The sequence below is a fragment of the Pelodiscus sinensis genome, chromosome 4, assembly GCF_052426305.1.
Source record: "Pelodiscus sinensis isolate ZL-2025 chromosome 4, ASM5242630v1, whole genome shotgun sequence".
Lineage (NCBI taxonomy): Eukaryota > Metazoa > Chordata > Testudines > Trionychidae > Pelodiscus > Pelodiscus sinensis.
Genome location: NC_143055.1, coordinates 21,455,334 through 21,527,422, shown reverse-complemented (window position 1 = coordinate 21,527,422; position 72,089 = coordinate 21,455,334). Strand labels below are relative to the sequence as shown.

Sequence of the window (72,089 nt, the reverse complement as noted above, 5' to 3'; positions counted from 1 at the left end):
GCATACTAGGAGAACTTCCTGGTTTCTGACAGGATGTACCCTCTGCTCTCCCAGCAGGGTGTCAGCGCTGAGTGAGCTGGGAGCAAATAGGCTACAAGCAAAGAATAGATTGCTGAACTGTAATCCTGTTTTGTGTTCTGTGCAAAATAAGGTCTGTTCCTGGTGGTTTGTCTGAGAGTCTGGTCTGAGGTGCACATACACTGAGCCACAACACAGAGCACACAAAGGAGCCAAAGGCCTAGTCTCCAAAAGTTGTAGTCTCAAAAAGTCACAAGGCTCCCCCTATGTTGAGGCTCTGAACTATAATCCTGATTTGTGTTCTGTACAAAATAAAGTTTGTTCCTGATGTTTTTTCTGCGTGGGTCTAGTCTGAGGTGCACACACGCTGATGCACAAAAAAGGGTATGTCTACACAACAGCATTATTTCAGAATAACTAACGTTATTCCAAAATAACAAAATGTGCATCTACACTACAAGCCTTTATTTCAAAATGACATTGAGCTGGAGGACTTCTTATTCCAATTTATGGTAACCCTCATTTTACAAGTAGTAGGGGAAGTCAAAGAGCTCTTCCTTTAACTTCCTGCTGTGTAGACAGCACCAAAAGCTGTATTAAGCTTTTTTGGCTTCAGCTACGCAATGGACGTAGCTGAAGTTGTATAACTTATTCTGACTTTAGCCCTGCTGTGTAGACATGCCCAAAGAGCGCATAAAGCAGCCTCGGGCCTAGTTGCCCAAAGTAGTGTAAGAAGTCACAAGGCTTCCCCTATGTTAAATAACCTCATACTGGGCTAGTGAACAGGAGGGGCAACATATGATTGACAGGCTAGATCATGTTGGTGTGGGAATGGTGCTATATGTGAAGGAAAGCATAGAGTCAAATACAGTAAAAATCTTAAATGAATCAAACAGAACCATAGAAACTCTATGGATAAAACTCCATGATCGAATAATAAGAGTATAGCAGTAAGAATACACTAGCAACCACCTGACCAGAAAGGCGGTGATGTCTGTGAAATGCTCAGGGAGATTAGAGAGGCTACAAAATTAGAAAACTCAGTAGCAATGAAAAATTTCAACTATCCCCATATTGACTGGGCACATGTCACCTGAGGATGTGATGCAGAGATAAAATTCTTAGATCCACTGATGACTTATTTTTGGAGCTGATATCCCAGGTACCCTCAACAGAAGCCGCAATTCTTGATGTATTCCTAAGTGGAGAATGACCATAATGTAATCAAATTTAACATCCTTGTGGGAGTAAAATACCAAAGAGGAAATCACAGTAGACTTTAATTTTAAAAGGGGAAATTGCACAAGAATCAGGCAACTTGTTAAATGGAAATTAAAAGGAATAGTCACAAGCATGAAATGCCTGAAAACTGCATGGAAACTTTAAAAAATCTCCATAATAGTGGCAAAAATTAAATATATACCCAAAATAACAAAAATAGTAAGGGGACCAAAAATGACATTCTGGCTAAACAACAGAGTACAGGCAGTCCCCGAGTTACGGACTTACGTCGGATCCGCAGTTATGAACGGGGTTTGCTGCCCATCTCCCTGGTCTGCTGGAGACCAGCAGACCAGGGAGACGGGAAGCAAAGCCTCTGAGGACGCTGGCAGCTTGACAGCCGCGGCGCATTTGGGCTGTCTGCTGCCGGCGTGTTCCGCGGCTTTGCTCCCCATCTCCCTGGTCTGCTGGCTCCGCGGCTTTGCTCCGGACACCTGTGGTACAGCAGATGGGGTGCTGCCGGTTGGTCCTGTAGCGCCGCTCTGGGCGCTACTGGACCAACCTGGCAGCACTCCAGCTGCTCTGCCCCAGGCATCCTGATTCAGCCACTGCTGGTCAGTTTCAGCAGTGGCTGAATCAGGACGCCTGGGGCAGAGCAGCTTGGGTGCTGCTGGGTTGGCCCAGTAGTGCCGAGGAGCGGCGCTATTGGAGCAACCCAGCAGCACTCAAGCTGCTCTGCCCCAGGCGTCCCCAAGTCAGTCGCTGCTGAAACTGACCAGCGCTGACTACAGGAAGCCCGAGGCAGAGTTGCTCTGCCCCGGGCTTCCTGGAATCAGCCGCTGATCAGTTTCAGCAGCAGCTGACTTGGGGACGCCTGGGGTTTTTAAGTTGAATCTGTATGTAAGAACCGGCGTCCAGATTCAGCCTGTTGAAACTGATCAGCGGCTGATTCCAGGAAGCCTGGAGCAGAGCAACTCTGCCTCGGGCTTCCTGTAGTCAGACTCTGTTCAGTTTCAGTAGCGGCTGACTCTGGATGCCAGTTCCGACTTACATACAGATTCAACTTAAGAACAAACCTACAGTCCCTATCTTGTACGTAACCGGGGGACTGCCTGTAAAAGGAATCAGTTAGAGGCAAAAAGTCCTTTAATAATTGGAAGTCAAATGCTACTGAGAAAAATAAAAGGGAACATAAACTCTGGCAATTCTGGTGTAAAAGCGTAACTAGATAGGACAAGAAAGAATTTGAAAAAGCAATAACCAAAACGCACAAAGACTGACAACAGAAAAACACCAAACCAAAACAAAACTAAGTTCATGAGAGGCAAGGAATCTGCCAAACAATTAAGTTACTAATGGGGCAGTCTGGCTATGTCTACACTACAGAGAAGATCAAAGCTGCTACAGTCAATCTTCCTGGGTTCAAATTAGTTGGTTTAATAGAGAGATGCTAATTCAAACTGAGAGAGTACTCCTGTTGAGGCTAGTAGTCCTGTTCCTATGAAGAGTAAGGGAAGTTGAAGGCAGAGTGTGTTCCCATCGACATCCCTCGTTGTGGACAGCACCAAAATTCAATTTAAGATACTTTGACTCCAGCTGCACAAATAATGTAGCTGGAATTGCATATCTTAATTCGAACTTATCCTTTGGTGTAGACGAGGTCTAACTGCCCTGTTCTGTTCATTTCTTTGCAGCATTTGGTACTGGCAATTATTGGAAGACAGGATTCTAGGTTAGACAACCTTTGATCTGACCCAGCATGGGCATTCTTACATTCTTAGGCACTGCAGTGCTGAACAGCCAAATTGCACCATGCCTTTGGTACCAATAGTACTGAAAGTAGTTGTTTGTATTGTCCCCTCCCCCCCCAACAAAAATAACCCTCTTCAAATTCACATTCTTCATCTTTCTTAATCAGCTCTTGATAGGCTTGCTCTGCTGAGCCCAGTGGCACTTTTGCCATTGATTTCAATGGGTGCAGGACAATGTTCCCTCTAATCTTTACCATCCATGCGGAGATTTTTTTATTCATTCTTGTGCAGAATAAATGTTGCTATGTGCACCAAAGCATGTGAAAATAGGTACCACCAATAGAAACAAATGCTGCTGACAGTGGGAGCTCTGCTAATCAGAGGCACTTGAATCTCTTCTGAGCAGCTGCACAAGTGCTCAGCTTACAGGGAACAATGGTTCAGGAGTGAGGATACATCTAGACTACAGGGTTTTGTCGACAGAAGTTTTGTTGACAGTATCTGTTGACAAAACTTCTGTCGACAAAGAGCATCCAGACACATTGAGTTCTGTCGACAAAGCAACCTGTAGTCTAGATGCAACCCTATAGGCAATAACACCTTCTGTCGACAGAACTCTGTCGACAGAAGGTGTTAAGCCTCGTAAAATGAGGTATACCAGCGTCGACAAAACTGTTGAGTTCTGTCGACGTTATGTCGACAGAACTCAGCGGTAGTGTAGACGCTGGTATAGTTTTGTCGACAAAAGTCCACTTTTGTCGACAAAACTCAGTAGTCTAGACACACCCTGAGTCTGTTTTGGGGGAATGAAACATTTGACAACTGAATAAATATGCCCCAAACCGATATATGCAACAACTTAATAAGATTAGATATGATTTTAAAAGTAAAACATTAAGATACTGAAATGTAAATTTAAAATTGAGGTCAGTGTAGTCTAATTGTATGATCATTTGATCAGGAATGTGTCTTGCTGGCTCATGGACAGCACTGATTCTTTATAATAGTGTAGATATGATTTCTCTAAAAGGACCACACTTTAATTTTAGAAAACTCCACAACATTTTTTCAATCTTCTTATAGGTCTCTGAAAGCCAAACCTTTGTCACATATGTGCAAACTCTGGTAGGGTGTTGTGTGTTAAAAACAAACACACATACATACACGGCCTTCTTTCCTTTGCCTCACAAGAGACCAAAACAGAAAATAGTAGTCTCTGTTTTAGACCCTGATCATGAAGATATGTAAAAGCATGTGCCTATCTCTAATTCTGGAAGTAGTCCCAGTAAGGCAATGGGATAGTGGCATGATTAAAGTTACATAGATATTTTAAACATTTTGCTGAATCAGAGCTGTAAGCATCATCCAGTATTCTGTAATTTGCTATACAGTTTGAGGTTGAAAAAACCCCATGGGAAGTGTCTCTTTGATTGCTTCAGGAACTAAACTAGCCACACACAGAGCTGGCCCAAGCTATGGGCTGACTGGGCTATAGCCCAGGGCACCTCGTTGTAGGGGGCGCCATGCAGGGATGCTGGACCAAGCGAGGGTGGGGCTGCGCATGCGCCTCGTGCCCGGGGACGGCACAACACTCCTGGGGCCCGGGGCGCATGAATGGCTTGGGCCAGCCCTGGCCACAAACACATAGAAAAGTAGAAATTAAAAACATTTAACTTTCTCTTGCTAGGTGGCAAATAACTTCTTGTCTAGTGTGGTAATACCAGTCTTCGTTACCCACCAGGATTGTTTACTCAGCAATTCTTCATCTGGGCTACGTCTAGATTGCATCCCTTTTTCGTAAAAGGGATGCAAATTAGATGTATCGCAATTGCTAATGAAGCGGGGATTTAAATCTCCCCCGCTTCATTAACATAAAAATGGCTGCCGCTTTTTTTCGGCACTGAGCTTTGCCGGAAAAAGCGCCAGTCTAGACACGGATCTTTTGGAAAAGGCTTTATTTTCTGAAAGATCCACGTCTAGACTGGCGCTTTTTTCCGGTAAAGCTCCGTGCCGAAAAAAAACGGCAGCCATTTTTATGCTAGTGAAGCGGGGGAGATTTAAATCCCCACTTCATTAGCAATTGCGATACGTCTAGTTTGCATCCCTTTTACGAAAAAGAGATGCAATCTAGACATAGCCCTGTGGTTTAGCCATCATTGCATGGTCCCCAGAACTCAGTCTAGTTGATGTGCAGAACTCAGGCCGGTTGGTGTGCAGTTCCAAGTCAAGATCAATACCAGAACCTCTTAGGACGGGTAACTTCATCAATTATAATCCTATTTTATAAGGAAAAAAGAAAAATTCACTTAAAAATGAGATGTGCTCGTCTGAAAAAAAAATCATGCTCAAACATGGACTTGTTGAATAGTGCACTCATATTTGAAGGAAAATATGGAACTACTGGAACTGACTTCAGTGACCCTACAAAAACACTGTTTACTGCTCAGTACCAAATTAAGCTTGGTAGACTATAGAAAAAGTAATCTTTACACCCAGATATCATGTACATCAAAGGAGCATAATACATTCATATATCATGCTCTGACTTCCTTCAGAGAAAAGCTGTGGAAGACCAGGAATTCTGCCTTTTTAGGATGACCCATGGCTCTACTCTCTAGTTCCAATGAAGTCCTTTCACTAGGGCTCTGTAGGATTTAATATCACTGAGTTGGAGGGGGCATGGGGCTAACTGGGCATGGGAAGATGGAGAAACTAACTTTCCTTGTCTAGGTTCTCCTACTCTCCCACCCACCAGGATCAGTAGTACCAGCTGAATTTATGTGGGGTACGTCTACACAGCAGAGCAAAAGTCGAATTCAGATACTCAACTTCAGCTAAGTAGAAATAGCTTAATTCGGCTTTTGGCGCTGTCTACACAGCAGGAAGTCGAAGGAAGAATAATATTCATTCAACTTCCCTTGCTTCTTGTGAAATAAGGGTTACAGGAATTGGAATAAGAAGTCCTCTAGCTTGACATTATTTAAAAAAGAATGGTTTGCTGTGTAGATGCTCATTTTGTTATTTCAAAATAACATCAGATATTCTGAAGTAATACCTCTGTGTAGACATACCCTAACAAACTAACTAACTAAGGGAACGTCTACACTACAACATTAATTCGAACTAACTTAGTTCGAATTAGTTAACTCGAACTAAGCTAATTCGAACTAACGGATCCAGACTAAAAAACTAGTTCGAATTAGCGTTTTGCTAACTCAAACTAGCATGTCCACATTAAGTGGACCCTGAACCGGGCTTAAGGATGGCCGGAAGCAGTGCCGGCAGGGCATCAGAGGAGGACTTAGAGCGTGGAGATGCTGTCTCAGGCTAGCCGAGGGCTGTGCTTAAAGGGTCCCGACCCCCACCCCAGACAGACAGTTCTCAGGGGTGCCCCGCTTGCAAAGCAGTCCTGGCTTGGAGTGCCCTGAGTGCCCACACTGGGCACATCACACCACTCGGCCATCATACCAGCTGCACTTGCCCCAGGCTGCCATCTGGGGAGAGGGGGCAATTGGGGGGCTGCAGGAGAGGTTTCACCCCAAAATCCCGCAGAGCCAGCCCAGTACTCACCATCGGGGGCTCGTGCCCCATTCCTCCCTCACCTCCTTCCACTTACCCTTCCCTAGCCCCTCTTCTTGATGTACAAAATAAAGGACAATTGTGTTCAAAAATGGAATCTGTCTTTATTGAACAAAACTGGGGGAGACTGGGAAAAGGAGGTGGGAGAGGGGAAGAGAGAGGCTGGGAGAGGGAAGGGCAACTAAAATGATCAGGGGTTGGGAACAGGTCCCATATGAAGAGAGGCTAAAGAGACTGGGACTTTTCAGCTTAGAAAAGAGGAGAAGGAGGGGGGACAGGATAGAGGTCTCTAAAAGCAGGAGTTGGGTGGAGAGGGTGCATACAGAAAAGTTCTTCATTAGTTCCCATAAAGAAGGACTAGAGGACACCAAAGGAAAGGAATGGGTAGCAGGCTTCAAACTAGTAACAGAAAGTTGTTCTTCACAAAGTAAAGAGTCAACCTGTGGAACTCCTTGCTGCAGGAGGCTGTGAAGGCTAGAACTGGAACAGAGTTTAAAGGGATGTGAGATCAAGTCATGGAGGTTGGGTCCATGGAGTGGTATTAGCCAGGGGGTAGGAGTGGTGTCTCTGCCCAAGGTTTGTGGCAGGCTGGAGAGGGATGGCACGAGACAAATGGCTTGGTCACTGTCTTCGGTCCATCCCCTCCAGGGTCCCTAGGGCTGGCCGCTGTCGGCAGACAGGCTTCTGGGCTAGATGGACCTTTGGTCTGACCCAGGACAGCCATTGTAAGCTCAGGGTCGGGGGTCTCAGTGGACCCCCTTGATTTTCATGCACACCTGCTCCTGGGTGGCCAGGCTGGCAGCTCTCCTGCCCTAGACGGCCACTTTCCTGTGCCTAGTGCGGAGATCGTGGACGAGGTCCACGATGTCTGCACTAGCCCAGACGGGTGCCCGCCTCTTGCGGTCCCGGGCAAGCTCCCGGGAGCTGCCAGCCTGGTCCCGGGAAGAGGGGGAGAGCTGGGGGGCATCGGGTGGGTGGCTCGATCCGTGCCAGGTGCAGGGTCTGCTGGCTGGGTGCAGGCAGGCTTGCACCTGGCACGGGCACCGTAGCCAGCCCGTGCCCCTTTAAGAGGTCCAGGGCTGGGAGGGGGGCAGAAGAGTTTCCCTGGTGTTGGCCAGAGTGGCCACCAGGGAAACCTGGGGAGGGCTAGCCTCCCACTAGTTCGAATTAAGGGGCTACACACTAGCTAGTTTGAACTAGGCTTAATCCTCGTGGAATGAAGATTACCTAGTTCGAACTAAGCGCTCCGTTAGTTCGAATTAAGTTCGAACTAGCGGAGCGCTAGTGTAGCGCCTATGAAAGTTAGTTCGAACTAACATCCCTTAGTTCGAACTTGCTTTGTAGTGTAGACATACCCACACTAACTAACTATTTTGTCCGGGTTTATGTATTGCAAAACTTCAGGTATTTGGTGTTTTGTTTTCATGAGACAAATTCAACTCTGATATTTTTTACTCCTGCACTCCCTTTTCTCTCTTTGGAAAAAGTGGGGTGGGGTCAGAACATAGGAAGTTAAAATGTGAGAAAATCAGGAGAAAAATCTTTTCTGTTTTTAAATCATCCTCCCTTTCCTTTTTTGTATACAAATAAAAGGGGGACAAATAATTTTAAAAAGGGCAAGAAATTTTCCATTTTTGTCCCCCCATGGTGAAAATTTTACTTTGCATTACTTTCTACCACTTAAAGTGATAGAAAATTAAAAGGTGAGAGAGCGTGTCACTTTTACTTTCTGTCTGAAAGTAACACTTTCAACATTTAAATGTGTTAACACTTAAAAGTGTGACTGTTGAAAGGCTAAGTGTTTTGAATTTTAAGTTTTACACTTTCAGCACATAAATGTGAAAGTTTCTCTGAAAATACTATTTCTTAGTTTTTTTAAACTGTTAGTTTAAAGAAAGAACATTTTCCCCACTTTTCTTTATTAAAAACAAACAAATCAAACCAAGAACAAACAAAGCAATCAAAGAAGGTGGGCATTTTTCCATAATTTTAAAATTACCAGAAAATATAGTTTTTTTCTGAAATCCAGTTCATTTTTTAAAGGTTTTTTTTATATGAATTTTATGGTCAGAAAACTGTGACCTTCTTTGTGGACTATTCATAAATAGAAAAGGAGGTGAAATTTGTGGAGTAAATAATTTCTTATGAATTATTTATCTACCTCTAATTTTCCTACATAGATCACACGTTATTGCAGCTCTACGTGGGACATTTTACACATTATTTAATTAACGAATTTGTATTATTACAAATGATTTTCAAATGTTCCTATAAAGATGCATTTTTGAAACATTATGGATTTAGTGCATTTTGATATACTCCTGTTTCAAAATAGATCTATTTTAAAGTGGTTTCTGTCATCTCTATGTTTCCTCCTACTGCGCCGACATATTTTAATATCCCAAAGTAACCCATCTATTTATCTAAATATTTTCCTAGCCCTGATCATCATAATACCTGAACATTTTAAAAACATTAATGAATTTATTCTCACAAAAATCCCCGAGAAGAAGGAAGTTTTATCTCCTTTTCATAGCTGTGAAACTGAGGCACGGAGCTAAACAAATTGTTCAAGGTCACACAGGAAGTCAGTGACAGAACTGAGAATTCACTATGGATTTCCTGGTTCCCCATTCAGTGATTTAACCACAACCAAAGAGTATTCTGTGGACCTGGTAATAAGTAGATGATTTCTAACAGGAATCCTCAGCAGCAGCAGCTGTAAATCTTTGGGGGAGTCTCTGAGGAGAAAACTTGTTATAAGTAGATTTCCCCTTAATCTTTCTTCTTCTTCTGGTGCCACCATTACATTATATTCAGTCATTGCTCCCTCACACCCTGATCCCACAATGCCCTCAATTTTTTTTCTCTTTCTCTCAAACAAACTCTTGCTTGAGGGCTGAGAACTTTTTCAAGTTTTGTTGATTCGATGACTGGATTACAAGGAGTCACAAGTTGAAAGGGAATTTTTTTTTGAGTTAAGGATTCTCCGGGGCCCAGCAGGAATTTAACAGACCATCAGAGGCCTAGATCTGGAGTTGGTAAAGAGAGCTTTAGCAATGCATGCTCACAGTTTCACTTCCCATACAAGCATTCCTAATACTACAAGTTGGCTACACACAGCAATTGTAATTTTCCTTTCATGACTATACATATTTTCCCCTATAATCACCTTCCTACAGTACAATACTTCATTGCTAAGAGAAACTATATCTGCTGCTACAGTTTTCCAAGAATATAGCACTATTATTTTATACTTTTAATCGTAAATCGTGAAAATGTTCTAATTGTTTAAATGAAGTTGTCTGAACATTTTAAGCAATGTTAGGGATATTTTTCATTTGGGGATAAAAGAAGGGAATGTGTTTTTCATTCCACGCATTTAGTAAATTGAGCTTATATGATAACTTTCATAGGATAAATGTTAGTTTAAATTATCTGCATTTGACCTTTAAGCTAGTATTAAGATGTTAAACCAATTTATGCTGTTAAAATGCATTGAACAAATTATATGACAATAACTCTTATACAATGTGAAGCAATTTTGATGATCTTTAAAGTTAGTGGATGGTATTTATGATAACAGCTCTAAGCGCCTTTATATCACAGCTGTGGTGAGGCTTAATGTGGCAGGAACTGTCAGACTGGATCAATACATGCTTTTCAGGCTTCTTTTGGTGCCATAATCCAGCCCCTGTAAGAAGTGACCTCATGAGCTGCCTAAGCTCCTGTTGTTCTTGTTCTGTTTTGTTAATTGAAGAATATCTAGGCTTATGAAAATGACAAAGCTGAGCAAAAGCTAATTATGAAAGAAAAACAATAAAGCCAGGGTGAGTCTAGGTCAGCTCTCAATGTGAGTCAGAGTCTACTGTGGTTTTCTGCCTTTTGTCTACTACAAGTGGTGTTTAAGAGAAGAAACTAACTTTTCCTGCATTGTAAATTAGTGAATGAAATCAGAATAACCCTCCCAGCTGCTTCAGAATAGTGCCTGAGTCTTTAAAGAGGAAGTCTGAGAGACCTTTATAAACAGGTACAGCAGCCAAGAGTTGAATAATATACAAATCATTCATCTATTTCATCTGTTTACCACAGCTCCATGTTTACCCGTAGACTGATTTGTGAACACCCATTGATTTCAATGGCAATGTCAGGTGCACAAGACATCCAGGACTAGGTCCTTCAGCTATACAACATAACCAGCTCACCAACTGATTAAAGCTAGCTACCATGGCTAGGATCACAGAAAGGAAAGCTTTTAACATGAAGGGTAAAACATCCTGAGCAATCAGAGTTAGCAATGGTATAAAGCTCAAGGGAACACATAGCCCTGCTGTTAAAATTTTACTTTAATTTAAAAGCCTTTTGCATAAAAGCACTAAGGCATTCAGCTAAGCACATTCATCTGCTCAGGATTCAGTTGACTGTAAGCAAAAATATGACAGATCCCTAAGAACTAGCTTTTAAAAGATTTCTAATACCTGCACAATGTCACTCTGTTCCATTTACTAATTATTAGCTGCATCTTTTCTTAAGTACATAATAAGGGTTCAATAGATTGTCCAGCCAAAAAAAAAAAAAAAAAAAAAACCTAACATACCAACAAAAGTATGTTTCCCTCAGGGCTGAAGTTTAATCATCACATCAATTTTTTCTGGCTTTGAGCAAGGCACTACCAAAGCCAGATGTACTTCTTACTGCATAATGGCCCCCCTTTCTCACTTCCTATAAAATATTTTGCCATGCCCAACAGTAGATCATGCAACGGATACATGTCTACTAAAGTAAAACACGAATGCGTAAAAAATGTGATAGGTGATAAATGTTAATATTTAGGAAGTTAGATGAGATTGAAAATCTAACGGTATAAAACACGCTTTTCACTTTATCTATTGAAGAACTTCACACTCTCATATTTAGGATATACAGTTTTAAAAAACCAAGCAGGTTGCCAGTGTTTTCATACATGTGTGGGCAGGATTGAACCTGGGCTTTCTGAGCTAAATGCATAAGCCTCTATTACATGAGCCAAAAGCCAAGATCCTGCATACCTCCTTTTTTGAGGCATAACGGATCTTGCACAAAAAAGGTGTTTTTTTTGTGCAAAATGGACCCAAGTACACTGCATTTTTTTCCGCAAAAACCTCTTCCGCAAAATGGATCAGAAGAGACTATGCAAATGAGACTGCGAGAAATGCTAATGTGCACTTCATTTGCATTTCCTCTGCTGACAAAATGCGACAGTGTAGACGTAGCCAGAGGCTATGTTTATACTATACTTCTTTTCAGAAAAAGGTACACATTGTGCTCCGCAATTTGCATACCTTTTTCTGATTGTTTTTTCAGAAGAGGCATTTCCGAAATTTGGCCCACCTACACTGGACCAAATTTTGGAAAAACCTCCTCTTTCAGAAGAGCCGTTCTTCCTCATGAAATGAGGTTTACAGGGCTTCTGAAAGAGCACATCTGCTCTTCCTCAAAAAATGTCAGAAAAGCAGATGTGTTCCCTGGATATGGCGGAGATTTTCCGGGATATCTCTGGTATCCCAGAAAAACCCTATAGTATAGACATAGCCAGAGTGATTAGGTGGCTATGTCACCTCCTACTGCTTAAAGCCCTCACTCTCCCACCTTACTATTCAAGTAATGTGTTTCTATGGGCTGGATGTACATATTTGGATGGTCCAACTACTTACAGGCTATTCTGGTTAGGTTACTGGCCTAGAACCTCCTCTCTCTCTCTTTTCTGGCCCGATCCCCACTGGTTGTTGGGGTCTCAAGCACACAGGTTAGGCAGGAAGGTGCAGTCTCATTTTTCCAGCTGCTGGTTCTGTGGTGCAGTCTGTCTGTGAGAGTTCCTCTCTGTGCTTGAGGAAATATTTGATTCCTTTGTTTAAAAGATTACAAATTATTTGTGTGTCTCAGAGGGTAACTGAAAAAACTTTAAAAATGATCCTGCAGCACCTTAGGGACTAATAAAACATGTAGATAGTATCATGAGCTTTTGTAGGCACAACCCACTTCTTCAGGTGTCACCATGAAAGCCCATGATACCATCTACATTTTTTGTTAGTCTCTAAGGGTATGTCTACACTAGCTCGTTTGTTCGAGCTAGGTAGGCAAATGAGGGCAACCAGAGTGGCAAATGAAGCCCGGGATTTAAATACCCCGGGCTTCATTTGTATGTTCCCGGGCGCTGCCATTTTTAAATCCCCCTTTAAATTCCACGAGGAGTAACGGTAGTTCGAATTAGGATCTCTAATTCGAACTACCTACTCCATGTCGCGTGTAGCCATGGGCACGGAGTTCGGACTAAGAGGGATTTAAAAATGGCGGCACCCGGGAATATACAAATGAAGCCCGGGATATTTAAATCCTGGGCTTCATTTGCAACTCCGGTTGCCCTCATTTGCCTACCTAACTAGAACTAACGAGCAAGTGTAGACATACCCTAAGGTGTTGCAGGACCATTTGTTGTTTTTAAAATTATTTGTGTGCACATGTTGAGGTAGTGCCTAGAGGCCCCAGTCATGGAAAAGGGCCATATTGTGCTAGATGCTATACAAACACAGAACAAAAAGACAGACTTTAACCCTAAAGAGCTTCCACAATTATGTTTATTGCACAAGATTCATGAATTTCCTTGGGCACAAATGATTTTTAACCTAGACGTTTTTATTCTCAGGAATAACCCTTTTTTACAACCCACCAGGAAGAAATTTCAACCCAGTTTTCTATACCCATGCCTGTTAAAAAAACTCTTTTGTGGTAAATAACCATACATTATGGCATATTATCAGTTTGGATTAGTTGGAGAACACAAATTAGTGTATGTTTAAAAATGCTTTTAATTTCATGCAGCTTAATTTTGAAGAAACAAAAATAATATAGAATATGAATATAAACAAGGAAGCAGAAATACTGCAAATTAGCAAAATAAATCTATTTTTTTAAAATGAAGTAAATAGTAGTTGCCAATTAAGGAAGCTCCAGGAAAGTGCAAATAGTGGAAAGTGAAGAACACCAGGAAAGATAGTGAAGCACGCTAAAGTATGTAAGGAACTTCAGAGGAAAAAAGTGTCAAATGAAATATACTTAGTGATGTGGAACTTACAGCCACCCAATAATTGCATTGCATTATAAAAACTAGAACTTGGTCAAAGAGAAGTTGAAGATTTTGTAAAATGGAATATATAAAGAACAGAAATTCCTGAAGTGTGAAAAATTAGGCCGTGACAAGGAATTTGGTACATACACATAGATCCCCAATTTGTAGGGTTTTTTTTTCTAGGAGCTCAGAGAGATAGTAAAATATAAGCAAACTTTCCATGTAAAACTCGAGGGCCTGATCCAATGCCCATTTAACAGTAAAACTCCAGCTGGGTTCAATGGGAATAGTATGAGTAAGCAATCCACTTCCAGAATTCCTGTATCCAAGGAAACTACAATTACATTAGGTAGAGAAATCGGTGCTGCAGAATTGCAAATCATAGCATTGTACTTTATATATGGGATAGTCTTACGCATATCATATCTCACTCCATGTATATATCACGGAATGAAATAAAAAGCACAAAAGGAGAGGTATGGAGAAGAGGAAAGGATTCATGAATAAAGCTATGCAAACCAGCATGTCCCATTTTTTTCATTGTAGACCTTGATTCTCCTCTCCATATTTTTCTTTGAAGGCAACTTCTAAGGGATCCTCTTCTTCCATGACTTTACTTTGGGTGACATGCATTGGGGAGGGGAGAGAAAGAGCACCAGATTCTCTGTTCAGTTACACCAGAGTCACTGATTTCAAAGTTATTCCTGATGTACATGAGCATGAGTGCAAAATAAGGCCCCAAATAGCTAGGTCTTTCATAGCCTGGTGTCTTTTAATTAATATAATATAAGCCAGTGTTTCTCAACCTTGTTTTATAAAGTACCCCTTTAAAAAAAGTATAAGTACCCCCATAGCCAGATACCCCCACATCCCTGCTCTAACCCAATGCCCCTCCACTCCCCCAGAGCCAGGCACCAGACGTATGGTAACCCTACCTTTGAAGAGCCCGCTCCCACTGCCCAGCTCAGCCTCGGCAGCTTGTCTGCAGGGGCCAAGAGGCCCTCCAGCACTGGGCTCACTGCGTGGGGCTGTGCGATCCCACCCAAGCCCAGTGCCCACCTAGCATGGCACCTGGGGGACAACGGGCCCCCCTCACTATGCCACTGATGCAGGGTGGATCCTTTGGAGCAAAGCTTATTGTGCTACATCACCACCTTTTCATTCCTCTCTGCAGCACCATGGGGAAGGGGTGATGGGGATGCGTTGTACTGAGCTGTTTGGGTGGGATTAATGTGCGTCTCCAGGTTCTGCCGCCCTCTCCGCTGGAGCACCCTGGGGAGGCTGCCGGAGAGGAAACAAACTAGGAGAGGTGGCCATGAAGTGATTTTTTTTCTCTCCCTGCCCAAACCCGCCTCCCAACTTGGAACTGCCCTGGGTCTCACCGGAGCAGTCGCCACAGCCACACGCTTTTTCCGTCAGGCACTGGGGCTCATGTGCAGAGCGGCTGTTAGCATCCGGCCGCGCAGCTCTGAATATCCAATTTGACAGGCATGTGCCACTGCCCCCTCCCCAATACCATTTGCAGGGCATTTTTTGCTAAATTTCACTTGTGCTGAGGTATCCCTCAGACTTCTCTCGTGTACCCCTAAGGATACACGTACCACTGGTTGAGAAACACTAGTATAATCAATTAACTTAAAGACACAATACATAATAATTTTCAGTATTGTACTTTCTTTCTCATATAGGTGAGCTTTTCCAATAACCACACCCAAAAAAAACTCCAATAAATGAGTTTCTAATTTTAATCAATCAATATGTTATTCTGGTAACCTGTACTGTGTTCACATACAATGGCTTCTCTATTGCATTACAATGTTACTAACATGTCAGCAATGTAAATCTTTCCTTCTTCACATCTCGGAGTGTAATTTAAGTGGCAAAGTTGAGCTTTATTGTTGGATTATCTCTTCCCAACACCCTTTAACTTTTGAATTTATGTCATGTCACAATCCTTCCAGCTTTTGTTGAAGCAGGTGCCATTTTCCTTTTCTGAGTTTTTCCATCAAAAATACTTTACTTAAAAAATAGCCTTGTTAGTTTTCCACAAGTACTGATAATTGAGGCATAACCTAACCAGAGATTTTGATGTTGCCTCCATAAAATCCTGCAGCAGTAAGTTCTATAGGTTAATAGGTTTTTGTTTCTTCAGTTTAGCTTTTAGTTAATATCTGTGGTCATAGAACTAGCTAATTATTTAGTACACTGAATAATTTGAACTTGGAGTATAGACATAGGGCTTCTGGAAAAAATGTATAGTAGAGTTGCTGCTGATGGAAACAAGAAGGTCATGTACTCGGTGTTTGTTATTAATATATGAATGGAGAGGGTGCAGCAGCAGCCCTACTTCTACCACCATTGGAGGTAGAATTGTGAAGAAAGGTGCAAAATCATTTTTGTTAATGCTTTCACTGAGAATATTAAATAAGGAAGTATTTTCTCCTGAGTCATTTTTTGAACAGTTGTACCTCTCTAGTGTTCCTTCAGCCTTCCATCCCCTCATCTGCTGTGTAATGCACACACCTGCAATGGCACTCAGACCACTTAAAGAGAGAGAAAGAATGAGTGTGCTCTATAGCCATAGCAGAGAGCCAGCTGGCTTTTAGCTCAGGTGCTAGAGGCTCATGCACTAAGCTCCAGAGGTCCCAGCTTTGGTTCCGCCTGTCAGCATTATACTTATATCATACATCTCACTATCTCTCTGCTACTGGCACAAAGGAAAATGGACATTCCTGGGGCTAAATTCTGCCCTGACTTATACATGTGCAATCCTATTGATATCAATAGAGGTTTGCCTGAGCAAAGGTTACAGGCTTGGGTCCTAAAGGCTTACCTATGTCAGATAATATCCTCAGACCAAAAAGAAAAAATATAATGTCTATGTTTGACTTCAGTGCTTAGAGCCATATTATTTACAGAGTTATAAACAGCAACAATCTAATACAGAAGAGAAGAGAAGATTATTTATTATTTTCTCTGTCCTTCCCCCACCCCCTGCTACATAAAAGCACAACTGTTTGCAGGGAGAATGAAGCATTACTCAGAATTGGTTATTACAGGCTAAACGCTTACAAGTAAAGATGTGCCAAGGCAAAATAAATGCATTTGTAAACTGCTTCTGGGTATGCCATAAATAATGTACTTGCCTCTTACACAAGTAACCCTTCCTAGTGCATTTGTCCCCAATGTCTCATATGAGCAATAAGACTCTGAGCCATACCTTTCCATGACTTTATTATGGGTAATTTTTGTTAGCCTGTCTCTCTTCATTCAGTGTGTCAAAGTTACAACATGCACAAAGTTGCCAGCCTCCTGAGTCACACCTGGCCCCCAGAACATATCACACCTATATTACTGTATCGAAACTGGCTTCCTGTCGCATTTTGCCTGGACTTTCCAAATGCTACTTCCAAACTATGAAACCTTACAAAGAGCCTCCATTTTTGTGTGACAAACCATTTCCACCTTACCATGCCATTTGGTATCCAATATAGGCATTTTATGGTAAAAGCTCTGCAAACCAATATGCAATTAAACCCCCCTTAATAGAACTTCATATGGTAAGAAAGGGAAGAGGGATTCCAAAGTCTCACCTGAAATCCTGATCCAAATTTAGCAAATAGTCTCTCCCCCATTAAACCACATACCCCAAACAAAATACCTCTGTAGTTATAGTGTTTGAAGTCCAGACCTAGATTTCGATTTTGCAGTCTGGATATATCAGTTTTCTTAACATATCTAGTTACATGGCCAAATAAACAGTTTTTCAAGAAACAAGAATGGACTTATACCTTCTCTCACAACCCAACCAAATCAATTTTAGAATATGAAAGAGTTCTGATTATTATTTCTTTCCTGCAGGACTCAGACAATCTGCAATAATTATCTAATTTTCCAAGAGTTTCACAATCTTTTAAATAAAGAGAGGGAAGGAAAAACTTTGGTGTACTTTTCCATGTTTGACACCTGGACTCCATCATTTAACTGATCTGCATCCTGAGTTCTCAGTGAAAATGAATGATCTTTTCTAGACCAGGGAGTAGCAATGGAGGTATTCTGAGAGTTCTCCAGCAGTAGCTTCTGTGCTGCTTGTGCCCCTATTGTGTGTGGAACGAGATAATAGCCAGCACATCTCAACACATCTTCCATCCTCATCCCTAACCTTCTCCTGTTGTGTTCCTGCTTCACATTCATGCATCATGTCAGGAGTCTGAATCACTGACCTCTGTTGTGCACTGGAATGTTCTGGCTTCATGGACATTCCTCATTTTTCTTTAACCTTCTGGCCACATGAAGGTTTGCCTGTCACTAATTTAGTTAACAGGGTTATTAATTTTACTTAACATTTTGTAATTTAAATTAATAGAAAGCACATCAACTGAAAGTCCAAATACAATCTTTCAGAACTGAAAATATGTAACCAGGAGGGCTTTGTATGAATAATTATCAACAAAGCATTTCTTCAGTAAATTTTCCCGATTTTTCTGCTTGCAGAATATCCAGGGGCAGGTTCAGATTTCCTCTAATGTGTTCATTGCTTGTATTTCCTTGTTCAATATCTTTTTTCAATGAGAACTAGATATATGAGGGACAGATTGCTTTGGTGGTCCATGCAGTACCAAAGAGCAGCTATGCCTGATGAATTATATATATGAACAACCAAACACAATGGCTGAGATCTTTCAAAGCAGTGGCTGGAGTGTTAGCCACATGCAGGCCCACTGGCCGAAGGAAGGAGGAATTGTACCAGGACCCACTGTTTCAGAGCGTCAGGCTGCCACTGATGCTACTGCAGCAGCAACAGCCAGAACTGCAGGTCCCTTTGAATTAGCATGGAAGCACCATCTGGGAGGGAGGGGGCAGTGCTGTGCTCTGGATGGTGCTGAGGACTGGCTGCCATGGCCCCACCCTTTCTGCCCAAAGCACTGCCTCTTATAGAGGTGCAGAGCCAGGCTCCCCCATACCTTACCCGCTAGCCCGCAGTGGCTGTCAGCCTTGCTGACCACATGTATTCCATTGATGCAGATAGGAAGTGTTTGGCTTAAATCCCTGCACTGCTATAAAAAAAGCTAAACCAGCGGTCTCACACTTAACCTTACAAATAAAGGTGAGATCTGTCAAACTAGCATCATATTTTGACCCATTAAAACAAAATAAAAATGCACTTATACCAAAGTCAAACACTTCAGATTTCAAGGCGGTAAAGAGAGGCCATGGCTCACAAGACACTTTAGTAGATTACCCTGGTCAATGTAGAGCACAAAGATGAATCACTGCTCTGTTCACGGTTCTTGCTCTGATCTCACAGCATACAGACCGGATGGAATCCAGATTAGAACATCTGATTGCTCTGCTAGTTCAAGAGCTGGAAAACTGAATATGAGGCTAAGATCCTTCTGGTGGGGGCATCTGTCACAAGAAAAAGACAGTGTTATATAATGTCTGGGATATACAAAATATACAGTATGCTATATTACTAGCCCCAAACTCCATGGCAACATATAAGGGAACCAAAAAAGTGTTGTGGTTAAACAACAAAGTAAAAGAAGCAGTTAGAGGCAAAAAATCATCTTTTAAAAGTGGAAAGTAAATCATAGTGAGAAAATAGAAAGCATGAACTCTAGCAAGTGAAATGTTAAAATATAAATAGGGAGGCCAAATAAGAATTTGAAGACCAGCTAGTCAAAGACTCAAAAAATAGCAGCATTTTTTAAGTACATCAGAAGCAGGAAGCCTGCTAAACAATCAAAGGGAGGGTTGGTCAAAATGCTTAAAGAGCACTCAAGGGGGATAAGACCAATGTGGAGAAACTACCGTAAATGAATTCTTTGCATCTGTCTTCATGGCTGAGGATGTGAGGGAAATTTCTCAAACTGAGCCTTCGTTTTAAGTGACAAAGCCGAGAAAATGTCCCACATTGAGTTATCATTAGAAGAGATTTCAGGACAAATTGGTAAATTAAACAGTAATATTTCACCAGGAGAGATGATTCGAATTAGGTTGGCTAGTGTAGACAGACCCTGATGGATCAGATACACGTGTGAAACTGATTTATTAGAAGAGAGTCAACATGGTTTTTATAAAGGTAAAGCATACCTCATCAAACAACTAGAATTCTTTGCGAGGAAGGGGGAGTCAACAAGCAGCTGGACAAGGGTGGCTATAGTCTACATACATTTCAGAAAGCTTTTTACAAGGTCTGTTAAAAGCATTTCCAGAAAATCATGCCAGTCTAGATGTAGCCTTAGAGTGAACACTCCCCCCAGCCTGTCTGCCCCTGAGTTAATGTCACACACATTGGGTTAATGCAATTGCAGGATAGTTTCATGAGGGGGGTTTGGTGGGGGTCAAACTAATCCCTATTGGTAGGAGGATGGTGGGAAAAGTCCTTAGAGGGGGGTCACATGACACCTTTTACTTCTGGTCATATGTCCATCTTGCCCTGAGAGTGTTACCTTCAGAGGCGTGGCTAATGGGAGTCAGGGAGTGTGGCTAATGGGGGTTAGGTGTGTAGTTAACAGCGGTCAGGGGTGTGGCTAATGGGGGTCAAAGAGTACATTTTTTAGAAGTATTTGGGTGCACACCCTAATGAAATGTGCTGCGCACACCTATGTTTAAGACAGCTATATCTGTTTTAGATTTGAGCTTTATGGCATTTATTTTGCAAAGCAATTATTTTCCAAGTTCCAGACATCCTCACAACATCTCAGTTTGCTAAGAAAAGGAATATCCCCCTTCGCTTGGCTTCTAAATAAGTCCTCACTCAAACTATTCTATCAGTAATAATTCATTACAAGGGGCATCAGCACTACTCTCTACTGCATTATCCTAAGAGCAAGGCCTCAAATATAAGGTTACTGCACATAAAGTAGTACCTATGAAAAGCCCCCTCTTTTTTACATGACATGAATTACTGAAGAGGAGGGCATTTAAAAAGAGGGTGGCTTTGATGTTTAAAGGGGCTCTTTGGAAACAGTTGTCTTCAAACAAAGTGCTTTCCTCAATTGGTCTGTGAAGACTAGGGAGCCTGGTGGACCTTGATTTGTTGATCCTGATGTGTGCATTGGAAATCCCGAAGGGCTGACTGCACTTCTTAATTCATCCCACAATAAGCTTTCTACCAATTCATGGGTGAAGTAATAATTTTGCCGTTCTCTCCCCACTCAGTCGTTCAATGCAGCCAAATAAGAAAATTGCTATATTTATTGTTGAACATTGGCTGGACCCAGACAAAAAGGGGATACTGCCCTTTCATGATGAACTGAAGATATAAAATTTTCACTCTGAGCAGAGCACATTACCATTTTGTGCTGCGAGGCAGTGAAGTGCATGCATGCATGTAATATGCAGCTGATCATTCCCATGACAGCTGCCGAGTGGGGATTGGTGGAAGAGGTGTGCCCATTCTGCCTCTGAGCCCTCATTGCAGATACCTCTTACTTCACGTGATTCAGGGAGCAATTTGTGCCTACGACCATGTATGTAGAGATGCAGAGATTTTCTCAGCAGATGAGTTGATTTCCATGAGAACTTCCTCTGATGGATTTGTGTATTCAAGGCAGCTAGTCATGTGTTTTATTAATTTGAACTGTTACATTTACAGAGCATTTAAAAACTCATTGCTATTTCACTTGCTGAAACATAGGGGAGCTATCATTTAATTTTTAGCTCTTTGTCAGAAAAAATTAATACATTAGGATGAGCAGGTTAGACATGATGGATAATTACATATCATTTTGCATGGCTAGAAATGCCAGTGTTAGCCACAGTCATACTCTCCTCAAAAACATTTGGAGAAAAATGCTTTACAGCTTTTATAGAAGAGGCTCATACATATTTACAAACACTTGAAGGGAATCAATTTATCTTAACACTTTATGGACAAAAAATATTTGCAAGCCCCTGGGTTTCAAAATCATAACTTGCAGTGAGCATACTTGCAGTGAGCATCCCTGCATTAGTAAAATAGCCTGTGGAACCCAACACATTCCACTAATTCTCCTGGCCATCCCTACAGCTGCAATTAAAGATAAAAATTCCCTTGACTTTAAAATAGACCTTCTTTCAACTCAGGGCAACTTCTTTCAACTCAGGGACAAATTATGAGGGTTGGAACCTAGTCGTGGGCCCCATGCAAAGGTGTCTATGATAACAGATTAAGTTGCAGGATCAGTGCCCGGATCTGCAAAATTCATTGCATCTAATCAAAAAGGGGAGGGAATTATTTTATTTACATTCAGAAATATATTTGACATATCACAGAGTAGGATTCAAAAGGCTCTTTAATTTTGCAGCTGATATTTGGGGTGGGGGCAGAATAGCCCTTCTAGGTTTCAAAATACCTGGCTAGCATGATATTTACAAGGGAAACCTTTCCTTCTCAATTGCAGTTGCTGCTACTTGCTGCTACTGGTGGCCATTTTTCTGACCCATTTCTGTGGAAAAAGGAGTCACAGGGCTTAATAGGATTTCTCAGGGGTAGAGCTACAGAGCAAAGCTATGCAAAATCCTCACAACAAAATGCAATAGCTCCTCAAAATTGTTGGCTTGGTTCACTATGTTGTTTCTGGGGCAAAACTGAAAATTGCGCTCAAGCATAAATGAAAGGAGAGTTTTCATTATTCATAGACAATGTCACATTTTTTAATTTCTCAAATTATAATATACTCACTCCATGCCAGAAGCAATTTCTGTCTGGAAATATAGAAATAACCAAAATCTTCCAGATCACAGACTTTAAGCATACATAAAAAAAGACCAAGCTTGACATTCTCTCACCAATACCTGTCTATATACCAGAGAAAAACAAACATTCATGCTAACTGGTTCATATTATCTGCCAAATCATGTAAGTATGGCACTGTATTTTGATGTATGAGTTCACATCAGTGCAGTTTTTGGTTCACTATTGGTACCAGTCCAAGAAGAGTCAAGTCAATTGAGAGAATTCAACATTAAAAGATACAATCCCTACCCTACAAGCTTACAATCAAATTTGAAACAGGACGCATCAAATGAGTGTTAAAATTCAGTAGTACCATTAAAATGTGAACATTGACTCATATTTTCTTTAGGTGAGATACAGGTGGTAATATTTATTCTAATATTGAGACATGTTGAATACTGTATGGAAAGAAAGGGAAAATACTGACTTTGAAAATGAGACTTCTTTAAGTACAAAATTCTAACCACCAGTCTTTGAATGAATTTTCAAAATCACTTAGCAGTAGCCTAAGGCTGATCCCACTGAAGTCAATGGGAATCTTTCCAATAAATTGGCTGACTTTGAATCAGGTGCCTATAGCTTGATCCCTCTGTTACTGCATGGAGAGTAACGAAAGGAAAGGGTATTCAGAGAGACAATGGTACCTTTGCTATTGACTTCAGTGTGAATCTGTCTCTTAAAAACAAAGTACAGCAGAATCCCCTGGGATGTGATATGTTAATGCGTGTGTATATGAAATACCTACAATTCAAATCTGTGACAGAATATATTCAAAGAGCTATTGTTATAGAGTTTAACTGAACTATGCTCTGGCATTGCTCTTTAAATTCTGCAGGCAAGTGAATGAGAGAAGAATACCATTAGTTCATCTGATTCTTTGCATGATTTAGGCCACAATCTTATTCACGGCTTTCTCTACAGATAATGTGAGTTGCTGGCTGTGATACTTTGGTTGTAATGCTAACCGAATTCACTGTAGGCAAAAGCTTATGATGTGAAAGAAAGTAGACAAAAGGCTTTTGCGGAGTAATAAAAACAACTGGTCTATTTATGAGTCAAGGTTAAATGTCCACACTGAAGACATTATTCAATAAATAATTCTGGGGGAAAACCTGCAAAATATAAGTGTCTAGCAATCTGGAGGGGTGACTGAGAATTATATAAGAGATTAAACTAGTCACAGTGGTGAAAAAACACATCTTGCCTCAATCCAAGCCTAAAGGTCCTCGTGGAATAATTGCTTTAAATTCAGTAGTGGGAATGGGTGAGCTCATTTTTCCCAATTTCAAACCTACTTTGGGTTTGAAAGATCAACTCACATGTGACTGGGTCTGTGTTCCTAGGCAAGATTGTGAAGGAAAATAACAAAAGGGACAGGAGGGAAAAATGCAGTGAAAGAATGAGAAACAAATAAAGGAAGGTTGGAAAAGAGCAGAGAGGAGAGAAAATTTTTCATCAGAATTTTTCTAACAACCATAACTTTATAGGCAGATGAGCTTTTAAAGGGGAGGAGAGTGTTCTATGGTTAATCAAAAGCCTGGCAAAGAGATATGTTTTTTTCCAAATGTGCCTAGGCTTGGAATAGATATATTTCTGATGGAAGAGGATTCCAGAGACACATCCCACGACCATGGATGCCTTCACTCCAGCAGCATTGAGCTTCACTCTTGGAGCATTTAATGTACAAACTCTGAATCAATGTGTCTGATACGGTAGATCAGAGATAGAAGCAGCCTATGACGTAGTTGGGCCCTAAGCAATGTTGATTTTTTGGAGAAGATAGTCACGGTGTTGAATTTCATCCAGTACATTTCATCCAGAAAATAACTCATGCACCCAAACTGCAATGTGCTATCATTTGTCCTGCCTAGCTCAGAAGATAGGCAAATCCCTTCTGAACCACTCAGAACTTCTAAGAGGCCTTCATTGCTATTTCCATGCACAACATGTAGCAGAGTCTGAAGGGAAGGAACAAAAGCACCAGGGCTGAATCAAAGAGGACGTATTTCAGCTGGATGGAAAGAGGAAAGGATACATGAATACAGGTGTTACTTTGAAGCACAGATTACTCTGGTAAAATGACTTAGCTTGAGAAACAGTTTGACAGTGAGGGTATGTCTAGACTTCATGGGTCTGTTGCCAGAGCCATTTAGATTAGTTTACTAGACATACCCAAATGAAGCGGCGATTTAACTAATTGCTGCTTCATTTAAATTAAAATGGCTGCCGTGCTGAGCTGATCAGCTGTTTGTTGGCTCAGCGCACTAGTCTGGATGCTCCGCAGTCGACAAAGGCATTTGTCGACCGCCCCGTTATGCCTCGTGGGATGAGGTTTACCAGTGCAGTCGACAAATGCCTCTGATGTTGACCGCGGAGCGTCCAGACTAGCACGCTGAGCCGAAAAACAGCTGATCGACTCAGTGCGGCAGCCATTTTAATTTAAATGAAGCGGCGATTATTTAAATCATCACTTCATTTGGGTATGTCTAGTAAGCTAATCTACATGGCTCTGGCGACAGAGCTATATAGTCTAGACATACCCTGAGAGGGCAAATGCCTTCAGCTGAAGAAGCTGATATAAACTTCATCAGTTTCTTAAAATGCTTTTTTTTCCTGTAAGTCAATTTATTGCCAATTTATTTGGCTTGAGAAAGCAGGGATTTCATCCGGGTTCCTTTCTCTGCCAGACACTGGAGACTTGATTCTCATTCACATGAAGGCCTCTATACCACTCTGGTAATTTTACATCCTCAGTGTATTCATTACACTGGAGGAGACGGGGCAATAAGACAGAGGCAATTCACCAGGGTTTGTCCTGGCAGTCCACTGGCACTTCATTTACCTGCATATCCATAGGTACTGCCACTTGCACAACAGGTCACCATTCCTAGCCAATGAGAGCTGTGGGAAGTGATATCCCAGTCCACACTGCTTCCCGCAGCTCCCATTGGTGAGTAATGGCAATTCATGGCCAATGGGCAACCACAAGCAGTTGTACCTGTGAGTGCACAGGTAAGTAAAGTGCCAGCGGCTCACCAGGGACTAATTCTGATGAACTGTCTCTGGCCCGCAGACCGCTTATTGCACATCCCTGTTTTACGTGCACATTAAGGACACTTTACTCTGCCAGAGTAAAAGAAATCAGCAAGTGGAAGAGTGGATAAAGCCATTCCTATAAGGCTGTTGTGTATTAGGTTGTAGATATAGATCTTGTTGTTACAGTAACTGAGTTAGCTGGCCTGGGCTGGTTCTAGTTAGTTCTGTGTTATGCAATAAAATGGACACTTGCGACTACTCAAGTTCTGTGGGTACATCTACACTTGCCCCCTACTTCGAGGTGGGAGGCAAATGAAGGCGACCGAAGTTGCAAATCAAGCGTGGGATTTAAATATCCTATGCTTGATTAGCATAGTCACCTACAGTCGTCATGTTGGAAATTGACTAGCCCAAATTAACTCGCCTTGTGTAGACGTGGTACTCCGAGGGAAAACCCCGTACTTCGAATTAACTGTACTCCTCCTCATTGCTGTGCTTGATTTTCAACTTCGGTCGCCTTCATTTGCCTCCCTACTTCAAAGTAGGGGGCAAGTGTAGACGTACCCTGTGTTTCCACTGATTTCTTCCTATACTATGGAACCCACATGACATGACATAAGGGCATAAAGAACGTTTGGCCTTGCCATGCTCCAGTAGCCCAGAAAGGGGAGGGTGCATGGCCCACCCACTTTTTAGCTTGGTTGGTGCCAAGCGGCATAGGAGATGATCAGCTACCCTGCTGCAAAATGCAACCCATGCTGGTGGAGGTGCTGAAAAGGGTCTTATCCTGAGTCCTCCTATGCACAGGGCCCTGCTCACTGCTCCTTCCCTCCCTCTCCAGTCCCCTAAGAACCACCCAGGGAGCTTAGGCTGTTGTGGGGAGCCCCAGCTTCACCACCTGCCCTAGGTAACATGCAATGACATAGGCCACAGGCTGTTTTCAGATGCCTGAGGGCAGGTGGAGGGTAGGGGCTACCCTCAGAAGCCCAGGCTCCCTGAAAGGCTCTTACTATGGCTCAAATCTGGTTTCTGATCTGACTAGCAGTTTGGGGGGAAAAGGAGGCACAGAGGTGGGACCACAGTTCCAATAACAATGGTCCTCCCCCCTTCTACATAGGTTCCATTGCTCCTAGAACCTACAACATGGGGCACAGGCCCCATAGGCCCATGTGTTTATCTTCCATTGGCATCATCTGAACCCAATGAGGAGACAGAACTGACCCCATCAGAAAGCTAATTTAAAAATAGGGAAATGGTTTTGGGAAAAATTGGAAAGGTGTTTGTTTTGTAGGATTCAGATGGGCCCATTTTTATGTTTTACTTAAATTTCTGCAGTGTTTTGGGCCTGGTTCTCAAGCTTCCAGCCAGACCTGCTGCTGAGGGTGCCAAGGAGCCTATGAATCCTAGGAAGCCTCAGCAGCTTATAGGCTGGGTTGCCAAAGATCCAGGTGGCTGACATGTCAGAAAACCAGGCAGGTTTCTTCCTAAAGTTTTCAGTGAAATCAGCACATTCCAATGAAACTTTTCAATTTCCACAACTCACCATTTCTGATGCAAAAATGATTTGTCCATCATCTAGGCTCAAAATGGAGCTTTAAAAATAAACTCCAGTAAGTTCATCATATTTCATACAATACTAGAACTGGAAGGGACTTTCAGAGATCAAGTCCAGTCCCTTGCCCTCATGGCAGGATCAAACACCATCTATATCATCCCTGATAGATGTCTATCCAACCTGCTCTTAAATATCTCCAGTGATAGAGATTCCACAACCACCCTAGGAAATTTATTCCAGTGTCTAACCACTCTGACAGTTAGGAATTTTTTCCTATTGTCCAACCTAAACACACTTTGCTGCAATTTAAGCCCATTACTTCTTGTTCTATCATCAGCGGCCAAGGAGAACAATTTTTCTCCTTCCTCCTTGTAACACCCTTTTAGATACTTGAAAACTGCTATCATGTCCCATCTCAGTATTCTCTTTTAGAAATTAAATAAGCCCAATTCTTTCATTCTTCCTTCATATCTCGTGTTTTTTTAGGCATTTAATCATTTTTGTTGCTCTTTTCTGGACCTTCTCCAATTTTTTCACATCTTTCTTGAAATGTGGTGCCCAAAACTGGACACAAGTCTCCAACTGAGGCCTCATCAGTGCTGAGTAGAGCAGAAGAATGACTTTGCACGTCTTGCTCTTTTATGTTCAGAATTCCACATACCAGCTAAGATGATAATTTACTATGATCTGGTACAGTTGTGTTGAACAAACCAGGATATCTTCAAAAATGAGAGTGCCAGCTGTCAATGATTTTTCCAAACTACATGTAAAACTTCCTGGAGGGCAATTTATTATATTAATATGAGGATCACCACAATTTAAAATATACTGTTTATTACTTTTCCTCAAGAGAAACACAGTTCATCCCCCTTTGTTGTCATTCCATACTCCCTTGATAATTAACCTCATTTGTGTTTTAAATACAGATGCTCACCTGCAGAAATAGCTCTCCAGCTACTACAGTATGCCACAGGTGTTCCACCTCAAGCACAGATGCAAAACTAAAATGCAATGGGAAAGATACTATAATATCTCTGAGGAACCAATAATGAGCCTGATCTTACTAATTCCGAAGCTAGATAGAGCCAAAGCTTTCATGGGAATTGAACTGGGAATAATGTGTTTATCCTGAGACAAATAGTGAGGTAGATACATAATTGCAAATCATTTTTACTACTTACGATTTTCCTAGGAAGAAAAAAGGAGAAAATTAAAAATGAAGAAAGGGCCTGGAAAGAGACTAAAGAATAAAGAGGGAGATGGGGGAAGTCACTGCTAAAGCAAAACAAAGAGTAACCATGAGTATGTCTGCTACTAGAGCCATGTGGGAGGCTATAATATCTGTCTCTGTCATTTACATTAAATTAGTGCAAGCCACAGAGATGATATTTCATTTGTGGATCTTCTTCACGACCAATTTCATAACAGTGAATGTCACAAGGTAAAATGGCTTGCTAAATATATAATCAGATGGAATGGCAGATTAAAATAATTAAATACAGGCAGCCCCAGGACGCTCTCCGCTTAATGAAGAATGCTAATTAGTACTTTAATAGCACATAGCATGTGTTGAGGAGAGGCAGCATAACTAACGTACCTGTATGTTATGTGTAATAATACAGAATGAGAGCTTGAGGATACATCATCTCTTGAGGGTTTCAAACTGCCAACAGCTGATACCAATAACAACAGAGTAATGTATTTCCTTTTATATTTTTCTGACATACTATGTGATGTAGGAGGAACCTTGGACAATCTGTAAGAATTGTGAAGTACCAGAGCAATATTGTACATTGCAATTAAATGTTCTAATGATACTATAGGCAGTCCCCGGGTTATGTACAAGATAGGGACTGTAGGTTTGTTCTTAAGTTGAATCTGTATGTGTGAGGGGGCGCGAGGGGGTCACTCACCACCATAGCGGGGGTCCGTCGTCTGTCCCCGGAATCAGTCCATTCCATCTGGCCAGGCCTCCGCTCACGGGCGTTTCCCCTCTGGACCCCTTCCGGTCACGTACGTCTCTTCGCCACACTGCCCTCCGGCAGTGCCCAAGTCACTCGCTCTGAGCCCCCCTTCCGGGGGTCTGGTGTCTCTCCAGCTAGGCCTTGCCGCAGGCCTAGCAGGCTGGCCGGCTGTCTTGTCTGCCCGAGCGCCCTGGCCCAGCCTGGCCCTCTAACCCTGCCCTAGCTTCAGAGAGCATCCTGCTCCCTCAGCAGCCAGGCTCACACTGCCTGTGCTGAAGCGGCCCTTCCCCTTTATAGCTCCCAGCTGGGCCTTAATTGGTCAATGCCGCCCAGCTGGGCTGAACTCCCCGGGCCTGCTCCAGGCCAGGGTTTGGCTCTTAAAGGGCCAGTACAGGGCAGCTGCCCTGTTACAGTATGTAAGTCGGAACTGGCGTCCAGATTCAGCCGCTGCTGAAACTGACCGCCAGTTCTGACTTACATACAGATTCAACTTAAGAACCCCAAGTCAGCTGCTGCTGAAACTGATCAGCAGCTGATTCCAGGAAGCCCGGGGCAGAGCAACTGTGCCTCGGGCTTCCTGTAATCAGCGCTGGTCAGTTTCAGCAACGGCTGACTTGGGGACGTCTGGGGCAGAGCAGCTGGGGTGCTGCTGGGTTGCTCCAGTAGCACCGCTCCTCGGCGCTACTGGACCAACCCAGCAGCACACCAGCTGCTCTGCCCCAGGAGTCCTGATTCAGCCGCTGCTGGAACTGACCAGCAGCAGCTGAATGAGGACGCCTGGGGCAGAACAGCTGGGGTGCTGTCGGGTTGGTCCAGTAGTGCCCAGAGCGGCACTGCGGGACCAACCGGCAGCGCCCCAGCTGCTCTGCCCCAAGGTCCACAACAAAAGCCTGGTCTGCTGGGGGGGGCACACTAGCTGCGCCCCCCCCAGCAGACCAGGGACACAGGGAGCAAAGCGGCAGTGGGGGGTGCCTCGCCTCTGAGGCTTTGCTCTGGCGCGGGACTGCTTTGCTCCCGGTGCCCCTGGTTTGCTGGAGACGGTCCCCTGCAGACCAGGGGCACCGCGAGCAAATCCGCCCGGGCTGCGGCTTTGCTCCCGATGCCCCTGGTCTGCTGGAGACGGTCCCCAGCAGACCAGGGGCACCGCGAGCAGCTTTTCTCGCCCCGGAGTTCGAGGTGGCTGACCGCTGCCTGTGAGCTCCGGGGTGAGAAAGCTCCATTCGTAAGTGCGTATCCGACATAAGTCGGATCCGCGTAAGACGGGGACTGCCTGTATCAAAAAATTTAGATATTATTGCTTAAACCCCCAACTTTTTATTTGCTCATAACTGGAGATTTTCCAAACAAACTGTTTTATGGTGGGGGCATGAAAAATGTCCTTTCCAAAGCCAATTTTTAAACATTTTTTTGGGAGGGGGGGTTAAAATTTCAATTGAAAACTTCAATTTATCATTTCCTGGTTTTACAATAAGACATTTTTGAATGTTCATTTTTATAGAATCATCAATATATGATTTTTAAATCCTCATGTAACTAAACTGACCAAGTCATTTCACAGTATTTCTTTATCTCAAAAGTGGCAGATGTCAAACTTAGATTTTTCTTCTGTTTTTCAAACAACAATTATAATTTAAAAACCAACCTTTCTTTTATGATTAAGCATATATGATCTCAGTAAAGGAACATTTTTAAAACTCAATTTGGGAAAAACATGCTTTTTCTTGTTATCAAAACTATAAATGGGTGTTTTCTAAAACTAGGGGGGAAAGTTTGTTTTATTTGTTTAAATCCGTATTTAAAAAGTAATTAGTCATGCCTAAATGCTCCAAATTTAAAAATAGGATAGCTTGAAGTTTGTTGTGCCATCCTTTTCATAATAAGTAGAATTTTACTACACATACAGTATCATTGATTTCAATGGGGACTAGCAATGTACTGCTCACGGTGAAGAAAGATGGGCCAGGTCCACACTACAGCAGAAGGTTGAATTAAGATACGCAGCTCCAGCTACGTTAATTATGTAGCTGGAGTCAACTTATCTTAAATAGAGTTTCTGCACTGTCCACACAGTGGGAGGTCGACAGAAGCAAATGCGCTCATCAACTCCCTTATTCCTCATGAGGAGCAGGAGTACCAGTGCCAATGAGGGCACCCTCTGAGTTTGATTTAGAGAGTCTTTACTAGACATGCTAAATCAATTCCCAGAAGATCAATCGTGGCAGCGTTGATCTTCCACGTAGTGAAGACGCGGCCATAATAAAATTGGGGGCAGGGATATATAAATAGGTAGCAAGAAGACTATCATGTTGTATATTTTGAACAAACATGCTTTTAAAAATAAAAAAACTTTTATTCATTAAAATGCTACTCTGAGCATCAGCAAAAGCCACATTTCTAGAAAAATATTTATCTTCATGAAAGAAATGAATGCCACATTGGGAATGGCATTCATCCACCAAGTTTGCCTACAGATAGTTATATTGTCCTTCTCTTGGTGTTTCTGATGAAAGATCAGAAATACATAATTCCATTTTTAGGGTTTCTTTTAGCTTCAACCAAGGGCTGCTGATGCAATATTCTCCTTTCATGTTTGGGGGAGAACAAGAGACAGACATTTCTAAGCTTCATAAGAAACATTTCTATATGCATTGTTGAAGGGGTTGAGATAGGTTAACTCAGGCTTTCTGATGGTTTTTCCCACTGTAAACATGGTAGAGGTTCCACAATAATGAAAATTCAACTGGAGTATGTGTCTGTGATAGTACAAAGCTGACAACCTCACTGACATAAATTTACCCAACCAAGGTTCCTTATCTGATTCAGTATTAATGGCTATTGTCTGCAGGGATTTTACATAGTCCAAGTGTGAAAGAAAGCTTCCACGTAGGAGGATGCCCAGTGAAGGTTGGTGTTATCACTACCTGTTTTCTAATGGGGAAACATGTCCCTAGGATTAAAGGGGCCTTACTGGCATAATTTAAGCCTCATGAAACCAGTAGTACTATTTTTTTCCTGCAGACATATGCCTCTGCTGTGGAAGATCTCAATTTAAAAGAGGATTCTGAACATAGCCACCAGCTGGGGAAACCCTGATTACATGATCCAGTGTTGCTGAACTGCCAAAGGGTGGGTAAGAGGGGCTAGTTAGGTCCCAGACCAACACAGTGAATTCATACAGATAATCTTTGCTGCCGGTAGATCCCAAAGGACGCATGATGTTTTGTGCTCGGAAGTTTGAGCTCTTAGCCATGTGGCACAAACTCCACCCTCAGTTAAACAATTCAAGAGAAACTGCCTGATTCTCAAAGATTTCCTTTCTCTCTTCAGCATCGCACATCAGGAGGGAGCAGTTACACTGGAAGAGGTAACTGTGAGGTTGTACAGCTATCACAAGGCTTGGCAGAATTTGATTTTTATGTATTACTTCAGCAGACAATATTGATGTTTATTGCAAGCTAATTTTACTGACTTAAATTTTCACAGTTGTAGTAAATTATAGGAGGCAGCTCAGACAATTATTTAATAGTAAATGTTGATATCCAAAGAGTTAAAGCTTTATAACCATTAACACACAAATTGTAAACATCACATGTCAAACATACAGAGGAAATGTTCTAAAATCAGACTCATAAAAATTCTCAAGCAGCATTTTTCTTATTTTGCCCATCTTGAAAATTAGATTACTATTGATGGAAATATTCTTTCATCAGGCACATGTGGTGGAATTGATGTTTATCAACATTTACTAATAAAAAATGAATCCTTTCAAGCCTAGATATAACATAGCTGAAAGCAGATGGTATGCTAAGTATATAGGAAATGTTTTATTTTTCTATAAAGTGAGTCCTTCCATTGACAGTTAATTAGGAGTATCATAGCATGAGATGTAGTTACCGGTGGAAAGTGCTTTGATAAGCAAGACTAATTCTGCTACAGTATAAAATTAAACAAAGATAGTGGGGTTCTATAGCCAACCTGTACATTTAAAAGAACTTCTAAATTAATACCATAACAAAACAGATATGTCTGCAATTTCTTCTGATCTGACTGCATCAAATATGTAGGATGTCTGACTTAGAATGCAGTAAGTATAACGTCTGTGGTGGGTTGGGGTGGGTTAAACCAGAATGGAAATTCACTGCATTGGCCTCTTGCAGTTTTGCACCATGTGCCATTAATTTCCTCTAATTCTGTTTGAATGGCTCACTTCTTTGTGAAAAGCAAAAATCCCTCTGAATGACTTCAAGGAAGAAAACACTTTTATTTTTTCATAGATCCTGTGTTAAAGGGTCTTTTGCTGCAAGCTTTCTGTATAAGGAATTTGCTCTAACTTTGGTGAGAGCTTCTTGTAGAGGGTTTCCAGGACTTGACCCAAAATTCAGGGATACACCTGTGCTATCACTAATATTCGTATGATCAGCCCACAAAGTACATGACAGACGATATTGCTAAGAAACGGCAATACTGTCTTTAATATGTGTGTTACACAACTGAGCAGTGGGTATTATTCATCCATCTCTGTGCCTACTTGGCAGAGGATAGGATTACTACAACCCCCACCAATAGTAGTTCAGCCTTCAGCTAAAGCTGGGGTGACTAAGGTGTTAGCTCTAGAATTTTGAGTTTCAGTTCCTAGTGGTGACCAACATGACATGAAGGAAGGATGGTTCAATGGTTAGGGCACAAGCCTATGATTTGGGAGAACTTATTCAGCTACAGATTTCTTACACAGCCATTTTGCCTTTTGTGCCTCAGTCTCCCCTGTGCAAGACGGAGATAATAGCATGGCCTTCCTCCCAGGGATGAGATAAAGATAAACTCTAAAGATTGTGAGGTGCTGAGATAGTATTGTAATGGGAAGGAGGAAGCAAATAAGTACCATACCTATGGTCTATATGGATTAATGTAAATCTCATAGAATGGTCTCCTGCATGTTTACTTCTAATGTTTCTCAAACATCCTCAGCTTGCCTCAATTGTGCAGTATTGAGAATAGTTAGAAATTTAAAGTGCTGACTGGCAAGCCCTGCATACTGGGAGGGTGGAGGGAACTCAACCACTTTCACTGCAAAATATTATATAGTTTTAAATTTCTTATCCACTGGAAAAAAATTAGTACTGACTTTCATTTTAAGGCAAGGCCACAATCACAAAAATTTGTCTCCTAAAACAACCTCAAAACTACCGGTATTCTTATTCAAACAATAACACAGTGGTCAGAAGTGTAGAGGGGGAAAAAGAAACAAGTAATAAATATTATAATATGCATAAAAATGAGCAGAAAAATGTTATCTATACGATTATAAAAGGAGAAGTGTCCATTGATGTGTGTCACAGAGAACATTTGAGAATACACTGGAAGATCTGAGAAGGCCAGGTCTGGGGTGGTTTCTCTAGTGGCCTAATGGATAAGGCATCAGTTTCCAGAGCTTGGAGTAGTGGGTTTGGGTCCTGGCCCTAGGCAGCTAACTCCAGCTGAGGGTGGGGAGGTGGGTTACCAGCTTCTCTAAGTCAGTGGTGAGCAGCTGGGACTGGAGCTGCTTGCAGTGAGCAGAGCCGTGACTGGCCTAGGTGATTATGTTAATCTACTCTAAACTGTACATTATTATTTGAAACCAATTACAATCTTTCTGAACCTAATATGTTTATTTTATAAATTAGCTTTGAAGCATGAGGACTGCTTCCTCCATTCTCCCTTCCAGGGGTATACTGGCCCAACAGGAGCAGAAATGACCATGGGAATGCCTCCTGAGCCATCCTAGGAAGCATCCTGAACCATCCAACACACAGGTGCGTTCAGGGAGGGAGTCAACCTGAGTCAACAGTCCATGCCTGGCTTGTGCAGTAGATCTTTTCTACACCACACCCAAGTCAGGGCTGTGATTAGTAGGTGTTGAGAGCTAATGTTGAGAACAGGTAATGGAAGCCATTTTCAGTGGGCAGAAAGGAATATTATTGAATCTACATAGCCCAGTAACTATGCTATATATTCTTGAGAGCCATATACTGGCTCCCTAGCTAATTATTTACACACACACACACACACACACACACACACACACACACACACACACACACACACACGGCACTCCAGGAATCATCAGATCTAAAGAAAACAAGATCTGAAATCCTACACACACAAAAAGGAGGGTTAAGTTCTCAAAACTCTGATCACAGGATCTTCTAAACTAGATCCAAGAAACTAGTCCATATCCAAGTTGACTAGCCAAACAAATGCTTCCATTTGAAAAAAAATGTCAAATAACAATGAAGATGTAAATGTAACATCTCACGGACACCATAAACAAGAATTAACAAAGCACCAAAATCTGAAACATCCTGCTTTTACAACAAAAACTTAATTGATCTGTCAGGAAATTAATTTTAGCCCCAGACTGTCTATTACATTGCTGTCAAGTTAATCTGAGGACCAAAGTCCAGATTTTAAAAGGTATTTAGGTGCCTAACTCCTATTGATTTCATTTAGTTAGGTGTTTAAGTACCTTTAAAGATGAGTCAGATCCCAATACATATCACATGTCATTCAACCTATGACATCAAGGATACATGTCAGAAGAAGAATTTAACCTAAAGTGTCCTCCTTTATCATGAAGGAAGATTAGAATATTATTTGCATCCATTGGTGTGACTAACAATTCCTTTGTATTTGAAGCAAATAAATGTATATTTAAGAGCAAGCCTTGCTTGCAAGCAGAGAGGACTCTATAGCAAAACATAGGAGCAGAGTCAGTTTGCAATCTAAAGTATGCTGGGGTAAGTTGTACCTCTCTGTATTAGGGAACAGCCTGCTTTGTCTCTATCTGTTGTAGGTTATCATTCCAAATTCTAAGAAATGGTGTTATGTTGCAGAATCTTTCTTTGATAGAACCCAAAGCAGTCTCATGGCTTTGACCCAAAGCATCTGCAGAATTTCAGCACAAAAGCAAGGACAAATATGCTTCCAACCAGAACTCTCAAATTTTCTTTCTACTACAGTACATTATTATTGCCAGAACAGATTAGATCTCATAACAGAACTTTGCAAATATAAGTAAATCCAAAAATTGCTTTCTCCATGGGTTTAACAAGAATACATTTTTCACTGTGACAGCAGAACAACTGGGGGGTGGGGGAGGGGGGGAAGAGAGGGAAAGAGGCTTGTCACAGGTTTAAATGCCCTGTTTGGTTTCACACTAAACAATTCCCTGAATAAATATTCCTTGACAGTATAAAACCTGCATTCCTGCTGCAGCTTTATTTGGGCAGATTTTAAATGTTCAGATAAAAGGCCCTTCCACCCTCCTGCAGGTTACAAGCAATCTTTTCTCAAACCAAGGGGAACTGTGTGTGTCCTATGGTGGAAGAATCTGGCCCTGAGTGATATAAAATGTAAGCAATGGAATGGAAATGTCAGTTTGAGATACTGTCCAGCACTGTGCATGACTTTGCAAACTCCCTCAAGTTAGCACAGCTCTTACAGTAATGGTGGGAAAAGTTCAAAACATTCTGTTGTGATGACCTAGCAGTACAGAGGTTTGACTCAATTTTGGGGAACTGTGGAATTAGGTCCTGTGATCCTGCTTAGTTCCCATCCAAGAGACTGGATTAGATTAGCAACTGGATATCTGCTTCCCTCCTTCTCCATAGTGGAAGAAAGTTGCACGATCCCCCATTGTCTTCCTTCTTCCCTGTTCAGCTGTGCTAGCAATTGCATTCCCATCCCTGCTCACTCACTTGCCAGCCGCCTGCATTGGGGCAGACATGGCCCATTGCAGCTCCATTCCCCTTGCACTATGCCATGCCACTGGGCAGGACTGTACGCACACATACATCCTTAACCCCTGCATATCAGTATTGCCATGGTCATGATGAGGCCAGAACAGTGTTGCCATCCATGAGCAGGTATGTTGATAACGTACTGCCACTGCTGGTTTTGGGTGAAGGTTTGAAATCAGCAAATCCCTTTTGTGTTGAATTCTTTAAATATCCTGAGCCTGATTCTGGCCAGAGTAACTGAGTAATAATTCTACTGAAGAGTTTGACTGGTCTCAAACCAATGTAAATTATTGGACAGTGAGGCCCTTCTGGCTGTACTGCATCTCTCCACCATGGTTCTTTGTTCAAATAATTTAAATTATTAAATGAAAAACAACATCCGTCTTTGTTCATCCTACCTCAGGAGGCCTTTATTCAGACAATTTAATAGAGCAGTTCATTAGAGAGTAAACAACTGCTTTTTATAGCTAATATTTTAAAAATCAAAATACATTTGAAATTATCAGAATACTTTTATATAGAACGAGGTGGAATGGAACCATAGACATACAGAAACTGAAATGGACACATTACAGACAAAGTTCTAATTTTAATTTCCAGTGTATATCTGGAGTAAATTCACTGAAATTAGAGGAGAATTTGGCCCTGAACATGTTAGGAAAGGCTGAGTGGAGGCTTGCAGTAATGTTTTATATAATTGATTACTTATTGTGGGTGCACATATAGTGATCTTTTTTAGCTTGTATAACTATATAGAAAATTGCTGTTTTTGTGTATTCCTTACTCAGTATAAGGACCATAAGCTTGGAGGATAGGATAGGAAACAATTACATTTCCTCCAAATCATCTATATATGTCACCTACCATTGCTTAGGTAAAATCTGAATCTACAGTTACTAATATTCTCTTTTTATGTTACATGATAACCAATTGTTTTGAAGCTTCATTTTGGGAAACCTCCTAACTAATCAGTATACCTCTGTCTTCCTCCCCCCTCCCTCACCACTATGCTTCAGTTCCTGGAATTCTCATTTTAAAGCCACCTCTTGCACAGTTAGATAGGTATTTTTCTAGTACGGTCTGGTTAGTAAACATTCTTTTTTGAGATGTTAAAAACATATATGTGGATATATATATATATATATATATATATACCGTATTTTCTGGCGTATAGGGCGACTGGGTGTATAAGACGACCCCCTATCTTTTTAATTAAAAGATAGGGTTTCATCTTATACCCCAGCGCCCCTCCGCCTCCTTTGCTCCCGGTGTCCCTGGTCTGCTGGAGATGGTCCCCAGCAGACCAGAGGCACCGGGAGCAAAGCCGCCAGGAGCGCCTGGGCTGCCCCCCTTCCCCCGCCGGAGCCCCTCCGCGGCTTTGAAAGCCTCGGGGGAAGCCGGCGGCGGGGCATCCCAGGCGCGCATGGGCTGCCCCCCCGCCGGAGCCCCTCCGCGGCTTTGAAAGCCTCGGGGGAAGCCGGCGGGGGGGCATCCCAGGCGCGCATGGGCTGCCCCCCCGCCGGAGCCCCTCCGCGGCTTTGAAAGCCTCGGGGGAAGCCGGCGGGGGGGCATCCCAGGCGCGCATGGGCTGCCCCCCCGCCGGAGCCCCTCCGCGGCTTTGAAAGCCTCGGGGGAAGCCGGCGGGGGGGCATCCCAGGCGCGCATGGGCTGCCCCCCCGCCGGAGCCCCTCCGCGCGGCGCGGAGGGGCTCCGGCGGGGGGGTAGCCCATGCGCGCCTGGGATGCCCCGCCGCCGGCTTCCCCCGAGGCTTTCAAAGCCGCGGAGGGGCTCCGGCGGCGGGGCATCCAGCGTACAAGACGACCCCCGATTTTTGGGGGATGTTTTTTAACATCAGAGGTCGTCTTGTACGCCGGAATATACGGGTACACACACCCCACATCAGTCACCCCTTCTCAAGTGTTCTGCATGCAGCTCTGCTGGCAACATTTCCTCTCTCCCTATTTGCATGCTTGTCAATTACTATTATTGGGTCTGATTCTCTACCCAATTGGTTTGCATCTACAGTAAGGAAGCTTTTTTGAACTGTGCAACTTTTTGTTAACACCAAAATATGATATTTCCTTTAGACCTCAGCCATCAACTGGAGGTGTGATTCAGCCAAAGATCTAAACTAGCCTTAAACCTCAGTCCATAAATATGCTGAATCAAGGATAAATATGCTGAACCAAGGAGTCTGATCCAGCTAAGCCCAAAGTATGTGTCAAACTTTAAGTATCTGAGTAGTTCCATTAACAAGTTCAACAGTGTGAGGTGGAGATTTTCATATTCTCCTTAAAGTTTTAGGAAACATAAGGGGAACTTGTGCTCCTAAATGCCATAGGCACTTTTAGAAATCTCTCCTTTACTGCCTTACTGGATCAATGCAGAGTGCTTGGTCTCTACAAAGCTGCAGTCCTGAGAGACCACAAGGTACGAGACAATGCACTACAACTCCAGGCTTGATTCTCTCCTGACAACAAGCAGGAAGAATTAAAGTTGCATGTTCAACACCATCTGTGGTGTTTCCTGACTTTTGAGCCCTTTACCATGTAGGCATCAGAGCAACGAACTCAGTCTCCCACCTGCACTTACACACACTATGCTTCCTTGTGAGTTTTGACAGAAAAAGGGTGGGTTCACACCTTAGCTTACTAAATTTTAGAAACTGGCATGTTACTGTTACGAGGTTGTTACTAAAGAAGGTACCAGTGAAGAATGTCACAAGGTTCACTTCGTTATCTTAAAACATGAAATTGTGTTGATCTTTTTGAACATTCCTTGTTCTGAAGGTAACAGGAATGCTTTAGCTCAAGATTTATTTTTAATGGGTTTTATGTAAAATTCCTTATTGGTCCAATTTTCTACAGCAGCATATTTGTCAAAGTATGTTTGAGTGTCAATACGAGCAAAGTATGTCCATTGAGGGCCTGATCTAATTCCTGCTGAAGTCCATGGAAAATGTCCCTCCGAGTTCAGTGAAGTTTGGTTCAGACTCTCAAGAAGAAGAGGCTTTGCCTTAAAAATTGTATGCAATCATGTAATCCAAATCTGTTATAATAAATTCCCATAAGTGGGCAGAATTAAGGTTACACTAGCCATGTTAATGCTAATGTATGAATTTTTCAGTGCTTCATTTTACAACCTTCAAAGTTTTTAATGTTAATTTCATTATATTAATGATAAGAGCTTCTCAAAATTATATTTTTTCAAAAATGTGGTCATATTTTTTCATCAGCTCTGATTATCATTATAGAAGTCTGCATGCTTTTCTGCCTTGGCAATTTTTTAATATGATGAGTTGAATTTTGGGGTAGGAGAGTTGTATAGCTAAAAGTTAATAGGGAATAAACATATGAATACAATAAGTTACATTAAAAAATCAACATTTATCTCTATATACCACATAATTGTAATAATTATTTCCCCTTTTATAGTGCAAAATTATAGCAGCTAAGTTTTAATTGTAAACACTGTGTTCTGCAAATAAATTTGAAAATATTCAAACAGATGTTTTCATTTAATCTTACACCCTCTCTTTTCTGCCTTAATTTATCTAATAATTTGACTTGATCTTTCCTCTGCCTGCAAATATGGTTAACAGAAACCAAAATGTCTATTTTACATGTTCCTTTCTTTAAACCCTTAATTAGGCTTGTTTAATAAAAGCAAAATTTTAATAGTTGACTATATTTTTTTAATTTCACTTCTGCTGATAATAGCGGATAAAATTAAACACATTTATTTACAAAAAAGGTATAAATGACACACCAGTGTCTCTTTAAAAATGCAGCTCCATCAATCAGAACTGATTACAAATTCATCACCTTGAATCAATTTTTGTTCACAAGTTCAAAAGGAATATGTGCTTGAGGCACTAGAAATATTTATTATACATGTGGATATTATTAAAAGTTTATTGAAATCCTTTACCAATGAGAATTGTTTCTGTTTTGGTTTGGAACACATCTCATATTAACATTAAAAAGCTGGTGCCTTTATTGTCTAGAAACTAAATTGCACCTTAACATTGAATTTGAAGACAATTGATCCTTGCTAGAAATATTAACATACTTGTACATGTACTCAGTCAATTAAAATGTGTACTAGTTTAGTAAAATATGTATCTCTGTATATTTTCTTATACAAATTCCCTATAATCATGATAGTTTTCAAAAAAAATTCCTTTGATAGACAAATGAATACTAACACACTTTTCCTTCTAACAAAATAGAGGCAGAAAATGACAATTTAAGTTCATGGCAATACTGGTGCAAGACTACATCTGGAATCAATAGTTGTCTTCAGAATTTTGACCACATCTTTCAGAAAGTGGTAAATTCTGCCAAATGGTCACATCTTGTTGGCTGCTTAAACACAATAGAGAAAATCATGAGCTTGCTTAAAATAAATGGAATTTAACGATACTCTGATGCAAATAAGAACATTCCACTTTATTCATAGCCCATTGAGCTAGCTTGCCTTTAGTATAATGTTTTGTATTATATTTTGCTTTGAATATGTTCAGCAGCAAATGCAAGGAATCTACAGACAGGCTTGTATTGTGTAAGACATAAACTTTAGCAAGTTAGCATAAAGTTTGAAGCCTATGGACTCTGAACAGATTAACTTTGAACAGATATACGGCCCAACAGAAAACCAGAGGAATTGCAGAACTGAAAATAAAAGGCGTTCCTATAGTGTGAGTGTTGCAATGTTGTGCACTAGAATTCCCAAATGTATAATAATTTGAATAATTCTGGGCCTGTTCTTGGGACAAGAATCTGTTAACTCTCAAATTGGGCATTTTTAAGTAATCAATATAATTCATACATAATCTATAGATCGGCTACAGATGTGCAAACAATACTCTGCAGCAAGAATATTCCACGGTATTTCTAACTGCATTTTTATTAGTGATACTAATGGGCAGTAGATCTATTGATGCTTCAAGAAAGACTTGCTGCTTTCTTTGAAATTGGGCAGTGCATTGTCAGGAGTTAACACATTTTTGCTTTTCTGCCTAATTAGATGTTGAACTGAATGAATTAAACACTTGGAAGGATTTCCACTTTTAGAGGGAGAAGTTTGGGGTGGGGAAAGATCAGCTGTTGGAATCAAGCTGACAATCAAATGTGACGTTTTAATTGGTGAGAAACATGACTCACCAACGCTATAGGCATGGATTATGTAAGTTTATCAAAAGAGAAAGGGAACACAGAGTAGTTTTCACTGCTTGCCATGTAACACTTATGTTATAAAAGGGAACCTAGATATCATGCAGGCTTACAGGTTTTGTGAGTGTGTGTGTGTGTGTATAATCCTCAGAAATACCTTTAATAAAGAAGGATGTCTAATGGTAAAAAATGAACATCATTAGGGTTTCTGTGTTTATCTGTAGCATTCTAGAATGTCACCTGTAAATGTGTTTTATTTCAGTTGACTAGTAGTGCAGAACACATATGTAGGATTAATCAGTCTAATGGTTTGAAGTCACACAACAGTTATATCTATTAATCTAAAAGTGTCAATATTCAAGAATTCAAGTAATTCTAGTTTTATATAAACTAAATTATCTTTTCAACTAGGAAGTAAAATTGGCATAAAAATAGCTTGTTTCATGCCATTGTTTCAAAGAAACTTCAAACCAGAAAATCAAACATGTGCATATAATTACTTTTGATATGTGATCTTAAAGATCTGTTGAGGACGTTGGTGCTGTTCTCATGGCATGAAGCAGCCTTACATCCAGTTTAACTGGCCCTGGATAGGCAGATGGGTAGAATCTTTCCATTATGTAAGGCCACTATATTAGTTTCTACTCTATACCTCTAGGGAAAAAGAGTGTATGGGATTGATGCCAAAGAAATCGTTCGATTGCAGGATGCCAGAATTACCCCGGTGGGGGGGAGGGGGAGACACATTAACAGTTGGCTTAACATAGAAGAGCCTGTAGGTTGTGCTGTTTTATGTTGTAGGCTGGACAGCAACCAACATCCTCAGTACTGGGAAAATGCAGAGAGAACTTAAAATCAGTCTTCCTGTGAGCTCAGCCAGCTCCATGATTTTGGGGTAAAGAGAATTTTTAAAGGGTTTAATCTATTTAAGAACTTTGGGTCTGATCCAAGAAGAAAAAGCCTGTCCAAACAGGGGCGGCAGGCTTGCAAAAATGTTGGTGATGCCCAGAACTGCATCGCTCTCCCACTCAAACTCTCCCTCCCCCACCTGCCAAAGGCTCTGAGAGGAAGTTTGGATGCTGGGTGCAGACTCTGGGCTGGGGTAGGAGATGGGGAGGAGCAGGAGGGAGATAAGCTCTGGGAGGAAGTTTGGGGACAGAAGGAGTGAAGTATGGGGCTCAGGGGGCTTGAATTAGGAGTTTTCAGTAGTACAGAGGCCTTGTATATATACTCCTATGCATAGGTGAAATTCACCCTTGCACAGTAATCATCTTCAGTACAAGTTGCACCTCCATTAATCATGGTCTGGCATGACTACGGATGTTCCTGGATGAGAGAACCCCAGAGCAGGAGGGCCAGCAGCTAGGAGCCCAGCAAGTCTGGAAGTGGCGGTGCCAGGGCAGCCCAGGGGGTGGCTAAGTACTATCAGGGCAGCAGGAACAGGACCATGGCTGCCCAGAGGAAACCTGGCCAGAGCTGTGTCAGCCCAGGTGGCAGCTGGGCCATAATATCCTGGGTGGTGGTGGTAGCGGTGCTGCAGCAGCTCACGTGTCAGCTGCAGTAGCATGATTGGGGAAGGAAACAAACATTTAAGCCACTAGGAGGTCTTCTTCAGTTTTATAGTCATAGCCATAGCATTAATGGCAGACATAACGTTCTTTGATTCAAAATGTAACTTCCATAGCTTTTAGCCATTGCAGTCCAGCATCCTTTTAATTTCTATAATTGGGTGTATACTAGATAATATTTTTCACTGAATTATTTAAAAAAATATTTCCATTATTTCCCTAATAAGGGTATGTCTACACTACCCTCCTATTTCTAAATAGGAGGGTAATGTAGGCATACCGCACTTGCAAATGAAGCCCGGGATTTGAATTTCCCGGGCTTCATTTGCATAAGCCGGGCTCCGCCATTTTTAAATCCCGGCTGGTTGGAACCCCGTGCCGCGCAGCTACACGCGGCATGAACTAGGTAGTTCGAACTAGGCTTCCTAGTTCGAACTACCGTTACTCCTCATTCCACGAGGAGTAATGGTAGTTCAAACTAGGAAGCCTAGTTCGAACTACCTAGTTCGTGCCACGTGTAGCTGCGCGGCACGGGGTTCCAACCAGCCGGGATTTAAAAATGGCGGCGCCCGGCTTATGCAAATGAAGCCCGGGAAATTCAAATCCCGGGCTTCATTTGCAAGTGCAGTATGCCTACATTACCCTCCTATTTCGAAATAGGAGGGTAGTGTTGACATACCCTATGTTACTTAACAAGTAGTATTCTTCCAAATAGAGAGGGAACTGAACATTTCAAAGTAGCACAAAAATAAATTATTTGATAAATAAAAGTTAAATAAAGAAGGCTATAAACATCTCCACCCACAACAAAACAATTATATATCTTGATGGCCATAAAAGACCTCTTTCCCTTATGGAAATTACCATGTTAACACACATAAAAAGTGTACAAAGTAATTGGTATCATATATAGACTGTTTATGGGTATGTCTACACTACCCTGCTAATTCGAACTAGCGGGGGTAATGTAGTCATCCGCAGTCGCAAATGAAGCCTGGGATTTGAATTTCCTGGGCTTCATTTGCATGAAGCCGACCGGCGCCATTTTTAAATGCCGGCTAGTTCGAACCCTGTGCCGCTGTATACTCTGAATGGATTACTAGATTTCAGTGTCATTTTCAATGTCTTGGAATTGAGCAATCCGCCTGAAAAATAGAAAAAAGTGTAAATAATACACCTACTTGCATCTAAAATGCATATTTACATAGTATACAGCAAATTACTCCAGAAAAGACTGCTTGCACTTCCTGGCAACCCTTTTAATTGTATTCCTTCTTCATGTGTCATTAAAAATACTGTCTATATAGGGTAAAAAGTTGAAAAAATAATATCTTATTTTTATCACCATTGGTTTAGATCCATATGCTTACTTCTGCGCACTCATTCATTGTCATATAACTAAAGAAACATAAAAGATTTGTTTTAAAATATAGGTAAGATTATGATATGCTTACTCAAGTTCAGTATTATCTTAACTAGGCCCATGGGCTGTGTCTAGACTGGCAAGTTTTTCCACAAAATCAGATGATTTTGCGGAAAAACTTGCCAGCTGTCTACACTGGCCGTTTGAATTTCCGCAAGAACACTGACGATCTCATGTAAGATCGTCAGTGTTCTTGCGGAAATACTGTGCTGCTCCCATTCGGGCAAAAGCCCTCTTGCGCAAATACTGTGCTGCTCCCATTCGGGCAAAAGCCCTCTTGCGCAAATCATTTGCGCAATAGGGCCAATGTAAACAGCACAGTAATGTTTTCCGCAAAAAAGCCCCGATCGCGAAAATGGCGATCGGGGCTTTTTTGCGGAAAACCGCGTCTAGATTGGCCATGGACACTTTTCTGCAAAAAGTGCTTTTGCGGAAATGCGTCCTGCCAATCTAGACGCGATTTTCCGAAAATGCTTTTAACGGAAAATTTTTCCGTTAAAAGCATTTTCAGAAAATCATGCCAGTGTAGACGTAGCCATGGAGTTCCGTTACTGGGAGAGTGTGATAATCTATTTATGGATCACTCAGGAGCTTAAGGAAGCAAGTATGAATGGACATGTGTTTACATAAAAGGTGTAGTTAGATTTATGTAATTAGATTGATCTCTGCATATCATATGGACATACTGTATTGGGAAAAATTGCATTTGCTTAACTTCAGTGAGGCTATGCACATGATTAAGTCTAGTAGAGTTTAGGCCCATTACACAAAGATGCATCGGGGTAAACACTCTTTAATACATTTTATAGTATTAAGGGACAGAAAAGGATCAAAGTAAAAAATTGGGGGAAAGAGTAATAAATGAATCATTCTTTTTTCATGTTTCTACTAGCTGTCTTAACTGCTATCAGCTGAGTTCAAAGTATTACAAAGTTCCCACATTTCCTCCTGTGGCATTCTTTTTCTTAGATTTCTCATGCACACCCTTTTCTGTGAAACTCTGCTTAGTAAATATTAATTTACCCTCAATTACTAATGACAAGTGAAAGAAACCCTTTGCATTCATCAGCTCCACAGCCCTAGGACATACGTTTGTCCTTCAAAGCGTTCAACCATTCAACAATTAGAACTAATAGTTACTCCAGGCTATAGACTGTGAAACATTCAATGCCTGTTCAATGCTGATTTCTTGGCAGAAGCAATCACGGTGGTCTTACAACCTACTGACTTCATCAGAGAAAGTCAGGAAAAGTGATTTTACAAAGTGGAGAAATTAGACACAGTGTGACTGTTTCAAATGTGAAAGCACTTAAGGATGGGGAAGTATAACCACTAGACAACTATTAGCTCACTAATAACATTAGCTAGCTATGTTAAAGGCTGTTTATTTTTTGGCCAGGAACATAGCTTTAAAAACTGATTTTTTTTGCAAAATAAAGCTAGAGAACATAGAAATTGCTTAAGAAACACAAGAATAGCTAATATTTATAATTTTTGTGTGTACTGAAAACATTAAGCAATGTTAAATCAGCAGCTTACTTTCCATTATGAGTAGTTACTTTCCCATCTTTAAATGGAGACGTTCCTTCCCCATAAACAGCTGCCATTTTGTGTTCAGGTGAACCCTGCTACAAAGGAAATTCACAGTGTTCTCTGATGGAGATTTTATTTTATACGAAGACTGGGAAAACTAAATAGGGCCAGTCAATGGACATGATAATTCTTTGTGTAGAAATATAAATATCGTGTTTATTTTCCATTGTGTCAATTTTTAAATGAATACACATTTTATTGTAATTATTTGTTGGTAAGTTTGTTATGTGAAGGACATGAGTGAAATCCTGGCTACAGTTAAATCAATGGGAACTGTGTAATCAACTTCAGTGGGACTAGGATTACATATGCACATCACTCATTCATAGAGCTTGCTGGAAGATGTTAACTATTTTCCAGCAAAAGTTTCAATTGAAATTTCAGGGATTTTTTTGAAATTTTCTGTTTGACTGAAAAACTGTATAATTCAACCCAAATACAGTATTTCAGTTTCCCACACCTTTTACTGCCTTCAGTTCTCTCTGTTTTTATACCAGTTTTCTGTTACAAATGATTGAGTGATGATAGTGAAAATGGGAAAACAGAAAAAAACCTCAAATTGAAAGATTTACCCATTTTCTTGTCTTTATTGCAGAAATTTCATTTTTTTCCCTCGTTGATTTTCTACACAAGTTTTCATTTCAATCAAAATGCCACTTTTCATTTATTAAAAGGCAATTTTTTTCTCTCTTGTGCAGAAGGCCCACACAAAATACTTCACTGATGAAGTCCCACTTAAAGCATAGCCCTTCACAGGTTTGAACTTCACATTATGACATCCCTAGAGTTCATGATTAGTGGCTATCATTTAAAACTTTTACATTAAAATGAGAAATGTGCCCAGGAATCCCTGCCTAAGTCTTTGCCATTTCAACAGAATACTTAAAGCTACTATCAGAAATAAAAAAATAAAAATTTCCATTTATGCAGATGATGTATCCCATATGTCAAATTGATAAGCTATTGAAAGACAATAAGGGATTTTTTAATATTGCCCACAGTACTTATGAACTCCTAAGCTTTCTTCAGGACCTTTTACTGTGCTAGGTGCTATACAAACAGCAAAAAGATGGTCCCTGTCTCAAAGTCCTTACAATTTAAGTATAAGACGAGAGACAACAGGTGGATAGACAGTTGGAGGAGTGCAAAGGAACAATATTGAACTATGTCTATGTTGGCAGTGGAGATGAAACATGGGACCTCTGGATCATAGTGCATGAGCTTCAAGTGCTTAACCAGTTTTGCAAACTCTCATGATCTTGTCATGAGTCTTATAATTATTGCTTTCATTTAAGCTCCAGTGCCCATAACAAAGTGGCTATGTGATTATTTCAGCCTTCATTCTTAAAGAAAAATAAGTTTCTAGCCCTCCTGGCTGTGGAGAAAGTTTTAAAATGTGACCCAGCACACCCAAAAGGCTCAAAAAGCAAAGAAAAATAGAAAGAACAGCAGAACTGTTATTTTTAACAGCTCGTGATTTTAAAGCCAGCCTCATGATTTTTGAACATTTGGGGCTGGCAATACTGCTTAGCCAAACCCATAGCATCTATCGGTATCCCGGATGCAATCAGAGGGAAGTCAGTTTACTACATGACATATGCATGTCTTATACCAGGAGCCACCATTTATAATATTCCACTTTATATTTAACATCTGAGAGAATTTGACATAAACAGGATTTAAATATGATACCTTGATTTGACAAAATGGAGCTAATATATTTCATGCAATTGCAAGAGTATGTTAGAAACAAAGAAAAAAGTTGTTTTATCCTCACCTAATGTCAATATTGTATTTACATAAGAATTTGAGACAGTTTAAATTTAATTTATTCCCCAGAGAGGAATATGTTAGGAAGTAAGATAACCAGTGCTGGGATTCCCTCTGAGACCTTTTCTACTCGGCTTATCCAGAATACTTCATCCAGTTCTCTGGGATCCAAAACATTCAATTTGACTCTGGATTTCACCCCTCAGTTTCCTTTAATGGGAATACTTAACCTCTTCTTCATATATAGAGAGAGTATATACATACATCACATTTGCTATACATTAAATCACACATTTTTAGTTTGGCTTAGTTATTGTGCAGGAACCAATCCCTATAGAGCATGCTCTGCCCATGTGCAGTTCATGTTGATCTTTATATTTCAGGATTGTCTTGTCCAGAGTCCCTAGCATTGGGATGTTGTACTTATTTTAGCTGGAGTGAGCATCCTAACTCAGCATACTTTGTGAAGCCCCTAATTACAACTTAACCTTCTATTCGTCTTCTCAATTATGTTCACTCAGAAATAAGGCAAATTATTTATATCAAGCCAGATCTAGTACCAGATCTTTGGTAAAACATAAATGTGCATGTTGCATACATGCTTTAAGTATAACACTCCAGGATAATGCTTTGGTAGGATGCAAAAAGAGAAAAGGGCCAACAAATCATGGTAAGCCACTATGATAAGTGCAAGATCCACTTCTCAGAGAGAGAAAATCACCCCTGTTCAGAAGGCTAATACAAATCACTTAATCTTTAGTTTGAAGGAGGAATTGAGACAAGTGTTGAAGACATGGTTTTGTAATAAGAAATCATGCCTCACCAATCTATTAGAATGCCATCAGGATGTTTGCAAACATGTGGATAAGAATAAGCAATCATAATGAACTTGGATTTGAAAGAAACCCTTTGACAAGATCCTTCACAAAATCTTATTTAAAAATTAACCAGTCATAGGATAAAAGGGAAGGTCCTCTCATTGATCAGTAACTGACTAAAAGATAGGAAACAAAGGGTAGGAATAAATGGCCAGTTTTCACAATGGAGAGGTAGAGGACTGATATATTTAGATAATATTCATTGTGCAATTGTAGTATGGCATAGCAATAGAGAGATGTTAATGAGTAGAATTCAAACATCATAAAATCAAAGTCCCCTGAACTTCTAAACTATTGTTCCGAAATAGGTTGAAATTTGCCAAATAATTTTATTCTTGGTTGGCAGTTTGTTTACACAGCTATCAAATAATAAAGATAACTACAATCTTTATTCCATTATAAAAATCTGATTCCTAATGTGTACTCATGTTTGCAGTCAGTTAAAAAAGACTTAAAATTAATTTCTCCTCCTCTTGTCTCCCTCCTTTTCCTTGCAAAAAAACCAAACCAAAACCAAAAAAATGAAAAAAAAAACCCACCCCACACTTCTAAAAGTACTGATGGAGCCAAATAAAATCTGGTCTGATTTAATGTTCCTTTACTGAAACTAGAATAAAGACAAAAAATGCAATATAATTCTTCTGTCTTTTTTTAAATTAAAACCATTGTTTAGAGCACAATCTTTCCTCTTTCAATCATGCTGGATTTTGCCTTATTCTTCAAATATGCCCATTGGTTTCAATATCATAAAACAATAAATTAGAAAACAAGACACTAATCTGTAGCCACCCAAGTCAAGAGTTAGAACATATCTACTTTAGAAAAATATTAAATAGGCATAGATGTAACTACCATCACCATTATTCCTAATGTTAATCCAGTAAACCCCACCTTTACTAATTCAGACAGCCATAAAAGATTTCAACAAGCCATCAAATATTTCAGTAGGTCTACTTTTGGTTCAGAAGCTGGGACCTTTAGAAGAAAAATAGAGGTACATTTCCATAGATTTTTTGTTGGTCAGGAAATGGATTTTCTTTTTCTCCCCATAAATTGATGAAACAAAATTATTTCCTTGAAAAAAATACAACAATCTTTGAAAATACATTAGGTTGACCTCCTCCCCCACTTTGCTAAAATAGACTTTCCCTGGGAAATTTTTTGGACCAAAAAGTAATTTTTCATGAGATGTTTTAACTTATTGCTTTAACCAGTTCTGCATCCATACATATGCACTTCTGCATTTGACTGATTTAGGGGCAAAGTGCCAATTCACATATGTACATCAAAATTGCACAGTTCATGTTCATCAGGGATTTTCATGTATTTATCAGGATGGCACAAAATATAAGCAATTTTAGGCTTCAGTGCCTGAATGTTCAGTCCTCTATCACCACGGACTACACAGCAACCCTTACAGTCTTTGATAGTCATTTGCGTACACAAGCACTCTCACTATTGTCAATGGGACAACTTCTGTGAGGAAGTGCTTGTTAACATGAGTAAGGGGCTGCCCAATATAGCCCAAACAGCTTGGAAACTCAACATCTGGAGATTGTCACCATCAGTCATATTAAATAGAACAGAATATTAGCATATTTATTCTAAGAGAACTGCAGCAAGGGAGGTTTAGATTGGACATTAGGAAAAACTTCCTAACTGTCAGGGTGGTTAAATGCTGGAATAAATTGCCTAGGAAGGTTGTGGAATCTCCATCTCTAGAGATATTTAAGAGCAGGTTAGACAGATACCTGTCAGGGATGGTCTGATGGTACTGGATCCTGCTGTGAGGGCAGGGGACTGGACTCGATAACCTCTAAAGCTCCCTTCCAGTTCTAGTGTTCTATGAGTCTATAATTGTAAGTGTAGAGCTTTATAAAAATGTAAAGAGAGATTGTTGTGTGTGTTTCTGTTTCAAAACTACCTAAAGGAACTAATTAAATGGCTACCTTCATCTTCCAGGAAATTATTCCAGCCCAAACATCATTACAACGAACATGTGCTGGCACTGTTATTTTTGCCCCCCACAAAAAAACGCAAGGTACCTTACAGAACACAAAGACACAAAGATTCCTGGCCCCTGAATTTGTGATGGAATTATAGACCTGACACAAAAGGGTAACAAATAAAAGAATGGAACAAGTGAAGGCAAACAAGGGTTACAATTTATTGTGCACTTCATCATGGAACTGTCTGGCTGGAAGGGACCTCAAGAGATCATTTAGCTCATCCCGCCCCTCCACCCTTGCTGAGGCACAAAGAACATGTGTTGGATATTTATGACCTAAGCTTAATTCATCATGTACTTCTGCTTCGCTTCGTACACCTTACCGAAAAGCTCAATTGTGTCCTGCTACAAGCTGTGGTTTCCTAGTTATCCCTTTTAACTGTAGGACCAGTCCCAGCCATCTCATGTTTTGTTAGTCTTTAAAGTGCTACCATACTATTTGTTGGTTTTTTAAGCTTATTCTGTACAGACTAGGGGTACGTCTAAACTAGCCCCCTAGTTCGAACTAGGGAAGCTAATGAGGGTGACCGAAATTGCTAATGAAGCTCAGAATTTAAATATCCCATGCTTCATTAGCATAATCCCGGCCAGTCGCCATTTTGGAGACTGACTAGCCCAAAGTAACTGCCTGTGTCTACATGCAGCAGAGAAGCGGGATTTTGAGATTAAACCCCTTAGTTCGAATTAACTGTTACTCCTCATAAAATGAGGTTTAACAGTTAATTTGAACTAAGGGGTTTATCTCAGAATCCTGCTTCTCTGCTGCGTGTAGACGTGGGCAGTTACTTCGGCCTAGTCACTTTCCAAAATGGCGACCGGCCAAGATTATGCTAATCAAGCACGGAATATTTAAATCCCGCACTTCATTAGCAATTTTGGTTGCCCTCATTAGCCTCCCTAGTTCGAACTAGGGGGCTAGTGCAGACGTACCTCAACTTAGCTACCCCTATGAAACCTTCAAAAACAGTCAGCTCTTTGGAAAATACAATTTTACTTAATGCTCCAAGCCAAACAATCGCAACACTTTTTTTTAACTAAGCATGATATGGAACCGCCTTGCTTTTCATCAGGTTGTCTCATTGCTCTTTTATATTCTCTCCTTAACTTCCCTGCCAAGATTTCAGCTCAGAGGGCCCAAGAGCAGTAATGATCAATCAGAACATTCCCAGCTGCACACAGGCAGATAATCTCTTCAATGTTCTTAAATGTTCAGCACAAAGACTATTCCTTGTGTCACTGTCACAGAAAAAGATTTGGATTCTCTTGGGTGGGGCTATTTATTCCAAGTACCTGAAATCTTAAAATTTGGCACTTCTTGTCTCAGGTGGGAAGTGTTAATACACATGGTCCCTTTCAGTACAGTGCACAGAAATTTCCATGTGATTTCCCACTTAAACTTGCGACACACATCAAGTAGGTACATTGTCCATTTGCCTATTTGAAATCACAGCTGAGACCCTCAAGTCTCTCTCTAAATTATTTGGGAGACAACATTTCAAGGAAACATTTTCAGAAAATAGTGTGATGATTCCTTAACAAATATAAAATTGACCTCATGCCTCTTAACAATTTTGATCAAACTCTCCCTAGAAGCTGTTAAATAACAGCAGGTTCCTTTGAAGAACTGTGTCAGCTGTTAAGATATATAAAGAGCACAGATATATTTGGATTCAATTCTTCTGCCTTAACCTCAGCTTCAGTAAAGCTAGTGCTGCTGTTACCACTTTACCTGATCCAAAGCCCATTGAAGTCAGGTGAGATATTTCCCATTGGTGCTATAGGGTTCTTCAACAGGCTTTGGAAGTGGTCCATATTGTGCAGTTCTTCCTATTACCCATGGGATTCCCCATATAACTGTGTAGGAGGGATCAATTTACTTTTTGATGACATTGGGGCAAATGCTAAGGTCATTTTAATCAGTGTAGATCCACCTTAAAAATCCAGGATCAGGAACAAATTGGCATAAAACCATGTTCTCCTTCCTCTTGGGTCCTGCACTAAGTGCTGCTAGGACTGGCTCATGAAATTGGTATCCTGTTGCTCTAGTGATGCTATTCTGCAACAACAGGTCCTGACTGCTGCTGAGCATGCTGTACAGTCCTTCCTGAGCAAAGGGCAGTAAAAAGAAGGAAACGGAAGGGATCAGTTAGGAGTCATTTAATGTCCAAAATAAAATTAATTTTTAAAAGACCAACACTGGCCATTTATTCACCTTGATCTTTACTTTTATTTTAAAAAATGACAGTAAAAATGCATCTACTCATGGCCAAAACAAAGAAATGCAGAGGTTATTTTTAAAGACTATTTACTTATTGATTCAAATAAAATAAATGCTGTATATCCAAATTAGAAGATTTACCCAGCACTGCTTGTGTCCTTAACTCAATTTTGTGTTTATCTTCATTTGAATTATTGCTCTGGGGTAAGGCTGGGGATAAGGGATTCAGGATGCAGGCAGCCCCAGGGAGAGAGGACTACCCCAACCCTCTCTCATCATCGCAGCTTGGGGCCCGGTAAGAAGTACCTCTCAGCAGCAATAGCAGTTCCAGCATGCACAGGTAGGGAAGGAGTGCATGTCCCCCAGCTGGGGCAGGTCCAGGTTTGTGTGCCCCCTGTGTTCCCCAATCAGAGCGAGGAATGCGGCAAACTGTGTTTTTACCCAGGCCCCCCAATGAAGGGAAGCAGCCAACAGTGTTCCCTTATGCATGGGAGGGGGTCACTTTGGCCCCCATGCCCTCCTTAAAAGGTGCTGGGGGGGAAGGAAGGCTCCAAGCTGGGGCAGTCCTGGATGGGGTGGGAGGAGCATGCCCCCAGACATCCCCTTTCACTTTCCTGGTTATTCTGTCTCTTTTCTATATGGTTTTATGAGAAACAATCCCATTCCAGGCACATCTGGTTTTCCTGGCACAACCAATTTAAGTTATAAGAGGAAGTTGCATATCAAATTTGGTGGTCCTAGCTCTTACTGTTTAGAAGGAGTTCTTGAACAGACTGACAGATGGACAGACATACAGACTCACGCACAGATGCACAGAGTTTGGGAGACTAACTCTCCCAAATATACAGTAGAAGTTGAATGTTTCTGGTCCAGGACTCCGGTGCAGCAACATCCATTGGTTTGGCAAATCTACAGATGTTGCTAAACTAGAGAGCCCTGGTTGCAAAGGTTGAGAGTGGCAGGGAAAGAAGCCGGTCTGGTCAGCAGGAGCCCGCCGGACCAATGTCCCAGAGTAGAGAGCCCCCAAAGAGGATGCCACCTCAAGAGTGGCTGCTGCCTTGTGCAGGGTCAGGTGGCTGAGGGCAGAGAACCCCAGGAACAGCTGCTGCCCCGTGTGGGGCTGGGAGAACCCCAGGAATAGAGCCCCACAAGCAGGCTGGGGGCAGCAGAAGCAGTCAGGTAGACTTGAGGAGGTCAGGACTCTGGGTTCTCCTGGGGCAGCAACCGAGGGGAGCCCAGGAAAGCCCAGACTCCTGACTTCTCCTGGTCGGGCAAATTCCCTTGTTTGGACCGTTCGGGTCCCGAGGGTGCGAGACAGGGAGGTTCAACCATACAGTTGACTCATCTCAGATTCTGAAGGAGTTTTGTCTTTGATTCAAGTGTTCAGCAAGGCTTTGGAATGGCTTTATTTAAATGTAATGGACTTGTGTGTCTTGAAGGAGAATAGTTAGCACTATAAGGGTATGTCTACACTACAAAGTTAGTTCGAACTAACGGACGTTAGTTCAAACTAACTTTCATAGGTGCTACACTAGCGCTCCGTTAGTTCGAATTTAATTCGAACTAACGGAGCGCTTAGTTCGAACTAGGTAATCCTCATTCCACTAAGATTAAACCTAGTTTGAATTTACTAGTTCAAATTAAGGACTGTGTAGACCCTTAATTCGAACTAGTGGGAGGCTAGCCCTCCCCAGGTTTCCCTGGTGGCCAGTCTGGCCAACACCAGGGAAACTCTACTGCCCCCCTTCAAGCCCTGGACCCCTTAAAGGGGCACGGGCTGGCTACGGTGCCCGTGCCAGGTGGAAGCCTGCCAGCACCCAGCCAGTAGACCCTGCACCTGGCACGGATCGAGCCACCCACCCGATGCCCCTCAGCCCTCCCCCTCTTCCCGGGACCAGGCTGGCGGCTCCCGGGAGCTAGCCCGGGACCGCAAGAGGTGGGCACCCGCCTGGGCTAGTGCAGACATTGTGAACCTCGTCCACGATCTCCACACTAGGCACAGGAAAGTGGCTGGCTAGGGCAGGAGAGCTGCCAGCCTGGCCACCCAGGAGCAGGTGTGCATGAAAATCAAGGGGGTCCACTGAGACCCCCGACCCTGAGCCCTGAACTTACAATGGCCGTCCTGGATCAGACCAAAGGTCCATCTTGCCCAGTAGCCTTTCTGCCGACAGCGGCCAACCCTAGGGACCCTGGAGGGGATGGACCGAAGACAGTGACCAAGCCATTTGTCTCGTGCCATCCCTCTCCAGCCTTCCACAACCCTTGGTCAGGGACACCACTCCTACCCCCTGGCTAATACCACTCCATGGACCCAACCTCCATGACTTGATCTCACTTCCCTTTAAAGTCTGTTCTAGTTGTAGCCTTCACAGCCTCCTGCAGCAAGGAGTTCCACAGGTTGACTCTTTGCTTTTTTTTTTTTGAAGAACAACTTTCTGTTACTAGTTTGAAGCCTGCTACCCATTCCTTTCCTTTGGTGTCCTCTAGTCCTTCTTTATGGGAACTAATGAAGAACTTTTCTGTATGCACCCTCTCCACCCAACTTCTGCTTTTAGAGACCTCTATCCTGTCCCCCCTCCGTCTCCTCTTTTCTAAGCTGAAAAGTCCCAGTCTCTTTAGCCTCTCTTCATATGGGACCTGTTCCCAACCCCTGATCATTTTAGTTTCCCTCCCCTCTCCCAGCCTCTCTCTTCCCCTCTCCCACCTCCTTTTCCCAGTCTCCCCCAGTTTTGTTCAATAAAGACAGATTCCATTTTTGAACACAATTGTCCTTTATTTTGTACATCTAGAAGAGGGGCTAGGGAAGGAGGTGAGGGAGGAATGGGGCACGAGCCCCCGATGGGGAGTACTGGGCTGGCTCTGCGGGATTTTGGGGTGAAACCTCTCCTGCAGCCCCCCGATTGCCCCCTCTCCCCAGATGGCAGCCTGCGGCAAGTGCAGCCGGGCTGATGGCCGAGTGCTGTGATGTGCCCAGTGTGGGCACTCCCGGCACTCCAAGCCAGGACTGCTTTGCAAGCGGGGCACCCCTGAGAACTGTATGTCCGGGGTGGGGGTCAGGACCCTTTAAGCGCAGCCCTCGGCTAGCCTGAGACAGCATCTCCACACTCTAAGTCCTCCTCTGATGCCCTGCTGGCACTGCTTCCGGCCATCCTTAAGCCCGGTTCAGGGTCCACTTAATGTGGACATGCTAGTTCGAATTAGCAAAATGCTAATTCGAACTAGGTTTTTAGTCTAGATCCATTAGTTCGAATTAGCTTAGTTCGAATTAACTAATTTGAACTAAGTTAGTTCGAATTAACGTTGTAGTGTAGACGTACCCTAAGACATTATGGATACAAGTGTAAATGGTCTCCTTGTACCTTCATTATGGGTCAGAGCCTCAGTGTCCAGGGAACGTAGGTGCATGCCAGAAAATCAAGAAAGAAAAGTGGCTTCAGTATACCTGGAATGCCCAGGAGAGGGCTGGACACTTCAAAACACACATCTGGGGGGAAAAATCTGGGACAGAAAGTTTGTTCAGCTCACCCTGCAAGTGGTTAACCAAGGCTATGGGAAGCCAGATTCAGACTGATGCATGGCTGAAAGGCTGCAGCTCTATGCAGATACTCAGGATGTGACGTGCATGCTGGCAGGCTGCTTGTGAGAGTGGCCTATCAGGGAGCTACAGCAGCAAAACATTGTAAGGCACCATATTTTGCAGGGCAAGAGTGACATAGCCCCTCAGCCGTTTGGATACCACCAGAATGTCATAGGGGCATTCCACTTGAAATGCACAGGATAAACATTTTGCATGTGTATCCATGCAACTCTACCAGTGACAGCTTTATGCTCCCTTCCACTGTGTTCACACTACTCCTGCTTTTGTAAAGAGTTATCTAAGAAAGGAAACTGCATGCTCTTCCATCAATCAAAATAGGGATTCCTTCTAATGCTACATTTGCACCTCTTTGTTGTCCAGTGGCATTTTCCCAAGTTTGTTGCTCTCTCTCCTTCTACCCAAACAAATGTGAAACTAAGAAGACTTGCTTGGTAGCTAAAGTAAACTTTGTATGGCTCTATTTTTTTATTATTAAATCTTGTCTGAGTTATCCGCTGGATTATCTGAGAAAAGCTGGCTTGCCCTGAGGAGCTAGCTGTCAATGGTTATTGTTAATCATAATCTAACAGATACCAGATACCATTATTTGGCAATTGAGAACTAATATTTTTCTTATTTAAGATGATTGGAATGAAGGAAACATAAAACATTCATTTCCCAATAACTGAAAGTACTTTAATACTTAACATTTGTCCGGATTTCAAGCAATTTGTGTACAATACCAAAAAATGTCAATTTTGAGTAGTTATTGAAACTAATATTTTAGTTACAATGGACCAGATTCTCTGCTTGAGTAACTCCTTCGAGGTCAAAATAGTTATGCCATCAGACAGTCTGGTCCAATGCAACATTGAGGAGGAATGCAGATAATAAGGAGGGCCAGATCCCCACTGGTATATGTTGGCTTTGTTTTTTAAGTCAGTGTAGCTCTGCAAGTTTACACCATTGAAGATTTCGCCCCTACTCTGTAGTTTGCTTTTTTCCATCGCTATGTTGAAACAGTAAATTCTTGCACTTTCAATACACTCAGAAGTGATCTGAAGCATTTTACTGACATAGGCGCTGGTGCAGCAAATCATTCCGAGCACATAAGCAGTCCCATTGACGTCCAGTAAATAAAAATAAGTACACACACAGGCTGACCCTTGCTGAAAATTTGACAGAGTGGGATTGCCCACATGGTTAAAATGAACCCCAGTCTTACGTGCATTGCTAGATTGTGCTTGTAACCACAAAGGGCTGCATTGTGGCTTTAAGGAATAGCTGTGTCGAGAATTGCAATTTCTGTCAGGAGCTATTCTGAATAACTCCTGGGGCTTCCCAACATACAAAGGGAGAATGCCCACTACACAGTCCTTCCTGCCATCTTTGGGGAACTGACAAAACAATTGTGATAGCTCATTCAGCCCTGGTGAAAGTCAGTCCCCTTGAACAGGTTGTGGAAATGGTTTTAGTCTGGGCTCCATTATTACCTGACTAGACCAAGTTAGAGAAATGGACTGAGATTACATAGCCACATCTTGCATATCCAGCTGAGTCTCAACCAGTATCTGGGATGTGATACTTCTGTCTAATCATTGTGACATAGCTGGCCAAGAATCACAGAACACCAGAACTGGAAGGGACCTTGAGAGGTCATCGAGTCCAGTCCCCTGCCCTCATGGCAGGACCCAGTACCATCTAGACCATCCCTGATAGAATGTATATTCTGCAATGCTACTGTAAGACTGTGACAAGAAGCAGGCAGCTAAAATCAATACCTTAACAGACTGATGCTGGCATAAGTTTGCCAGTTCTTGAAGTGACCGATAAGATCCTGTGGTGGCTTGTGTATTTCCAGTAGTAAGGTGAGTGAGAGTCAGCATGAGAGACAGAGCTGCATTTTCTATCTTTGCTGATCTTTTCTGTCCCTTTTTTTGTGGGAGATTCCTTTAAGACAAAATGAGACAAACAGGACAGGACTTTAACAACCACAACAATGCCAGCCCATTTCCACTAACTAATCTCATTTTCTCCAAAGGTCACTTATTACCATCTTTAATACAATCTCAGAGTCTGTTAAACAAGTGCCTCCCATAAACTCTCTCCAGCTACAGGAAAGAACAAGGTATTAAGTCATGCTTTTGTAACCCACACCTAGTGTGGATCACTGTCCCACGTAGTGGCACTTAGACCACTTATGGTGAGAGATAAGAGCAAGGGATTGCTACATCCAAACCTGACAACCAGCTGGCTTTATAGCTCATGCTCTAGATAAGCGACACAGGTCCCAGGTTCAAATCTGCCTGTAGGCAGTAACACTTTCATTTCAAATACTTTCCTAGTCTGTACTTTTATTAAGAGATTAATAGTCTGTTTAGTAATGTGTTTGTCATGCTGTTAAGCTGATTGAAGTCTATTTACCAACCCCCAAACCTTGTTCACAGCTATTTAATATTGGACTGTGTCACATTCACATATTTGACTCCAGCCCTCATGGTCCTCACCGCCTTGCCTTAAGCCTTTCTAATACCCTTATTGCCTTGTACTGGGGTGACTTCATGCCACATTCTGTGGTGGCAAGTGGGAGAGCCTGAACGCCCACTGCCATACATTTTCTAGCCCAGGAAAACTATCATCAGCAGCTAACCTCCTTCCCACACTTTTTTTCTGAGATCTTCTTACAGCATCTCTAGTCTCAACTGTCCCTCAGAGCCAGGACTCACCCCTGGAATCCCCAACAAAATCAGACAAGGAGTCCTGTGGCACCTTATACACTAACAGATGTATTGGAGCATAAGCTTTCATGGGCAAAGACCCACTTCGTCAGATGCATGTAGTCTACGTGCATCTGACTAAGTGGGTCTTTGCCCACGAAAGCTTATGCTCCAATAAATCTGTTAGTCTATAAGGTGCCACAGGACTCCTTGTCGCTTTTGCAGATCCAAACTAACACGGCTACCCCTCTGATACTTAACAAAATCAGAGTATAAGCTTATAAACAAAAACCAGTTCTACCCTCCTTGTACCTAACTTCATTCCATGCTTAAATAAAGCAAATGCCACCAAAGCCTGCTCCACTCTGTGTGCTAGTTTATGTCTGCACTAGCTGCTTCCAGTCTTCTGTCACTAGAGAAGGATCCCAGAACTTCTACCTCATTATCTATTCTCAGAGAATAATTGTAGCATATCCCCCCATGGCTACCAACTTCCTCTCTTTATACCAGCCAGCCTGTTCCCACCCAGCTGTACATCATGATCAGTTAAGCTTAGTTGTCCTTCCAGGTACAGCCACTTAACATAATTGGCCTCTCAGGCCCTTATGAACCCTATCAGGGCCAGTCTGGCGTATACAGGGTCGCTCCACTGAGTTTGATGCTATGCTGATTTATACCCACTTTGGTTAAAGCAGAGTCATTGAGATCAGAATCAAGTTCAATAGCTCTAATACTAGAGTTGTGGGTACTCAGTCTCTCAGGGTATGTCTACACTAGCTCGTTAATTCGAGCTAGGTAGGCAAATCAGGCAACCGGAGTTGCAAATGAAGCCCAGGATTTAAATATCCCGGGCTTTATTTCCATGTTCCCGTCCGGCCGCCCTTGTTAAATCCCCCTTAGTTCGAACGAACTGTCCGCGGCTACACGCGGCAGCTTAAAGTTAATCCGAACTAAGTCCTTAGTTCGGATTAACTGTTATTCCTCGTGGAATGAGGTGTAAAAGTTAATCCGAACTAAAGACTTAGTTCAGATTAACTTTAAACTGCTGTGTGTAGCCACGCACAGTTCATTAGAACTAAGGGGGATTTAAAAATGGCAGCCGGATGGGACCATGGAAATAAAGACCGGGATATATAAATCCCGGGCTTCATTTGCAACTCCAGTTGCCTGATTTGCCTACCTAGCTCAAATTAATGAGCTAGTGTAGACATACCTTTATAGACTAGGCCCATATATTACCCCTTTCAGTATTACACAAAGGGTAAATGTGAATTAATGGATCTCTTTGTGACCTAGATCTCTCTTGTTGCACAACACTTCTGTTTGATGATTACACTTTAGAGTTTATTCTCATGAAAAATTTGGCATTCTTTAGACTTGACAGATTAACACATAGATGTGGAAATTTGCATATTTATTTTAAACCAGATGTTCTCCAGGCAGTACAGCCAAATTCCCCATCATCACTATAATCATATTGCATTTTGTTAACATAATGGACCCATTAAAATTCCACCACATGCTTCTTTGTTGGCAACAAAAGGTTTCTGAAGAATTTATCAGGTGAATTCCAAATGAGCCCCTTATTTAAACATATGGGGCCAGATCCTCAGTGTAAGTCAGTTCAACTCTGAGTCACAGAATAACATAGAACAAGCTGAGGATATGGACAATCTTAATTAGAACATGGCCTGTTCTTTTTCTCCAACTGCTGGTGCCTATTTTATCCTAAAAAAAAAAAGATGTGAAAAAGAAAGCTGTGTGTTTCTATTGTTTATTTTACACAATAAATAACACTTTTATTCAGATAAATGAGAGTTGTTGTTAAATCAACATTTCATTGTTAATAACCATATCGATATATTCATGAAACCTTGCTTCAAAACTAATAACTTACTATTGTCTTTTCTATTCGGCATTTGTTTTTCTGTATAAAGATTAAAATTTGGTAATATTTAGTAAAATCATCTGATACTTATCTCACTTTGAATTTTAAGGCTTAGGAATGAATTTATTAGCATTTTAAAGAAAGAATTCATTGATCTGTTATTTTCAATTGATTATATAATCTTTGACAGAAAAGGAAGTCTCAAAATAGCAAGGAAGGATTTGGTTCATACAAAAATATTAACAAGCAAAGAAGAGGATTAGGTCACTAAGGGCATGTCTTCACTGCATGGAAGATCGAAGCTGCCACGATCAATCTTCCAGAGTTTGATTTATCAAGTTTAGTTAAGACTCACTAAATTGAACTTACAGGGCACCCCCACTGGTGTCCAGTACTCTTGCTCTTGCCAGGACTAAGGGAAGCCAACAGGAATGTTTGCTCCTGCTGACCTCCTGCTGCAAAACGCTGCCAAGCTCGGCTTAAGGTAAACCAACTCCAGCTATATATTCTACGTAGCTAGAGATGTGTACCTTAAGCCAAGCTGCCACGTATAGTGTAGACCTGGCCTATAACTATGACCACCCCTCAAGCAACATAGTTATATCCACATATGTGTATAATGTAGACCAGGGTTCAGAAACAAAGGGAGTAGCCTAGAAAAATATACTTTTGGTAGGGACTACTTTAAAAGGGCAGGGGGAGATAATGTCTTGAGTTTTCCTCTGCATTTTGACAATGAGGGGAGTGAAGCAATGACAAAAATGACACACCTCTTTGCTCAACCTTTCCTAAATGATGAAATCATTTCTTTGCTGACTGATGCATCTGCTCAGGAGTATCACTATTACTCAGTTGAATGTCTCAGTTCACCCATCATAAGTCACCCAGGAAATGGGTATTATAGTATTCCCTCAAAATCATGAGATTGGCCCAAATATCATGATTTTTTTTAAATGATACTGTGATTTCTAAACCCACCTCCCCACCCCCCAGGTGTGTGCATGTGACAGTTAGTGTTACCCACTCTCCCACATGTACTGAATAGGCTCATTTTGTTCCCTGCTGCAAGGGTCTCATCCCCACATCTGCCCCTCTCCTGACCAGCAATTAATCCAGTCCTTCAATCGCCCATCAGTTCTGTCCCAGCCCCACCCTGCCTAAGAGCATATTGGGCTGCATTAGCAGAAGCATTGCCAGCAGATGGAGGGAAGTGATTATTCCCCTCTATTTGACACTAGTGAGTCCATATCTGGAATATTGCATCCGCTTTTGGGGCCCCTCTACAGAAAGATAAGACAAACTGGAGACAGAGTCCAGATGAGGGCAACAAAAATGAATAGAGGGCTGGGGCACATGACTTATGAGCTGAGGTGGAGGGAACTGTGCTTATTTAGTCTTCAAAAGAGATGAGAGAGGGAGGATTTGGTAGCAGCCTTCAACTACTTGATGGGGGGTTCCAAAGAGGATGGAGCGAGGCTGTTTACCATCTTGACAGATGGCAGAAGAAGAAGGAATGATCTCAAGAGACAGTGGGAGAGGTCTAGGTTGGATATTGGGATAATTATTTCAGTAGGAGGGGAGTGAAGCACTGGAATGGGTTGCCTAGGGAACTGGTGGAATCTCCATTCTTAGAGTTTTTAAAGTGTGTCTTGACAAAGCCCTGGCTGAGATCATTTAATTGGATTGGTCCTGTTGTGAGCAGGAGGTTGGACTAGATGACCTCCTGCATTTTTTCCAATCCTAATCTTCTATGGTTTTGATCTCCAGCAACTCTGTAGGCATTGCTCGAGGAGCATAGCACAGCCATAGTAGCACTGAAGATGAGGAGACAAATGGAGTAAGGATGCATAGCTTATTTTGAGGCTCCATATGCATGGGACCCATGTTCCAGTGGCTCATTGACCTGCTGTTATATGCCTCACCTTCTGTCCCTTCTGAGAGGCTGCCATCCCTATGTTACTGACAGGACTAGGAGGTGTCAATGTAGTCCTGAAAACATTGCAGAGATTAACAGAAACCCTTTCCCCTGCTACTCTAAGGGTACGTCTAGACTACATGCCTCTGTCGCCAGAGGCATGTAGATTAGGCTACCCGACAGAGTAAAATGAAGCGGCGATTTAAATAATCGCCGCTTCATTTAAATTTACATGGCTGCCGCGCTGAGCCGACAAACAGCTGATCAGCTGTTTGTCGGCTCAGCGCGATAGTCTGGACGCTCCCCTGCCGACATCAAAGGGAGCTGTCGACAACCCAGGTATGCCTCCTGGGATGAGGCATACCTGGGTTGTCGACAACTCCCTTTGATGTCGGCAGGGGAGCGTCCAGACTATCGCGCTGAGCCGACAAACAGCTGATCAGCTGTTTGTCGGCTCAGCGCGGCAGCCATGTAAATTTAAATGAAGCGGCGATTATTTAAATCGCCGCTTCATTTTACTCTGTCGGGTAGCCTAATCTACATGCCTCTGGCGACAGAGGCATGTAGTCTAGACGTACCCTTAGTTTTTCCATGGAGGAAATAATTTAACCTTTGAGGAACAAAGGATTTGCTTTTCCTAGAGATTTATTATGTATTTGAATTTGGCTAAAGCCAGAAAAATAACAAAAGAGAAAGAAATCATTCTGTGAGAAACCAAAACTCACTATTAGGTTTGCACCTGGAAACCCCCCCAGCATCGTTCCATGTACTTCAATAGAAACATGTGCTGAGGAACTGGCTGAAAATCTTAAGAGAAACTTGTATCCATCTACAAGGAAAATGTGTTGCCAAATCGTGTTGTTTGTCTCGCTCTCATGGTCTCTGCAGATAGACATTTCACATCGTCAGTTATAGAGGAATGTAGACTTGTGTCACTACAGATTTTTCTGGAGAATTGTCCAACAAAACAAGATGTCATAAACTTTGTCTAGACAAAACAGTGATTGATGTGGCACCAGACACAAGAAAGACAGTGAGAGAGAGAGAGGCATGGTCTACACTAGAGGAGGCAGGTTGGACTAAGCTACGCCATTCAACTACGCAAATTGTGTAGCTGGACTTGGCTTACCTTAAACCGAGCCATCACAGTGCCTACACTGTGGGAGGCCAACAGGAGCACAAGCTTCTGTCTGCTTCCCTTGCTTCTTCAGGATGCTGGCAGGGGCTGTCCTCGGAGTTCAATATGGGGGTCTGCACTAGACCCATGAAACTGAATGCTAGAAGATCTAACTTCAGAGGGTCGATCTTCTCCCTAGTGTAGACATACCTCAGGGGCAGAGGGGACAACAGCAAGAAGAAGTTATAGTAATAATTGTTACATAGAAAGAAAGACTGGACCTTCCTGGCTTTCCTCTGGTGTTTGCCTCCTCACACAAACACCTCTTTCCTTATGGGTTTTTGATAAGAAGGCCCAGTATTAACTTAGCAGTGGCCAGTTAAAACAGATGATAGAAAAGAAAGATTTTTAAATCAACAGGAACTAGACCCTAAATACCAGCAGTGCAACATCCATTAAAAGTGAATGCTAGTCAGGTCCTGAAAAGCTTTTGAAAATCCACCTTGTGATATTAAATGTAAAAAAACCCTAAGGAATCGGTGCCAGACTTTCAGCCAGTGTGGACTGATAATTTACACCAGCTCAAGATCAAACCATCATTTCCATGTTAACGTGATTCTGCATAGTCACATGCATTTATGAATTATAATGATAAGCATTTTAATCCCTGTGATTCATTTGATTTATTGTGTGGATTCATGAGTGCCAAACATCCTTACATAAAGATATCACACAGCACATACTGAATGCTGCCAGTAATTCATATGGGGGAAGAGTCAAATTGTTCTTTTCAATCTTGAAAATAACCGCAGCAACTTACTAAACCATATCCAGGAGGGCCAACCTTATTATGTCACCATTACACATGAAAATAAATCTCAAGGCCTGCCAAAGAGTTCAAAATATGCCCTTTTCTGTTATGGGATACTCTAAATCATCTCACAAGGTTTTATTCTCTGGCCTACAAGAATTTAACTCAAGAGCTCAAGCTGGGAAGAGCAATTGTTAGAGCTGAAAGTATTTGTTTCAAAGCACTGTGGAAGTAAATGAATGTGTCATTTTGTGCTAATGTGATAGGCAGCTACTCTGCCTTGTCAGAACAAGCTAAAGTCCGGTAAGCCTTATCCCATTGCCACAGGCACTTGGGCACCTTTCTGAAAATCAATCACAGACTGGCCTGAAGAAGAGCAGAGCTGGAACAATGGCACCAGAGTAGAGAACTCTTAATGAAAGCCATTTGCTAGTCCACACCTAGGCTGTCTAGACAGCACCTCCTGTGCTTTGATCACTGATAAAACATTCTAAATGTTACCAGCGCCCCTTTTTGTTTACAGGCAATCAGTGGGCCTCTGGCCATTGCCTGTATTTCAAAGCAGTGCTTTTCATCTGACTGCAATCAAATCACAAGGAAGAAAGGGATGGCCATTTTGGATATGAGATACTTATTTTCCTGTGATTTATAGAACTCCAAATTAAGAGAGAAAACAAAAAGCAATTGCAAATGTACATGTTATAAATCTTTCTAATCAGGGTTGTCCTCTAAATCAATCTGAAAATAGATACAGACCCTGTTTGAAGTAGAGCTGTGCAAAGTGTGTGACCCAAACAAGTAACATTAGCTTTGGTTTCAGGGCAAACCAGCAGCACAATTTTTCAGTGCAATGCAGTACAATTATTTTTTATGAATCATACATGGTTTACTTGTAAAATTTTCCCCCTCCCTTTGCAGACCCACAAACATTTTGGAACTTTTTATTTTTATTTTCGTTTGAGTTTGAGCCATGAGACAACTCACACAGCATTTTCTATGCCAGCCACAAATGCCATTTCTGGAAAACCCATGAAAATGTCTATTAAACCTGAACTTTCCCTATACATTTTTCATAAGATTTGACCATGGGAAAAACAGGAGCCTGGATTTCAAAATTCTGTGAAATGCAGGGCCAAGGATCACACAGCTATTTGACTCAATACTGGGTAACTAGATTAAATTCTGTAAACTATGTTACACAGGGGGTCAGAGTAGATGCTTAAATTGTTCTGTCTGGCCTTACTCCTATGAACAAGCTCTAGTTCTGGCCCACTGCCGTTCTGACAAAGGGAGAAAAAGAAGGCTATTATATAAGATTTCAGTGGCTCACAAATGTATTAGCACATGATCAAGTACTCAGGGAAGGGTGCCTTAGAAATTATAATAAACCAACAATGGGGCACACCTGACACTGGTGGTCCTAGGACCCAGAGTCTAACTAGATCTAAAAAAAACCATGCAAAAAAATATTCACGAATAATTTCTCAAAAATGTTTTCCATTTTCTGACCAGGAGAGAATCAGCAGAGTGCCACATTTTTTAAACTAAGTATTTGCATAGTGGACACTAGGGCTATGGCAAGCCCTCCAATAGGAGGGGGGTGAAAGGTAAATGGGGCAGTTGCCCCAAGATCCAGCAATGCAAAGGGACCCGGAAAACCAAGCGGCTGCTGTTTTAAATCACTGCCAGAGTGTCGCATTGTGCATTCCATGAGGCTCTGAGGGTTGTGGGAGGTGGGACACACTGTGCTCCAGGCAGTGTGGTGGTCTAGCTGCCCCAGCCCAGTTCATTCTGCCCAAAACCCCATCCCTTCTGGGAGTGTGGAGCTGACCCTCCCCCCAACTTTCCCAGGGGCCCATGGAGGCTGTTGGTTCCCTGACCTAGGGTCTTGGGTGCCTGCCTTGCATTGACTTAATGACTTCACATCTATGGGGAGGCCATATTTTGTTAACCAGACTTCCTCTGGGAGATCAGCTCTGGTCTGCTTTGAAGAACTTGATCTTGTAGGACAGAGGGAGTTCATTAGTGGAGAAGCACTCCTAAATACCACAGCAAGAAATAACAATTACAATTAGACAGTTACAAACTATGTTCTGTTTTCCTTAATGAAACTTAGGGTTATCGTTTACCAGAAGTATTCTAGATATCTCTCTAGCTTCTGAATTAGTAAATATATCACTGTTAAGGCTTAGCCCATGTGATTACAGGCTTTACAGCACCAAAGGTTGTTCATGACAACATAACAAATAACAGTTATGTGCAGAAAAACTGACACTTTTATGTGTTTAAGAATTGGACAGATAGTTTCAAAAGTGAACATTTCAGATTTTGCCAAAAAGCAGAGGGGAAAAAAGTCAAATATTTTGCAAAATGCTTCTCCTCCCATTCTTTTTTTTAGGACTTGCAATAGCAAAAATGTAATAGAAAACATTCAGCTAAATTTATAGACTAATCTAAGACCTGATCTACACTATAGACTCAGGCCAGGTCTACACAAAGGAGTAAGGTCAAATCAAGATACTCAACTCCAGCTAAGTTAATTACATAGCTGGATTCGACATACTTTGATTTGAATTTCCCTTCCCTCCTCACAGTGAGAGGCCAATAGGAGCAAATGCTTTCATCAGTTTCCCTTACTCCTCACAGGAGCAGGCATACTGGATGTCATGGGGGGACTCTCTGAGATCAATTTAGCGGGTCTTAAGTAGACCTGCTAAATCAAACTCTGGAAAATAGATTACAGCAATGTCAAATATCCCTGGAGTGTAGATATGGCCTTATGTTGGGATAATTATGTCGCTCAGAGGTATGGAAAAGCTACACTCCTGAGCAATGCATTTTCCTGTCTGAACTCTCAGTGTACACAGTGCAATATTGATGTGAGAGTTTCTCCTGTTGACATAGTTACCTGTACCATCTCTCATGGAGGTGCGGTGTCTATACTGATTAGAGAAGCTCTCCCATTGCCATAGGTAACATCTTCACTAGGTGTTACAATATTGCAGCTCTGTCAGTGTGGATAGGTCCAAAGTGATCTTAGGAAACTTCAGAGGCCAACAATCTAAGTTTCCTCTAAGTTGTGTATCTTCCCATTAAGCTCCATGCAGGGGTGAAGGGCTGCAGTCGGGAGTGATCTCTCCCCAAGCCTTAAAACTGCTAGGGACAGTGGGAGGCACCTCTTGTCGCTGGTCCCAGCTCTGAGTTGTCAAGACCAGTGGAAGGACGCCCTCCCCACCAACCCCAGCACCACCAAGTTACCATGGTTAGGGAAAAGGGACACCTCCTCACCTGCCCCAAACAGGGAGCCACTCGGATATGCCCAAGCCCCAACCTTCTCCTCAACCCTCAGCAACCTCCTTAACCCCAAATTCCTCATCACCAGCTCCACCCAAAAGTACATGCCCCAAGCCCAGAGCCTATACCTTCTTCTGCACCCCAACTCCCAGCCCTGAGCCCCCTCCCACACTTGGCCCTTGGCCCTACTCCCACCACATGAATTTTGTTAAGTGCACCAATATGGAGGTGATGTGTTGCACATCACCTTGACATTGGTACACATAAGAAAATTCATCCTGCTCCGGAGTGGAAAAAATTAGAGGGAACACTGCTGTTCCCTGTCATGTGAACATTATGCCACATAAACTCCCTCTAAACTTTAGTAGACTTTCTTAGATTCATAGGCCAAATTCAGAGAGATTTTGCTTCAGGGAGATCTGCTCATAGCAGTAAGTTAGAGTTTTGCTATGTTGAACTTTTTTAGCATTACACGTACCCATACTCACAAGGTACATCTACACAGCAGGCCAAGAGTCAAATTAAGCTACGCAATTTGAGCTACGTCAATTGCATAGCTGAAGTCGAAATAGCTTAATTTGGCATTTGGCGCTGTCTATACCTCAGGAAGTCTGAGAAGGAGCACTCTTCTTCCAACTTCCCTTACTCTTCATAAAATAAGAGTTCCAGGAGTCAGAAAGGTTACAAAGTCCTCCAGCTTGCCATTGCTTAGAAATGATGGCTTGCAGTGTAGACACGCTTTGTTATTTTGGAATAATGTCTGAAAAACAATGCTTTGTAGACATAGCCACAATCTCTTAAGTCTATCTCTAGACTACCAGCTTCTTTCAGAAGTTTTTTTCAGAAGAGATCTTCTGAAAAAACTTCGTCCAAAAGAGAGTGTCCACACTGCAAAAGTGGATTGAAAAAGTGATCTGCTTTTTCAAAAGAGAGCAACCAGGCTGAAAGGACACTCTCTTGCATGTAAGCTGTGATTGCTACGGATGGAATGGCCACCGGGGCACATGTGCTTTTTCCTCTTTCCTCTTCTTCTGAAAGAACTCCCTCTTCCCCGTTCACACATGCCTTTTTGCGAAAGAGCTCTTTTACAAAAAGACTTCTTCATCATAGAATGAGAATTACCAATGCCAGAAAACCCCCTGTTTTTTCAGTGTTCTTGCAGGAGAATGCAATTGCAGCGTGGATGTTCTTCAAGTTTTGTCAGAAAAAAGGTCATTTTTCTGACAAAACTCTGTAGTGTTGACATAACCTGAGTGACTCTTGTTACATGCTCAGAGGTCAAAAATAGCTCCTACCCTACTTTAATTTATACCTTCTACTGTCCCCTCTGTGTGTAAGTTACACTGACTCACATTCCCTAACCATCAGTACAGTGAGTAGATGTAGCCCAAAGGGAATCTAAAGGGACAGAAACTTGGTTAAATTAAAACAAAGTTTGCTAATACCACTGCTCAATTTGTATCTCTTTTTAAAGGTTTTGTTTCTCTTGTAGGAATTCAAGTGTACATCGGGCAATACCTGGAACCCATAAATGTCCTAGCCTTGCCTCTCCATTCACAAGGTATTTTTGTGTTAAGTGCTGTTCACTTCAAAAGTCAAGACTGTGGCTAACTTTTTTTGTTCCACTTCTAAGCTAGCAAAGAAATCTATGTTTTAATATTAGTTCTTCTCTGTGTTTTTTCTAATAAGAGAATCATTCTACTTAATTTTGTTTGGGGGCCTCAAAACTCTCCTCCTTGGGTATGTCTAGACTACATGGCTTCATCGACGGAGCCATGTAAATTAGTTCATTTGGCATAGTCAAAGCAGCGGGGATTTAAATAATCCCTGCTTCATAAAAATAAACATCCGACACAGCACAGCAGTCTAGATGCGGATCTGTCGGCTGGGGGAGCCTTTGCCGACTGATCCCTTATGCCTCATGAAACAAGGTTTACAGCATTATAATGGTCTTATTATGGTGTTATCCTCGAACAACTGTATTCATTTCAACATTAAATGTAGAGAGCATTATGAGTTTTTATGGGCATAACCCACTTCTTCAGCCCTTGTTCCATTCATCTGAAGAAGTGGGTTTTCCCAAAAAAGTTACTAATAACATCTACATTTTTTGTTAGTCTCTAAGGTGCTGCAGGTCTATTAATTGTTTTTTATTTATTTTCAGGTACAGTCTAACATGGCTACCCCTCTGAGACATTTCAACAATGTTACACTGAGGTACAACTGGATTAATGCAGTTCCTGATTCACCTCTTGATTATTTTAATGTAAATCAGAAGTAATCTCTTTGATGTCAAGAGAGTTCCTCCACTGTATTCTGATGAGAGGGGAGGGAATGGGATTGAATGCAGTTACATCAGTGTAAGTGACAAGAAAATCAGATTCACAAGGTATTGCTATTTTCACAACTCTGATTATTATTGAATAAATAAGGGTCTCTGCCAACGCACATCAGAATCAATGGATAAACTAACTTCACTGTACTTTGGATCAAGTTCCTACCTACTTAAATCCATGTGGGTGGGTGTACATGAACGTTCAGTACAAACAACACATTTTAAAAGCTCCAGGAAATAAGAGAAATGGGGATTTTTTTTCAGGTTCTACTGTAGCAATCTTTCTTCTTGCAGAGTTTTACCATTAGATCTGTCATAGGCCATTTTCAGCTCATTAGGTGGTATTTCTGCAATTTCTGCAGACAGTAGGAGGTATTGAGCAGTTACAATTGGGAAGGTCAGACAGTGAGAGCAAAGAAATTATCCCTCATCCCTTCCAAACAAAAATTCTTGAACAACTTTTAACTGCCCTCAGCAGCTTTCAGTGGGCATATTCACTTTTGCCAACTTCCATTAACCCTTGAAGTTCACAATTGGAAGTTGTTTGGATGCAGACATGTAAATTATTAAGTCAAGTAGTCATTTCTCTCAGTTTTGAAACTAAACACACATCAAGCTAAAGTGAGGGGAAAGGTTCTATTCGAAGAACCTAAGTACTAAGGCTGAAACATGTACTCCAGTAAAACCCCAAGTTAACATTGATGAACACATTTCATTTACTTGTACACCTGAATACCTACTCATTGGGGCAAGGGCCATCTTTGTGCTCTGTGTTTGTACATTGACTAACACAGTGAGGTACTGGCCCATCACTAGGTTTCCTACTTACTGCAATAATAAAAAAAAATCTTATAAATAATAATAATAAATAATATTCACATACATATTTACACAATTGGTCCTTAATAGTGCAACATTACCCATACATGTTTTACTCCATTGATTTCAACAGACAGCTTGTTGCAGACAGCAAAGCACATTTCATAAGTATGTCCAGGATCAGCATCTTTATTGGTATAAACTTTTGTTATTGCAAACAAGGGATTAATTTTGCTGGTGTAAATCAGCATAGTT

General features: G+C 41.6%; 2 long non-coding RNA genes across 2 annotated transcripts; one reads left to right on the top strand and one right to left on the bottom strand.

Annotated features, from left to right (window-relative positions):
- Positions 1–16,610: 16,610 nt before the first annotated feature.
- On the bottom strand, positions 16,611–29,216 carry LOC142829484 (uncharacterized). Its single transcript, XR_012903910.2, has 3 exons — positions 28,904–29,216; positions 27,925–27,991; positions 16,611–19,083 (listed from the first exon to the last, which is right to left on the bottom strand). It is a non-coding gene; the product is annotated as an uncharacterized LOC142829484 (long non-coding RNA).
- A 3,029-nt stretch (positions 29,217–32,245) lies between these two features.
- LOC106732363 (uncharacterized) lies at positions 32,246–71,017 on the top strand. The gene is made up of 4 exons (XR_016349337.1): positions 32,246–32,318; positions 34,615–34,743; positions 70,173–70,241; positions 70,845–71,017. It is a non-coding gene; the product is annotated as an uncharacterized LOC106732363 (long non-coding RNA).
- Positions 71,018–72,089: the final 1,072 nt, after the last annotated feature.